General features: G+C 32.8%; 6 protein-coding genes, 1 long non-coding RNA gene and 3 pseudogenes across 7 annotated transcripts; 5 read left to right on the top strand and 5 right to left on the bottom strand.

The window, feature by feature from the left end:
- The first annotated feature begins 13,904 nt into the window (after positions 1-13,904).
- LOC137837706 (uncharacterized) lies at positions 13,905-16,603 on the top strand. The gene is made up of 2 exons (XR_011085505.1): positions 13,905-15,549; positions 15,637-16,603. It is a non-coding gene; the product is annotated as an uncharacterized lncRNA (long non-coding RNA).
- Positions 16,604-21,216: 4,613 nt separating this feature from the next.
- On the bottom strand, positions 21,217-21,961 carry LOC137838842 (probable ribose-5-phosphate isomerase 3, chloroplastic; annotated as a pseudogene).
- Positions 21,962-22,765: 804 nt separating this feature from the next.
- On the bottom strand, positions 22,766-23,407 carry LOC137836517 (probable ribose-5-phosphate isomerase 3, chloroplastic; annotated as a pseudogene).
- Positions 23,408-25,687: 2,280 nt separating this feature from the next.
- On the bottom strand, positions 25,688-26,313 carry LOC137838841 (probable ribose-5-phosphate isomerase 3, chloroplastic; annotated as a pseudogene).
- A 10,533-nt stretch (positions 26,314-36,846) lies between these two features.
- LOC137838840 (protein MAIN-LIKE 2-like) lies at positions 36,847-38,544 on the top strand. The gene is made up of 5 exons (XM_068648060.1): positions 36,847-37,095; positions 37,198-37,344; positions 37,445-37,544; positions 37,653-38,359; positions 38,434-38,544. The coding sequence occupies exons 1-5, from the start codon at positions 36,847-36,849 to the stop codon at positions 38,542-38,544; spliced, it is 1,314 nt and encodes a 437-aa protein (XP_068504161.1).
- Positions 38,545-38,777: 233 nt separating this feature from the next.
- On the bottom strand, positions 38,778-39,397 carry LOC137838839 (uncharacterized). The gene is made up of 3 exons (XM_068648059.1): positions 39,290-39,397; positions 39,012-39,203; positions 38,778-38,924 (listed from the first exon to the last, which is right to left on the bottom strand). Exons 1-3 carry the CDS (start codon positions 39,395-39,397, stop codon positions 38,778-38,780), a joined length of 447 nt encoding a protein of 148 aa, XP_068504160.1.
- Positions 39,398-39,409: 12 nt separating this feature from the next.
- On the bottom strand, positions 39,410-41,973 carry LOC137838838 (protein FAR-RED IMPAIRED RESPONSE 1-like). Its single transcript, XM_068648058.1, has 5 exons — positions 41,930-41,973; positions 41,475-41,571; positions 41,169-41,395; positions 40,343-41,066; positions 39,410-39,922 (listed from the first exon to the last, which is right to left on the bottom strand). The coding sequence occupies exons 1-5, from the start codon at positions 41,971-41,973 to the stop codon at positions 39,410-39,412; spliced, it is 1,605 nt and encodes a 534-aa protein (XP_068504159.1).
- Positions 41,974-48,632: 6,659 nt separating this feature from the next.
- LOC137837705 (carboxylesterase 1-like) lies at positions 48,633-49,990 on the top strand. Its single transcript, XM_068646809.1, has one exon. It carries the CDS (start codon positions 48,842-48,844, stop codon positions 49,910-49,912), a length of 1,071 nt encoding a protein of 356 aa, XP_068502910.1. The 5' UTR covers positions 48,633-48,841; the 3' UTR covers positions 49,913-49,990.
- A 2,517-nt stretch (positions 49,991-52,507) lies between these two features.
- On the top strand, positions 52,508-56,423 carry LOC137837704 (carboxylesterase 1). The gene is made up of 2 exons (XM_068646808.1): positions 52,508-53,189; positions 55,857-56,423. Exons 1-2 carry the CDS (start codon positions 52,676-52,678, stop codon positions 56,315-56,317), a joined length of 975 nt encoding a protein of 324 aa, XP_068502909.1. The 5' UTR covers positions 52,508-52,675; the 3' UTR covers positions 56,318-56,423.
- Positions 56,424-64,267: 7,844 nt separating this feature from the next.
- Positions 64,268-65,437, top strand: LOC137837702 (carboxylesterase 1-like). The gene has a single exon (XM_068646807.1). It carries the CDS (start codon positions 64,363-64,365, stop codon positions 65,338-65,340), a length of 978 nt encoding a protein of 325 aa, XP_068502908.1. The 5' UTR covers positions 64,268-64,362; the 3' UTR covers positions 65,341-65,437.
- Positions 65,438-72,089: the final 6,652 nt, after the last annotated feature.

The following is a 72,089-nucleotide window of genomic DNA, read 5'->3' as shown; positions in this document are numbered from 1 at the left end:
AATTGCTTGTCTTGGGCATCACTAATGCTAACATGGTACTTTGGGCTCATTTCTCCCTTCAAAGGATTGATCAATTTTCACCTAGTTTGAGTTAGGTACACAATTTGGAGACTTTTTGGGATGTTAGAATTTCATTAAATCTTTATTCTCCTCCTTGGTTTTCCATTTTCCTTCATAGTTCAAATTTTTGTGCTATTCATAACAATGGAGAGTTATACCCATTTTGTTGTGATAGGTCGATGTAACCAACTATTATATATATATATATATATAACACATACGTATAAAATATATGTATGTATGTGTGTATGTATGTTTTTCAACTCGATGTTAGTATTTTGTTTATATGCTTAATGCTTGTTGTGGATTGACCAACCATAGTTTGATATTTCATTCATTAGGTTTGGAAAATATTGAAGTTGAAGTTTATTGTACATAATGAAGCTTTTATTATCTAGGATTAGAATTTGAGTCATTAGTTGTCTTAAACCCTTATTCTACTAATAAAATTTTAGTAAGTTAGTGGATTGACTTTAATATTAAATGTGAAATAAGAAGTTTTAGTTATTTATATGCATGAGAGTAAGAATGGGTGAAGTTTAACCCTAATAATAACTTATCATATCAATTCTTATACGTACCAACTTCAAAGGAAGTTTTATTTGTATTTGCGTATTTTTAGTTCTTTTAAACATAAAAAAATTATAAAAATATCCTTTTGTCTAAATTAGTTATCAATTGCAATTATTTTTTGTGTGTATTACATAAGTTATTTAAGATAATGATAATTACTTACTATTTTTAAATTATGTGATTGATGCACTTGTTATTGAATTTGTTGTCCTAATAGTCATATATTATATTTAAAAAAAAACAAGTAATTTATATTTTTTCACAACATTTAATTACAATAAGAATGATAAAAAGAAATACACACACCCACAACTTAAAATTCCACCCCTGACTATTAAAACTAAAACTAGGCTAATTAGGAGACGCAAGGAAGAGAAACAAGTGATGACATGAAAGGAGGAGGATGATTGGTTAATGAGTATTGTTGGAGATCCTATAGAGATGTTACAAAGATGGTGTTCACAAAGTAGAAGAGTTCCGAAAGGATGTTCACAATTAGTTGTGGCAAAAGAGAAAGACAACAACAAAAGAAGAAAAAGAGGAGAAGAATAATTGACACATTTGCGCAAAGAAAGAGAATAACATAAGAGGAGTCATAACTCAGTACTAAAGACGTAAGTGAAAAACAATGTGGAAAAGCAAATTTGGTGTCCTATTTTAAGAATTTTTTGTATCAACTGACCTTTGAACTTTTGTAAAAAATAGATACTACATTAATTCTCCTACAACCGACATATATCTATTTCTTTTATATATGTTCACATTATAATTGATATAACTTAGGTAAAACATCCTCCCCCTTTCACATTAGTTGAAATATGAACTTATATAGAATGATAATATTATATTAATTTTCCTAATATTTACTTTCAATATTAATTTAAATTATAATTAATGTAGAATATTTGTTCCCCCTCAAACCATTGTACCCACTCAACCATTGTAGCATTCTATTATTTTGAATTAAGAAATAATCTTGTAAATTTATTTAAAATACATTTCTATCTCCCTCTCTGATTTTCTTGCTAAAATTTAAATTGTCTTTCATTCCCAACTTGTATCAATCCCCCAATATTGAAATGTTACATCTCCATTTATGGAGGAGGACTTTATTAAAAGTGTTCAAGTGTTTAATTCCAATACCCGTTTTTAACAATATTGATGACACACTTCATTTAAGTAGGTTGTGTTTTTTTTTTTCCCTTTTTTTTTTACCACAAACATATAAAACAACATGATGTGTATAGTGAAAAAAAAAAGCATGGTGCATAAAGAATATTAAGTTTGCAGTGAAATTTGAATAAAAGTTATAAAGGAAAACATTACATATAATTATAATTGGATTAAATTAACAAAGCTAGGTAGTTTATTAACCTAAAAAGAAACAATAAGAGAAAAGAATTGAAACATGAAAGGTACTTTGGGTATGGATGAAGAATATGAATCTTTTGATAGGGATCGCACGCGGTCTTATAATTAAAGATTAACTCGTCTCTTTCATGTTTTCATACAAAGGTGAAAGCAATGAGATGAACGTAAAAGTAAGAAAGTTGAATCTTGTCTTTGTTAACTTTTTCCTTCCACTCTCAACAAATTATTACAAGTTAAAGACACACTTTTTTTTTTTATAAGTGATAAGTTTAAAGACATAAATTTCGACCTTTGAACGTAGGTGAGGTGGTATGTCTTTCTTTCTGCTCCAATAAGTAAAGGAAGTAGGGAATCCTTATCCTTCACGAAAAAAGGGAATGGTTGATTGTATGTAAATTTAATTTCGTCCTACAAAATAAGATTCAAGGCCTGTTTTGTTTGATTTTTTCAAGAAAAATGTTTTAAACTAAATTTTGTTTCAAAATTATAATAACATTTATGTTTGAAAAGAAAATAGAAAATCTTTAAATAAAAATGGTTTAAGCACATTAGTTTTTCAAAAATTAAAAATGATAACTTCTAAAAAAACTACATAGTCATTTATTTTTTTAGTCTGAATAGACAATTCAAAAATTTAATTAGTGAGTTGCATTGGGCTCCAATCTATGATTAATATATTAGGTGATTTATTTAATACTGTCAAAAAATTATTAAATAACAATTAACTTAAAAATAAAAAATAATTAATTATTTATATTAATTAAATTAAATATTATTTTATAAATTAAAAAATTATTATTAATAAAAATTTATAAATTAGTATCTAATATTAACTACTAAGATTTTAACTGTTAATTATTTTCGATTCTAAATTATAACAAAAAATTAATTTAAAATAAAGAATAACTAATAATTAAAATCTTAGTTAATATTAATACTAATTTAATAAAATATTTTATAAATATTTATTAATAATAAAAATTATTTTAAATATCAATAATTTTTTAATTTATAAAATAGTATTTAATTTACTCTATAATTTAATTAATATAATGACTATTTATATTTTATTTTTAAATTAAATATTATTTAATAATTTTTTTAAAACTTATTAAGTTTTTAAGAAAAGTGATCTATGTGTAAGTGATTTTTATAGAATGGGCTTAAAATTAATGTTTGGTTGTATTCATAAAATGTATTTTTAATTAAAAGTAATTATTAAATTCTTTGGTTATTATATCATAAAAGTGTTTTTTTTTCTATTATTGTACCAATGTTTAGAAAAAATTGGAGTTAGAAGAAAACTACTCTAATTTAGCTTACTTTATTTATCAAATTAAGAATTAAAAATAAGCACCAGTGATATTTTAAATAAGAATCTTGAGTGATACAAAGATAAAATTTGTTATTTTATTTAAATAGAAAAAAATAGATCTAAATTAAACATAAAAACTTTCATAAAATTGGATTAAAATCTTTTAAAAAAACATTACCATTTAAGAACAAACTAATAAGGATTTCACTACATATTAATTTACAAAGAGAGCGGAACAATTATAAAGAGAATAGTAAAGGAATAAAAAAAGAAACAGAGGGATATAAAAGAATAAAAACATATACAGAACTAAAAGGAAATCGGCATAAATCAAAAGTACAAAAAATGAAGGTTTTGACAGTGAAAGAGTGTTGAACAGAAAATGAAAAATCGTTGCAAAAGAAGTGAAACAATAGTTGTAAAGAGCTAAAGATCACTGCATAAAAGTGAAAAAGTGCACTACCCTAAAATATTATTGTGTGAAAGAGTAAAAGATATGTTCACAAACATGAAAAATGCTACTAATAAAAAGAAAGTAATTTTGATTAAAAGCTAATTAATTAGTTTCCTCACCAATTTATTTTGATAAGCTCCTCCATAAGTATTTTTCTCAAAAAAAAAAAAATCACCATAAAAAGTAATTGCTATAAATTATTTGTCTCATTTTTTTTATCAACAATAAAAAATATATATATATATATATATATACACAAGAATCATTTTTAAAATGATTCAACCTTTATAACACCTATACAAAAAGATATGAACAACCTAATCGCATAACATCTATCCAACTGCTAAGAAATAAGGTAGTTTCTGACATATCCTAAAAATAATCTGAGAGAAACTATCTTCAACATTCTACTAAAACGAATACATAAGTTATTTATCTCCTGGTTTAAGGTTTAATCTTTTTGGTTTTATAAATTGAAACCATTTTTTCCTAAAATGGATTAGTTCCATAGAAAAGGAGAATAGTTGAATGTTATGTTTATTCTACTATGCATTCAGGTCACTCTCTTATCTCTTTTTGATGCATTTGCTGACAAAATATCTCACCATCCCTTTCCCTTTTCTTCTATGCTTCGGCCTCACTTTTTGATCAACTCTATGCCACTTTCCCCTTTCACCATCTTTTATATTCATGTCAAACTGGTCATATCATGCTTAGTCCCACGAGTTTCATGAATCTTTTCATCATTATGATCAGTTACCTTATCCCACTGCCACTGACTTAAAGCAATGTGTGCCATAACTTGTTTGTAAAAGACCATGCATTGAAAACCACTGTCTCAGAAGCTAGCGTGGTCCAAACAAAAATGTATATGCATAATTGTATATTTATACTTCCAGTGTTTGATATAAGAAGCTCCTTCATACAAAGTAGAATCACAACAACAACAAATATTAATCAAACTTGTAGGCAAAGCTATGTCTCGGTTTACATACCTATAATAAAATAAAGATAACATATCATTGTGCAGTCATGTGATTTTATTATACTCATAATTTATTTTGTATTGGTACGATGAGTCGGCCAGCACTCGGTCCATACCGCCACACGAACAATAAAGAGGTGACCGTGTTGCTCACGTGACCGACCGGTCCATAATGTTCAAGTCAAAGGTTGATCGGATTAGAAAGACTAATCCACGGTGGTTTAACACAACCCTAAACGTGAACTAACTCCCTTAACCTAGCCCAACAGTGAAGGCCCATTAAGATAATATAAATATCACGCATTTCAAGGAAAAATGTACATCATTATCTACAGTACTCTGACAACCGGTTAAAATGCGGGAAAAATCAGCAGAAGAAGTAAAGGGAGTACCTTTTTATGATCTGAAGAACGATGAAGGAAGTTGAGGATTCAGGGGGTTGAAGAGCGTCGTGAGTTTTCGCAGAAGAAGCTTGGAGCGTTTGAGAAAGCAAAGAAGTGATGGAACAGTAGAAGTGAAATGGGTTTAAGGGTTTTTCGAAAGGGTTTTGGAAGCGCAAACGACAATTAAAGGTAACCGTTGATGAAGCCACGTGTCGAGCGATTGGAAAGGTGGTTGGTGGAGCGTCAGGAAAGCAGAAAGTACAACCGTTTGGAATTCTGCGCCAGCGCCACGTAGATCGGTATTGACGTGACTCCTTTAGTCTTTTCGCTGGACAAGTCTTCGCTTAAGACTGGGGGGCTTGTGTACCGCCCTGGTAGTCGGGAGTAATGACGTGGCGTCGAGCTGTTATGTAGGCGTGTTGGATGGGACACCTGGTTAGCAGAAGGGAAGGAGGTCGGGGGGTTTGTGTAGTCGCCAGTTATTAAGTTGGTGTGCTCCGATCTCCACCATGCCCAAACCGGCGGTCACCGAGTCGAAGATGAAGTCGCCAGGTGTGAATCCAGGCGACCAAGTGATTAGAGATCACCAAAGCAAGGACATCGCCGAAGATGAAGGCAGATGGTCATTTCCCAGTTGGCCAGAGGATGAGCTTGGGAGATAGCCCACTTACAAGGTGAAGCAGGTAGGGCAGATCATGAAGGCGGCCGGCGAGACCACAGGGGAGGTGTGTACGAAGGCACCCGAACTCGCCATCCAGAAGAGATCGCACTCCAAGGCATTTATGCACTGAGTATACCCTGCATAAGTAACTTAGCCAAAGAAGAGTTAGAAGTAGCGCCCAAGTCAAGGATGCTCCAGATGAAGGCACGTGTACAGCTGGATGCGAGCCACGTGTCCAGATGTGTAACTGCCAGGAGAGAGAAAGTGCCCAAGTATATAAGAGTTCTCAACGAACTTCTGAGGTACGCACGTTCAGATTATTCTTTACGCTTGCGAGTCTTGAGTACAGAGTGCTGATACCCCACTGACTTGAGCGTTGGAGTGCCTTCTGCGGGTACCACCCCCGCTGAGGAGTAGGGCGACAGAGAGAAGAGAAGCATAACAGGGAGTGCAAACGCATTGAGAAGTATCGAGAGTGTTGGACCGACCGGATACAAGAGCAGGAGCAATCGTTCCGTTCGAGAACATATTTAAATAATCAAATTATAATAAATAAGTAAAGCGCAAATTTATTAAACTGGATTTTATTGTGAAACTATTGTATTGTAAAATATCTATAACTGATTCTCGTTCCCTCCTTTTCAACTCTACTACTGATTTGCAATGTGTCTCTTCTATATTGGGATTCATTTCATAGTCATTGCTTTTTATTCGAAAAATAAAATAAAATCCACACTCGAACGGTGCGAGGCTTTCCCTGTAGATCCTGGGAACTATCGTATCCTCCATCTATAAATAGGGGTTTTAATTTCCTCCAAAATAGTACAACTTCACTCACTATCCATTTTTATACTACTTCTCTGGTCTTGGTTTCTTTGATCTTATGAGCTTGTTAGCTAGTTTTGTGTTCCTCAATGTCACTTGAAAAGTTTATGTTTTATTGATAAGTGTTAAATTTTAATAATATTTTATATTAAAATATAGATATTTATGAGTATTAATTGTTAAAATAAGTATAAAATAACTACTAATTTATGAATTTATACCTTTTCATATATTTTATGATTTTATTTGTATAAGAACGATTTATTATCAAATTTTGTGTTAATTTCAGGATTTTAGGAAGAATGGAGATGATTGGGCAAAATGAGATTAATATAAGCTAGAAAGAGAAATATGGAAGGTCCCGACACGCACCAAGCTCACAAAAGCCCAACTCAGCATTAGAGCATCTCGCTCAAGCGAGAATGAGCTCGCTTGAGTGAGATTGCTCCAACAGCATTGGTCATTTTCAACATTTTAGTCGCTCAAGCGAGCTCATTCTCGCTTGAGTGAGAATCCACTTAAGCCCAAGCAAATTAGGTTAAATGGGAGGCTTGAGGCACAACCCTATCGTGCAAGATTGAGAGGAAAACATCATTAAGTGAATTTTAACCCAATTGGGAGAATAAGAGGTGTGAGAAACATTACGTAAAGGAGAAACATCCTGGATCTTCTTTTCATGCTCTCCCTGCTTGTAACCGTTATCATGTGTGGCTAATTCAACCCTTTGGGATTGAGAGTAATCTGTTCAAACTCTTATATACTGAGGTGATATCGAAACATAATATTTTGTTCTTGATTAAGGATTGGTATTATTGTTTTGTTTGTAATGCTTCGTTTACCATGATCTAGAATCTTAAATTTGACTGGACAGTACTTTTAAGGTTTTGACCTAAACGATAATAATTAATATATTTGAATGTTAGGAATAGATTTGAAATGTTAATTGCTATCAACGTCTGATCTTAAGGATAAGTTGTTTTTAAATAAATATGCGAGAAATCGATATTTAGGAAACAACTTAATAATTTTATATGTGAGGAATCAATATAAATGATTTTTATACGAACATCAATATCAATCAAAGGATACAATATTGCCATGCCAATCAAAATACAAAAGAGTGAGAAAGATGAAACTCAATCCCTATTTTTCCAATTAAAACAACAAACTCTTTGACTTGTTTTCTTATTAATAATTGCCATCATAACAATTTTCAGCAAACTATTATTATTTTTTTTTTATATTTAGTGAATATTTTACTTGATTATTCAACTTTTCTTTGAGGGTTCGATATCCGTCTTTAGGAACACATTATTACTTCTGACAATGCAGTGTACTTGCCGTAAAAAAGTCATCATGTATTCTAGAGGGCTTGTGCAACACACTGTGGATAAGTCCTTAAAGACAGTGATCATCTATGTCTCAAAAAAATTGATCGTGTTCGTGTTCCTTTTCAGACTTTACTACAATCCTAAGGACTTATGGCTGATAGCATGCACATAGGCAACAACTCTACATTGGAGAAGTCAAATGGTGTTGTTGCAACAGGAACCATCTTTGTGAAACCTTTTCCGAAAGTTTTGAAAATTGAAGTTTTCACTGGTTAAAACTTCCAATGCTAGCGGAAAGGCATGCATACTCTGTTTGATATGCATGGAGTTATTTTCGCTCTTATCATATCCAAACCCAACTCTAGTAAACCTGAAAAAACACATTGAAGATTGGACCCATGAAAATAAGGTATGTTGTCACACTTTATTTAACACATTATTTAACGATTTATTCAATGTTTACTATTCCTATAAGGAAACGAAAGATATATGAGATTATCTTATTCTCCAATATATTGTCAAAGATGTCGTTAGACAAATGTTTGTAATTGAAAACTACTACTATTGGGAGATGATTAAATATAAGGACATTAAGATACAAATCAACGAATACCACAAGTTGCTCAAAGATATTAAAGCAGAGAGCATAACCCTACCTGATAAATTCGTTTCAAAACTTATGATTGAAAGACTTTTGTAGTCTCGGGCTAACTACAAACAACAATTGAAGCACATGCATATACAAATGTAACTGTAGATCTTATCACTCATATCCTTATCAAAGATACCAACAAAAAGGAATGTGTTGTTGCAAGAGCCAACACATTGTCTACTAAGTCAAAATATGGTAAAAGACAATCAGCTCGAGAAAGGTATGAGAAAATATCCAATCACAAAAAGAAAAAGAAACTGAAATTTTCTCATCCCATTGGATCTAACCCATCTTTAAGAAGAAAACTTGCTCTATCTATGGAAGGTCAGATCATCATGCACTTCAGTGCAGTCATAAAGTCAAGAATGACATTCCTTTTAAGGAAAATATAGTTGAAAGGGAAGATACAATATTTGTGGTCATTTCACAAGTGGACCATGTGGCTAATGTCAACAAATGAGTGGTAGACTTTGGAGAATGGAGAAGAACAAGTTTATTTCGGTGATTCTAGGACAACACTTGTCCTAGGAAAAAGAAAAGTTCTTTTAAGGTCATATATGCGAAGACTTTGGCTTCAAGCGATATGCTACATGTGCATCTATTATAGTTAATTCAATCTTTGTAGGATTGTTGGGAAATGTTGTGGTTAAAGTATCATTTGAATTTGACAAGATTGTTACAACAAAGAATAATCTATTTGGAGGGAAGGGATGATGTGATCAAGGTCTCTTTATACTTAACATTTAGAAGTTGTTAATGATGTGTGACATGCTACATTTGGGTTTGTAAACTCTTTACATGTTATAAGTTGCGAAAACTATGATATTAACATGCAAGAAAAACAAAGTAGAGAATTTGATATATGTGTAGAATCTAAAATAACAAAGAAAACATACCATTATGTAAACCGTCAAATCGAACTTGTAGGTTTAATTCATATTGATCTTGCTAAAAGGTAAACCATGTTGAGAGGTGGTAATAATTAGTTTGTAATATTTATAGATGATTATTCTAGATAACTAAAGTGTACTCGATGAAACATAAGAATGAAACGTTTGATATTTTATTAACTTATAAGACAGAAGTAGAAAATCAATTAAATAGGAAAATTAAAAGGATTAGATTATATAGAGGCAGTGAATATGTTTTACTTAATGATTATTGTGTTAAAGGTATTTTTGATTTTGTAACTTCATAGTTGAAAGAAAAAATAGGACATTGAAAGTACTCTTGATAATCTTTAGGCAGAAACACTTCTTACAACATGTTTTTTACAACATAGGACATCTCATAAGAAAACTGGTAAAACACCCTATGAGTTGTTTAAAGGTTATCAACCTAATCTTTAATACCTAAGAGTGTAAGGGTGCCTAGCTAAAGTGAAGTTACTTGATTCTAAGAAAAGGAAAATAAGTTTTAAAGCTTTTTATTGTATGTTTTAGGCTATGCGAAACATAGTGTTCCTTATAGGTTTCTAGTTCTTAAAAGTGATGTAATTGAACAGTATACTATTGCAAAGACGAAAAATGTGGAGTTATTTGAACATGTTTTTCCTTGAAATCAGAACAACCTATAGATATTAATAGTGGTGTCATGTGTTAGGATTTGAAGAGAAGTAAAAGATAGAGACAAGAAACCTCCTTTGAAAATGATTTTTACACTTATATAGTTGGAAATGATCCAACAAATTTTTCAAAAGCTACTAGTGCTCCTAATGCAAAACATTGGGTTAAGGTCAATGAAAGTGATTCAATTAAGAAGATAATACTTGAATTTTAGTAGATTTTCCTAAAAGAGTAAAACTTGTTGGTTGTAGGTGGATCTTTAGGAAAAAGTATTATCCCAATGGATCCACATAAAAATATGAGGCAAGATTAGTAGCGAAAGATTTTACTCAACCTAACATATATTAATTTGATAGTTTTGTCACAGTTACTAGGATTTCCTCTGTTTACTAGTTATTTTTCTTTCTTTCAAATCAAAAAGTTTAGCCCGGAACTGAGAAACACACATAAGACAACCTTATGCAATCTCTGTTTTTTTTTTTTCAATAATATAATCCTTCCATTCTTTCATCTTTTTCCTATGGAATCAAATGTTTTTTTTCAAAACATTTGGAATTGTTGCATCGTGTCATGCATAGATTTTTTTTAAAAAAAAATAACTATAGGATTCAGTTTGGTTATATGTTGGCTTGATTTTGAGGAAATAAGATTAGCACGTATATTTACATAAAAGAAGACTTTTGGAGCTTAGGACGATAGTAAAACTGCAAATAATTAATTTGTAAACTTTACCATTGATTACGGATTTGCTTTGTTCTATTTTTTTTATCAATTTATCAGTATTTAAATTATAATATTATATTTAAATATAATAAGTTTTAAATATATTAAGTAGTTTAGTTGCGTTCTTAATTTCAAAAAGGGATTTATACTTTACCAACCTATTAAATAAAAAAGGATTGAAAAATATTTTTTTATCTTTTAAAACATTTTCATTATATTTTTTACTAACTCGATTTTAAATAAGGTGGTTATGGAGTGGATTTTCAAAAATCCAATCCAAATCCAAATATTTGGATCAGATTTAAAATCTAAATCCACATTTTTTTTAAGGATTTCTATAAATCCAAATCAAAATATTTGGATTGGATCTAAAATCCAAATTCATATTTTTTATAAATTTATATAATATTAAAAAATTATTAATGTAAAGTAATTTAATTTTTTATGATAAAGATTAATTATTAATTTTTTTAACGTTAAGCTTATGTTTTCAATTAGTTATTAATTTTAATATTTTATAGTAGCTTAACATTTTTACATTTACGCATTTATTATTTATTTAATATATATTTAAATAAGTAAGTTTGATTTTAGGAGAAATTTTTTATCCTGATTTTATTTTCAGTTATATCTATTCATATAAAATATAAATTAAATAATTTTAATATGTTTAATTTAAAATTTTCGTATTATGCATATTTTAATTTTGATAAAAAAACTTAATATAAAATTACTCCGTTATTTTATTAAGATAAAACATTCTCTATTTTTTATTTTTTTGTTATAAAAATTATTTAATTTTTAAAATATTAAAATAAATTGTATAAAAGGGATTATTTTTCACTGATATCAATTCAGTAGAAAAAAATTATTTTTCAAAATTCTAAAATGAATACCCTCTTGATGAAAAAATTTATTTTTCAAACTAAATTTATATTTTCTAAAAAAACTAACAATATTAATATAAAAATATGTAAACAAATTAATATCATATAAATATTAAAAATATATAATAAAATAATAATTTAATAATACTAAAAATTAAAATTACAGATAATCAATATTCAGTGATACAGAAAAAGTAATTATATACAATTACAAACTATACATAAAATTGGTGAATTTTTTTTATGTTATTGTTAAAGTAATGAGTGTAAAAAATCAACCATTGAATTTATATTTTACTTAGAATATTTTTTAAATGTAAATATATTTTTAGATAAAAGTTTTTAGTATATTATTGTTTGCATATGGTCCCTCTCAAGTGTATATACATGAAGACAACTGAAAATTTATACAGTATTTAAGTGAAGAAAAAAAAATTGTTTGTGAAAAAAAGAGAGTAAAAAATCAGATTTATAATTCAAATCCATATTTTTTATAAAAATAATTTGAAAATTCAAATCCAAATTAGATTTTATATCAAATCCATATTTTTATAAAAAAAATAAGGTAAATTGTATTTTAAATCAAAATCCATGTACTTTTTCAAAATTAACATAATATTAATATATTAATATAATAACATGTAAAAGAGTTGAATATTATAAATATTAAGAAAATATAATAAAATTATAATTTAATAATACTAAAAAACTTAAACATAACATAATATATATATATTCTTAACATTAAAATACACCTACCTATAATACTTGAAATTTGAAAATATTATACTAATTTATTATGTATAAAATATTGGAGCAAATAAAATTATAAAAAAAAATGTATAAGACTTGGTTGTTTCATTGTGTGTGAGAGAGAGCAAATAAAATTACAAAAAAATTAATAAGAGGTTGGAGAGAGAGGTGCGGAGAGAGAGGGAACCAAAAATGAGAAAAAGTATAAAAAAGTGGTTTGGGTAGAGGTACTGGAGTGAGAGTCTCCTTTCAAAAATTTGGATTAGAAATTTGAATTTTCCAATTTCTAAAATTCATATAAACAAAATGGATATCTGATTTGAAAATATAATAAAAATGTGGATCAAATTAAAAACTGGATTTAGATATACAGATTTTTAATGGATTAAAGCAGTGTAAAAGTGGAGCAGTTTGACAAAACCAGATTTTTTGCCCAGCCCTAATTTTAAACAACGAATGTTATTTTAGTGGGTTTGTGGCCCACTTTAAACAAACGAGGATGAAGCTTTGGGCTCAATTGACCAGATTGAAAGATGCGCAATTGTTTTCTACACCCAATGATTTTTTCATATGTATCCAATCAATTTTAGAAATTTTAAAATTGCTATTGAGAATCCGAAATTGAAAAATACATTCTCTGAAAGAAAACTTATAATACATTTTTTATGTTTTGGAAATTTTACTCCACTCTTTTTATTTAAAAAATAAAAAAAGACAGTTTTATTATTAAGACATTGGGCACTACAAGTTCAAAAATATTGCAAAGATTTTAACAAATTGGGCTCTAATTGTTAATGGACTTTACTGGATATTAAAAGCTGTCCTATTTTACTAGTTTTATTTTTCCTTTAGATGAATTTATTGAGAAAATTATACATACATTTAGTCTTAATTAAATATTTTATAAATTTAAATATTTTTTATTAAAAAAGTTATGTTGAGTGTTTAATTTTTTTATTTATTTTTGTCCAAATTTTGCCATTTTAAATTTATCGAGATGGCATAATTTTTGTTTTGTTTTTGTGTTTAACTCTTTGATTAAATGTCTCTTCTCTCCATAAAAGAGTACGAAGATGTTAAAGAGGAAAGAAGTAAGTTGACACATGAAAAGACAAAACTAACAGTTAGATTATCAAATTGATGATAAAAATCTTACACCAGCATACTTAAGCAGAAATAAAAAATATTTTAAACAAAAAATTTTCAAATTCAATAGAATAACTTATTTAAGAATACCATATGATTAAAAATTAATTAAGTAATATACTTATTGTTTTGACCAGGTCGGGATTTAAGCAACCTCGTTAAACACTTAATTCTCCTCCTTCAACTCTCTCTTTCTATCTCTCATGTTTACACTCTTCTTTCTATCTCTCCCGTTCTGCTCCCAAAAATGTCGTTCCCTTTTTTCTCTGTATGCGCCTCCTTTATACTTTTCTCCCCTACCCTTTGGGTTTTTCACGTTCTCGTCTAGTCCTTCCCACATTCTTTCTCACGTTGTGCATTTCGTCCTGCTCTCTCTCTCCACGCTTCCCACGAATGTCGACACCCACCCTTTTAGGAGTGACTTCGTGTTGTTTCTAACATGTTTTGTAATTGGATTTTGACCAGTCAGTTCAATGTGACCTACTAGGTCAGCATTCAAATACTAATCCTCTTGTTGACTATTGGGTCAGTAATTTGATTGACTTGATTAGGCTACCCGAAAGGCATACAACCCCCCAACCTCTAGCCGAGCAGAGCTGGGTGAAGAGGCTTGTATAGTTTGTATGGATTATTGTACATGTATTTGCGTGACTTATACTAACAAGGATAACCTTCCCATGTCATCAGAGAATTAAATGCCTCAACACACGTGTCTCGTGGTGATTGGCTCATTTCCACATGCGCTTCTGCTTTCTCAAGAAGAGAAGACCCTTCCGACAAGACAATTGCCTTTCCCAAGACCGTTCGATGGCAAAGAAGGTTTCATACGTGTCGTTCGTGTGATGGTTTGATTTTGTCGTTTTGAATTCTGCTTGAAGAATTCCCTTCAACTCTTTGCACCCCATCGTTAGTCACTCTGCCTTCACTTCATACGCTCTGAACTATAGTTGATGTCTTACTCCGTCGCAATTCTTTATTTAACCACCATATCTTAGGTGCATCTCCGCCGTTGGTTCCTTTTACTTTCACTTGTGTAGTGGTGGATTTTACTATTTAGGCATATCTGTTGCTTTGTCGTGTCTTTAGTTCACTTATACTTTTGAATCGCTATACATGTTCCCTTTTCTTTTTGTTTAGATCATGGATTATTCTACTCTTTCTCCTTAGGAAAAAAAAAAGATTTGCTCAAGGAAACTTCTATTTAGACTTCCTGTGAAAAAATTAGAAGCCTTCGTGAGTCGTGCGGTTTGAGTAAGGTCAATGAGAACTTAGTTCAGGTTGTTGCCTGTGAGCTCGACGAAGTAGTTTGTAAAGACGAGTCTTTTGACTCTCCGGGTTCGTTTTGTTTTTTCTATGATACCTTATTTACAAAATTGTATCTTCCTTTGCCCTTATTCATCTTTGAGAAGGAAGTTTTGAATGAGTTAAATGTTTGTCCGGCCAAGCTGCTTCCAAACAGTTGGGCCTTTATCCGAGCTTTTGTTATTCTCTGTTCTCACTTCAGAATTTCTCCGACTTTAAACACCTTCTTTTACTTCTTTGTGTTTAAGAGTTACAAGAAACAATTGTGGCATTCCCTTAACAGTTGTGGAGGAAGAGGATTGATTTCCCTTTTCCAATCGTCATATAAGAATTTTAAAGGTCGTTTTGTTAAGGTCCAACCTACACCCAAAAGCCTAACTCTGTTAGACAGGTTCTCGTTATACTGGTCTCGCAAACCTTGCTTTCAAAGTGCTCACCAGCTTAAGCAACTTGACCCAACGGAGCGAGGTGTTTGTGAATTTTTGGAAAACATTCAAATCATTTTCGACACTCGTACATATTGAAGCGGGAATCCCAACTTGAACTGATAAGTTCTTACATTGGTATAATGTCTTCTTTGGACTTTTGTGGAATTTCTATTTTCCTGCCTGCTTGTCTCGTCTTTTAAATGGTTTTGTTCTTTCTTACAGAAAAAATGTGGTCTTATTTCATTAAGGACGAGTTGTCCGAATGGGTGAAGAGAATGCGTGCGTTGAAGGCCACCTTGGTGGCTAACTCGGCCACTCCAAGTGGGGTTCGTATTCAATTTGACCCGAATAACGCACTTTGTCGAGTGCGGGCTTCAAGAGGAAAAGCTCTGAAGGTCCTATTCCTTCTCAGCATTCGAGGTCGGATGGTCTAGGCCCTGAGGTAGAGATTATAGAGACTGGTCAACCAAGCACTGACGACTACACTAAAGGTAAGCGTAGTTTTTGGGATGTGGGTTTCGACATGTCGATTCATAACAAGACTCAATAATTGTTGGAGGAAGACATCCCAAGGCTAAAAGGCTCGAGGGTGTGCTTGCTTTGCAAAGACGCTGAAAGTCTACTCGATCGGGCCACTGCCCTGAGGCGGAGGAAGATGCCTAAGAATAACAAAAGAAGAAGCCGTAGTTGGACGACCTGCAGAAAGAAGTTGACCGATTGTTGGCGGAGACCGTGGAAGTGGATCGGCTTCGTGCCAGTGTCGAACAGCAGACTCGGGATAAGTCCGACCTCGAAGTTCAAGTAGCTGAAGCCAAAAAGGACAAAGAAAATCAATGAGCAAGAAGCTAGCATGGAGCTTCTTAAAGAAGATGTAGCCAACTTGTTCATAGTTGGGTTTGAGGCGGCTTTGGAACAGGTCACCATTGTCCACCCCACTACTGACTGATCCTTATCAACCCTTGTAAAACTGTGGTGGATGGCAAATTGGGCGAAAATGCTTGAACTTTATGTTAAATTTCCTAAGTACATTTGGCTTGTACCTTATTTTGAAAAACACTTTGTCTTTATTGTATGCCTGTTTAAAATATGTTTCGTTTTAACTTAATCCACCGTGTTGCCCTTGTATAATTTGTGGCGTAAAAATTTATGCCAAGGCCTAAAGTATTTAAGAAGCTATGTCGATTTTCAAGTTGGTTGTGAATATGCATACCTGAATCTCCTTTATTCGTAGTGGATTGGGTGCTCTCTTTGACTGGCCATTTGACCTACTTGTAGTAGTGTTGGGCAATCAGTTTGACTTAATCACATCATTCAACTAGTGGTTTTGTGGTTTGTAGGAACGTTGAGCGGATGGCTCAACTTGATCATGAGGGTTCGTCGAGCGGTTGGGCTCTTCTTACTCAGAATGTTGGATAACCATCTCGAACCGATCATGAGGTTTCAGTGAGCGGTTAGGTTCTTTTTACTCGTAGATAATATCGAATAACCATCTCGGACAGATCATGGAGGTTCGGTGAGTGATTTGGCTCTTTTTACTCGTAGAGAACGTTGAATAATAAGCTTGGACTGGTCATGGGGTTTCAGTGAGCGATTGGGCCCTTTTTACTCGTAGAGAACGTCGAATAACTAGTTCAGACCAATCGTGGGGGTTCGATTGGAGGTCCTACCCATATAGTAATACTTAAAGTTTTCCAAGCAATTTTCCAGAAAAGGAGGGCAACCTCATTAAAATCCCCTTTTCGAGGACAAAAAGTATTGTCCACCCATTTATTCCTCAAGAAAAAAAGAAAAAAATTGTCTCACACCCAAACATATTAAGACTGAAAAATAATCACACACAAATCTATTGAACAAGAAAAGAAATAATTTAGTTAAAATAAAACTTAAGGCTTGTCGTGTTCCATGTTCTCGGAATTTGCCCTCCATCCAAAGTCTCTAGCTGATATGCCTCGTTACCAAACACTTCTACTACTCGGTAGGGACCCGTCCATCTTGGTGACAACTTATTCTCCATCTGATAGGGATGAGCCTTCCTGAGGTCTAAGTTACCTGATTTTCATGATCAGATTCTTTGGCCATAAAGTTGAGCACACCGAATGATTTTCCATTACTTCTACTGGTATCATAGCGTTTATTCCGTAAACAAGACTGAAAGGCGTTTCTCGTGTTGCAGATTGACGTGTGGGGGGATAAGACCATATGATTCTCGAGATTTCATTGGGCCATCCTCCCTTAGCCTTTTCGAACCTCCTTTTTAGTTCATGCAACAACTCCTTGTTGGCGGATTCGGCCTGCCTATTGGTTTGGGGATGCTCAAGAAAAGCAAAATTATGTTTGATTCCTAGCTCAACATATAGCTCCTCTAGTTTCTTGCTGGAGAACTAAGTTTCATTGTCATAGATTATCTGTCTAGGGATGCCAAAACGAGACACTACATTTTTTCACACAAAGTTATAGACCTTTAAGGCCAAAATTATTGCTATAGGCTTCGCTTCGATCCATTTTGTGAAGTATTTTGTGGAAACTATCAGATATTTTATCTGCCGAGCTGCCAGGGGAAACGGGCCGAGGATGTCGATGCCCCACGTGATGTGAGTTGATTTTAGAGTTGCCTATTTTATGGTGACACTTAGTTTTTTACTTTTGGGTTTTAGCAATTATGGTGTGAGATCCAAAGAAGATCCCCACTAGAGATGAACTTAACCAAGTGGTTAAATAAGTGTGAAGGTTCACTTCTAGAGGACAAAAGGAAAAACACAATATATGGTGATTATGATGATGTTTGTGGAATTGAAAGAACATAAAAATGAAACAAGAATGAAGAGGATGACCAAATGGGAAAGAGACGAAAAAAAGAACAGAAAAGGATGATAGTTGGCATAATGAAAATGAATTGAAAGATGAAGGATATGAATGCTTATGGAGGGTGGATCACGCCACTTGGAAGGGTGGGAGCTTCCAAGATGAGTGGTGAAGGCCACCACTTGAAGAGCACTACACTCAGAATATAAGACCAATTGAAGAGAGCACTCAAGACTCACTTAACACTTTGGTAGAGTTTCCTTTCTATTTCAAATTTCAATGTGTCATTACATGAGGCAAGACACCCTATTTATAGGAATATGTGCTTTTGTGGGTAAGATGGAAGGAGGGGTAGAAAAGACCGTGAGAGGGGCGGCCTAGGGTTTGACCTATGTCAATGCCACACCTTAGTCCTAGCTTCTAGAAGCTAGGGCTGCATTCCTTCCCTAAAGGACTAGGCACAAGCTAAAATGATAAATGCATTCCCCCTATTATGCTAAAAGGACCCTACTCTACTGAAATTTAAAAATAAGGAAACTAGTTTATGCTTAGCTCCCATGACTTGGGCTCTACTCCTTGTGATCCTCTAAGGAATAATGGGCTCTGAAGCATTGGCTAGTGGTGGGTCCTGACCTAGCCCTGGATCTTGTGTCATGCTCCGGGTCATCGTTCTAGATGGTTGGGCTTGGTTAGTAGGTGCGCTATCTCTGAAGTCCTCATCTAGCTCTCTGGGTGGGAGAGAATTCATCCATGAATTTGCAACACCTGTAGAGAAAGGAGTTAGATCACTAACATTGAAAGAATGACTCCATAAATTTGTGTTAGGTAAATCTAACTCATAAGCATTATCATTGATCCTTTTAATGATATGGAAAGGACCATCACCATGTGGTAGGAGTTTGGATTTCCTTTGAGTAGGGAAGTGATCCTTCCTCAAGTGAAACCAAACCCAGTCCCCGGGTTCAAACATCAATGCCTTGCGCTCGTTATTGATGTGTTGTGCATACTTGCTTACCTTCCTTTCAATTTGGCGCTTGATTTGATGGTGTAAGTTTTTAATAAAAGAAGCTTTTTCAAAACCATCCTTGCACAACACCTCATCAAGTACAAGAATAGGATGTAGGTCAAGGAGTGTAAGGGGATTGAACCCATACACAACCTCAAAAGGGGTGGGAGAGAGTTAACTACTCGGTTATAAGCAAACTCAATATGAGGGAGTAAATTTTCCCACACCCTTGGATTCCTGAAAATAAGGCATCTCAATATTAGGGCCAAAGTTCTATTAACCACATCTATCTGACCATCAATTTGGGGATGACAAGTAGTAGAAAACAAGAGTGTATTACCAAGTTTTACCCATAATGTCTTCCAAAAGTGACTAAAGAACTTAGAGTCTCTATCAGATACTATACTTCTAGGAAGCCCATGCAATCTAACAACTTCCTTAAAAAAGAGATTTGAAATATAACAAGCATCATCTACTTTGTGGCATGGAATAAAATGAGCTATTTTGAAAAAGTGATCCACTACCATAAAGATAAAATCCATACCCTTAGATGTCTTGGGAAGACCTAAAGTCAAAATCCATAGAGATGTACCCAAGGTATGTCCGGGATGGGAAGAGGGGTATATAAACCATGGGGTTGCACCTTAACCTTCCTACATGCTATGCACTTATCACAAAAGCTAAGTACGAATTTGCGCATGTGGGGCCAAAAGAAATGCTCATGCAATGTATCTAAGGAAGAAAATCCAGGACATTTTGTTTTCGAAAAAGGAAGTTTTGAGTCGGTATGGGACTTATTACACCTAATTCTTGAGTGTTTTGATCTGAAACTTGTACCATACATTCCTTATTGTGTAGGAAAAGTTAAGCAAAAGTGTAATATGAAGGCCATTGGACCATAAAGTATAGCAACATAGGAAGAGCTTTACAACTGCAAATTGCAATTTATAACAATTTCACATTTCAGAGAAAAGTTACCAAAGAAAATATTAGCAATAATGTGACACATTTCATAAAGTGTTCAAAGTACAACTTCGATGTCATAAGTGTTCATGGAGACAACAATAATGCTTAAGAATCATCAAGGAAACCTCCAAAATTTCAAATAGGAAAAATTAATATTTTTTAAGGCAACTAATTAAAGTGACAGCATTCTCAAATGATATTTTGCACACCACTTCAAATATCTTCAAATATCTAGTTTTGAACGTTAATATTATAATATATGAAAATATCCTATAATTATCTTCTGATCATATCTTAACACATTTCAATTATTTTTTAGGGTTGGTTTCCTATTTCTATATCTCATAATTTGTTTCATTTTAGTTAGGATTATGGATTGTAAAAATAATGATTATTGTTCGTTTGTAGTCATATAATCACATTAACACGTCATAATTCTTAAAATAATAATATGAAAGGTCTATATTTTCGATTTCCTCCCAAATAGCAAAATGTCTTAATTTCAATTCAATAGTAGAAAAGAAGCATGCTTTGTATTTTAGAAAAGCAAAAAAATTATTAACCGTTTGTGTGCATTGCAGTAGGAGGAATTTTCCGAATTGAATGGTGGTTCACTTAAGAGAGAGAAAGATCAAAACAAATGGGGCGCACATTGTTATGTATTAATTGCCTTATGGAACCTTATTTTGATATTCTCACCCCCAACACTTTACTATATGCATAACGCTTCTAATATCTGCATCCCGTTTTCAAAAGCTTGGGTTGATTTTGCTACCAAGCATTTAGCTATTCGCCACCGCGACTTTTAATATCTGCACCATTCTTACCTAAATAAGTGAGGTCATTAACTCCCAAGCTTTTCCCTATATGTCACCGCTCTTTTATTTTATACAACCACCACTTTTTGATTTATTTTAAGAAAAACATAAATTAATAAATATTCAAGAATTTGAATTTCTAAAATATTTAGGGTTTAAGGCGCCATTCTTCTCCCAAAAATAGTTAATAGAGGCAATCTTGTACTTGCATCAGAACTGAACCACCTCCACCGTCATGGCGAGGTTGTTGCCACCGAGGCCGTCCAAGAGCTTCGTGTCGTCGACAACGCCAATGAACTTATCAAAGGCGGTCTCCTACATCTTCTCACGTAGGAGGGCGCCGGTACGGCCTTTAACAAGATTGAGGTCAGGATCAACCTCGTCTGCACTGTTCATCGCGAAATCAAATAGGAGTGTTTTGTCGAGGATAGAGAGGGAAATGCCGAGGGAGTGCGCCTGCTCCTCCATACACTTGAAGGTGGACACGCCGACGATGTTGGTGAGTTTGCCGGAGGATCATGCCGATCTTAACGTCCTGGGTTGCCTTCTCGGCTGGGAGAGTCTTGAGGTCGTCCTTGGAAAGGAAAATGGCACGGACAACAGTGAAGCAGTGAGGACGGGTGGACAGCTTAAGAGAGGTAGGGGTGTGCAAGATAAGGCTCGTGGAGGTCGTGTGGTGCATGAAGGAAGATAAGAGGGTGTGGAGAGGGATAAGGAGGCAATTGAAGAAGTAGAAAAGTTGGTCTGTTTGCGAGAGGTTGAGGTACAACGAATGCCACACCACACTCTACCCCCAAGTTTGCTTCTTTGGCCATTTTTTTCACTTTATTATCTTTTTTGGGTTTTAATTGGCTTGCCTTTGATTGCTTTCAACAACAAAAAAAGTTGTATCGAATGTATATTCCCTTTCCAAACTCCTACATTTGTTCACTACCATTTTATGCATTTCTCCCATTATCCTTAAAACAAAAACACATTTAATTTTTGTAAAAACAAACACCTTCATTAATTTACTTCAAGCTAACATTGCATTTCCCAAAGATACTCTTTAAATTGTTAACACTTCCTACTTTGGTTTTTAATTTTACTCTGTATTTGTGGTTTCTTACACTAAATACCAAGTGAAGTTCCAAAAAGAGTCTGAATGATGTGGAAATGTTAATATCGATGAGTGATTGTAAAAGAAAAATTAAATCAAAATGAATGTGCTTGATAAAATGTACTAATAAGACCTATTAAAAAAAGATGTTAGAATCTACCAAAAATGTTTTAATTTCAATTCAATAGTAAGAAAGAAACTTGCTTTGTATTTTAGTATAGGAAAAAATTTGTTATCCGTTTGTGTGCATTGCAGTAGGAGGAATTTGCCGAATTGAAGGGTGGTTCACTTAAGAGAGAGAAAGACCAAAACAAATGGGGCGCACGTTATTGTGTGTAATGAATGACCATATGGAACCTTATTTTTATATTCCCACCCCAACACTTTACTATATGCATAACGCTTCAAATATCTACATTGCGTTTTCAAAAGCTTAGGTTGATTCTGCTGCCAAGCATTTAGTTATTCGCTACCGCCACTTTTAATATATGCACCATTCTTACCTAAATAAGTGAGCTCATTAACTCCCAAGCTTTTCCCTATCTGTCACCCCTCTTTTATTTTATACAACCATCACCTTTTAATTTATTTTAAGTAAAACATAAATTAATAAATATTTAAAAAATTGAATTTCTAAAATATTTAGGGTTTAGGATGTCATTATTCTTCCTTAAATAGTTGTTGGAGGCGATCTTGTACTTCCATCACAAACAGAACCACCTCCATCAACATGGCGATGTTGCTGCCACCGAGACCGTCCACGAGCTTCATGTCGTTGACGACGCCAATGAACATATCAGAGGCGGTCTCCTACATCTTCTCGTGTAGGAGGGCATCGCTACGGCCTTTGACATGATTGAGGTCAAGATCGACCTCGTCTGCACTGTCGATGGTGAAATCGTGTCGGGGATTTTTGTTGAGGCCAGAGAGGGCAATACCGAGGGAGTGGGCCTACTCCTCCGTGCACTTGGAGGTGGACACGCCGACTATGTTGGTAAGTTTGTCGGAGGACCATGCCGCTCTTAACAGCCTGGGCTACCTTGTTGGATGCGAGTCTCTTTTGGTCGTCCTTGGAGAGGGTAATAGCGCAGAAAACACGAAACAGTGAGGACGGGTGTATAGTTTTTTAGAGGTAGGGGTGCGTAGGATAAGGATCGTGGAGACCGCGTGGTGCACGTAGGAGAGAGAAGGGAGTGAGGAGATGGATAAGGAGGCCATTGAAGAAGCAGAAAAGTGAATCTTGTTTGGGAGAGGCTGAGCTACAACAAATGCCACACCACACTCTACCCCCAGGTTTGTTTCTTTGGCCCTTTTTATCACTTTATTATTTTTTTTCGATTTTCCTTTACTTGCCTTTGATTGCTTTCAACAAAAAAAAAAGTTGTATTGGATGTATATTCCCTTTCCAAACTCCCACATTCGTTCACTAATATTTTCTGCATTTCTCTGTTTATCCTTAAAACAAAAATACATTTCATTTTAGTAAAAACAAACACCTCCATTGACTTACTTCAAGCTGGCATTGCATTCGTCACAAATACTCTTTAAATTGTTAACACTCTCTACTTTGGTTTTCAAATTTACTCTATATTTGTGCTTTCTCACTCTAAATACCAAGTGAAGCTCCAAAAATAGTCTAAATGTTGTGCGAATGTTAATATGGATGATTGATTGTAAAAGAAAAATTAAATCAGAATGAATGTGCTAGAGAAAATGTAGTAATGGCACCAATCAAAAAATAAAAGATGTTAGAATCTACCAAAAAATGTCTTAATTTCAATTCAACATTAAGAAAGAAGCATGCTTTGTATTTTAGAATAGCAAAAAAATTGTTATCCGTTTGTGTGCATTGCAGTTGGAGAAATTTGCCGAATTGAAGGGTGGTTCACTTAAGAGAGAAAGAGCAAAACAAATGGGGCGCACGTTGTTATGTGTTAATTGCCTTATGGAACCTTATTTTGATTCCCACCCCAACACTTTACTATATGCATAACGCTTCCAATATCTGCACTGTATTTTCAAAACTTGGGTTGATTCTGCTGCTAAGAATTTAGCTATTCGTCACCGCCACTTTTAATAACCGTATCATTCTTACCTAAATAAGTGAGCTCATTAACTCCCAAGTTTTTCCCTATCTGTCACCCCTCTTTTATTTTATACAACCACTACCTTTTAATTTATTTTAAGAAAAACATAAATTAATAAATATTTAAAAATTTGAATTTCTAAAATATTTAGGGTTTAGGGCGTCATACTTCTTTCTTAAATAGTTGCTGGAGGCGATCTTGTACTTCCATCACAAACAGAACCACCTCCACCGGTATTTCGAGGATGCTGCCACCGAGGCCGTCCACGAGCTTCATGTCGTCGACGACGCCAATGAACATATCAAAGGCGGTCTCCTACATCTTCTCGCGTAGGAGGGCGCTGCTACGACCTTTGACAAGATTGAGGTCAGGATCAACCTTGTCTGCACTGCCAATGGTGAAATCGTGTCGGGGATTTTTGGTGAGGCCAAAGAGGGCAATGCTGAGGGAGCATACCTACTCCTCCGTGCGCTTGTAGGTGGACATGCCGACGATGTTTGTGAGTTTTTCGTAGGATCATGCCGCTCTTAACGGCCTGGGCTGCCTTTTCGGTTGCTAGTCTCTTGAGGTTGTCCTTAGAGAAGGTAATAGTGAGGACGAGCGCGCAAAATAAGGCTCGTGGAGGTGGACATATTTCATAAAGTGTTCCAAGTACAAGTTCGATGTCATAAGTGTTCATGGAGACAACAATAAAGCATGAGAATAATCAAGGAAACCTCCAGAATTTCAAATAGGAAAAATTAATACTTTTTAAGGCAACTAATTATAGTGACAACATTCTCAAATGATATTTTGCACACCACTTCAAATATCTAGTTTTGAGCATTCATATTATAATGTATGAAAATATCCTAATATTATCTTTTGATCATATCTTAGCATATTTCAATTACCCTTTAGGATTGGTTTCCTTTTTCCATATCTCATAATTTGTTTCCTTTTAGTTAGGATTATGGTTTGTAAAAATAAGGATTACTCTACATTTGTAGTCATATAATCACCATTAACACGTCGTATTTCTTACAATAATAATATGAAAAGTCTTTACTCTCAATTTCCTCTCTAATGGCAAAATGTCTTTATTTCAATTCAACAGTAGGAAAGAAGCATGCTTTGTATTTTATAATAGCAAAAAATTTGTTATTCGTTTGTGTGCATTGCAGTAGGAGGAATTTTCCGAATTGAAGGGTGGTTCACTTAAGAGAGAGAAAGAGCAAAACAAATGGGCCGCATGTTGTTATGTATTAATTGCTTTTTGGGACCTTATTTTGATATTCTCACATCAGCACTTTACTATATGCATAACACTTCTAATATTTGCACCGCGTTTTCAAAAGTTTGGGTTGATTCTGCTGCCAAGCATTTAGCTATTCGCCACCACCATTTTTAATATTTGCATCATTCTTACCTATATAAATGAGCTCATTAACTCTCAAGCTTTTCCCTATATGTCACCCCTCTTTTATTTTATACAACCACCACCTTTTAATTTATTTTAAGAAAAATATAAATTAATAACTATTTCAAAATATGAATTTCTTAAATATTTAGGGTTTAGGGTGCCATTCTTCTTCCTTAAATAGTTGTTGGAGGCAATCTTATACTTCCTCCAAAACTGAACCACCTACACCGGCATGGCAAGGTCACTACCACCGAGTTTGTCCACGAGCTTCGTGTCGTCAACAACGCCAATGAACTTATTAGAGTCGGTCTCCTGCATCTTTTCGCGTAAGAGGGCTCTGCTACGTCCTTTGACAAGATTGAGGTTTGGATCGACCTCGTATTCACTGTTGATGGCGAGATTGAGGTGGGGAAATTTGTCGAGGACAGAGAGAGCAATGTCGAGGGAGCGTGCCTGCTCCTTCGTGCGCTTGGAGGTGGACACACCGACAATGTAGGTGAGTTCGTTAGAGGATCATGCCGCTCTTAACGGCCTGGACTACCTCGTCGACTGCTTGTCTCTTGAGGTCGTCCTTGGTGAGGGTAATGGCGCGATGGCGGAAAAGCAGTATTGACGGATGTGCAGTTTAAGAGAGGTAGGGGTGTGCAGGATAGGGTTGTGGAGGTGATGTGGAGCACGGAGGAGAGAGAAAGGGGTGAGGAGAGGGATAAGGAGGCCATTGAAGAAGCAGAAAAGTGGGCCTTATTTGGGAGAGGCTGAGCTACAACATGCCACACCAAACTTTACCCCCAGGTTTGTTTCTTTGGCCATTTTTTTCACCTTGATATCTTTTTTGGTTTTTCCTTGGCTTGCCTTTGATTGCTTCCAACAACACAAAAAGTTGTATCGGATGTATATTCCCTTTTCAACCTCTCACATTCGTTCACTACCATTTTTTGCATTTCTCCCATTATCCTTAAAACAAAAATACATTTCATTTTAATAAAAACAAACACCTCTGTTAACTTACTTCAAGCTGACATTGCATGCCTTACAAATACTCTTTAAATTGTTAACACTTTATACTTTGGTTTTCAACTTTACTGTGTATTTGTGGTTTCTTACACTAAATACCAAGTGAAGCTCCAGAAGATCCTAAATGATGTGGGAATTCTAATATGGATGAATGATTGTAAAAGAAAAATTAAATCAAAATGAATGTGCTAGAGAAAATGTAGTAATGGCACCTATTAAAAAAAACATGTTAGAATCTAGCCTTTGATAATTTGGGATGTGAGAAAGAAAGGTGTAAGAACTAATTAGTAAAGTTGATCAAATAGAAATAGCTCCAACCAGGAGGACCCTTGTTCAAACAATTGAGTAAACCGTTGGTTTTTGTTGTAATGTAATGTTATTTTACTAAAAGCATATAAAAAGAATAAAAGCAAATTTTAGTACAAATTTAAACTATAAAACTTACAACAATGCATTGCCTGCGAAGACTGAGTTGGAAATGTTAAACAAAAGTGTAATATGAAGGCCATTAGACCACAAAGTATAGCAGATTAGGAAGAGCTTTACAGCTACAAGCTGCACTTTATAAGAATTTCACATTTCAGAGAGAATTTACCAAAGAAAATATGAAGAATAATGTGACACATTTCATAAAGTGTTCTAAGTACAAGTTCGATGTCATAAGTGTTCATGAAGACAACAATAAAGCTTGAGAATAATAAGGGAAACCTCAAGAATTTCAAATATGAAAAATTAATATTTTTTAAGACATCTAATTACAGTGATAACATTCTCAAATGATATTTTGCACACCACTTCAAATATCTAGTTTTGAACGTTAATACTATAATGTATGAAAATATTCTAATATTATCTTTTGATTATATCTTAGCACCCTTCAATTATCCTTTAGGCTTTCCTATTTCCATATCTCATAATTTGTTTCCTTTTAGTTAGGATTATGGTTTGTAAAAATAAGGATTACTGACATTTGTAGTCATAAAATCACATTAATATGTCATAGTTCTTAAAATAATAATATAAAAAGTCTTTATTCTCAATTTTCTCCCTAATGGTAAAATGTCTTAATTTCAATTCAACAATAGGAAAGAAACATGCTTTGTATTTTAGAATAGCAAAAAAATTGTTATCCATTTGTGTGTATTGCAGGAGGAGGAATTTGTCGAATTTAATGATGGTTCACTTAAGAGAGAGAAAGAGCAAAATAAATGGGACACACGGTGTTATGTATTAATTTCTTTTTGGGATCTTATTTTGATATTCCCACCCCAACACTTTACTATGTGCATAACGCTTCTAATATTTGCACAACGTTTTCAAAGGCTTGGATTGATTGTGTTTTCAAGCATTTAGCTATTCGCCACCGCCACTTTTATTATCCGCACCATCATTATCTAAATAAGTGAGCTCATTAACTCTCAACCCTTTCACTATCTGTCACCCCTTTTTATTTTATACACCCACCACTTTTTAATTTATTTTAAGAAAAACATAAAATAATAAATTTGTAAAAGTTTTAATTTCTAAAATATTTAGGACTTGGGCACCATTCTTCTTACTTAAATAGATGCTGAGGGCGATTTTGTACTTCCAGCAGAACTGAACCACCTCCACAAGCATGATGATCTCTTTTGTCTTCATTTTTCACTTCATTTTTATGTTCTTACTACCACCTTTGTATTTGAACACTTGCACTCACAATTTTAGAACACTTGCACTCAAAATTTTAGGGTTAAACTTAATCTAATGTGTTCTTAATGTATACTCTTTGCCCTCTTCTCATTGTTAGCCTCCTTCTTAAGATTTTTTATTTCTTCATTTATTTACTTTTTCTTCTTTTTCTTTTAGGTTCATTTTCTATTTGTAGTTTTTCAAAACTATTTTTTTTTTCTCTTTTTGTTTTATTATTTTATGAAATAAATTAATTTCTTTTACATTCTTATTCATTTGTGAACCCATTACATTATCTGGTCTCCTCTCATTACAATCTTCATTTTCAATATTTTCTTTTTTCTTCATTTGTTTTCATTTTCTTCTTTTTGTTCCCTTTTCTACTTCTGGTTTTTCAAAACCACTATTTTTTTTTTCGTATTCAGCCTTTTGGTTTTACTATTTTAGGAAATAAATTAATTTTATTTTCAGTCTTTTTTTATTTTCTTAATATGTATTTTGGTTCTTATTTCATTGTTATGTATTAGAATCTATTTTATTTTTCTTTCTGATTTTTTAATTTCTAATTTTTTAAATTAATTATTTTTTTAAGTTCTAATTCATTCTATTTTATTAAATTTTGTGTTCTGAGTGGTTGCCTTTCTCTCAGTTGTGTTTTTTAGTTTATTATTTAGTTTCTAAACTATTCCACATATACAACATATATACATATATTAATTCAACAATTATTATTAAACATGATCTAACATATAAAGTATATCAAACATAAAATAATATATATATATACATATATTTAATTTTAAATTTAAATATAACATAATCCAACATATAAAGTATATCAAACATAACATAATTCATTTAATAATATTGATATAAACATAAAATACATGTATAAACTAAAAATCATTATTAATAATAAAAATAAAGTACATAGAATATTACGAAGTGGACTTTAAGCCTAACTCAACCCCATAAAACCGGCTCGATAATGTGGGATCTCCAACATAGAAGATCAAAAGTACTATTGTTCCATCTCTATTTCTTTTTCATATTGGCGTTTCAGCTTTAAAGCGTTTGCGTGCCTCTAGTAGTTTATATTTCGAACAGAATGCCCAGAATCCTGCACCAAAAGTAATCAAATATTATAAACACGAGTAAACACTACAAGAATAATAAGATTTAGCTGCAATAGAAAGCATGAGTCACACTATTTGCGTAGGTTAAGTCTACACAAAATGAAGAAGAAAAAAAATAAAATAAATAGTGTCCGTCAAACACACGAAAAATCCACATTACAAGAAAAAAAGTAATTAGTTTCCACATATTTGTGGAGGCCAAATGTGGACGCATTTTTGGTCGATCAAACCCACACAAAACGGATGCAAACTTAAAAAAAAAAATTATAATAATAAAATTTTAAATTTTTGAAGGTTTAATCCATGCTATGCTTTTGAAGCTAAGTCCCCACTATGTCTTTGAAGCTAAGTCCACACTACTTAAACGTTTTGAAGGTTCAGCCCACGCTATGATTTTAAAATTAAAAATAATAAAATTATAATTAATTTATTTCAAAACTTCTAGTTGTTGAAAGGTGTTGAACTCGAATATGAGCCAGAGAGCCCACAAAACTGCTGAGCGAACATTTCTTCCTCCACTCCTTCTTCTTCTTCTTCCTCCACTCCACAAAACTCCATGACGACGACAGTGCTTCGACCGTGAATGTGCGACCGTGAACATTCATCCTCCACTCCTTTTTCTTCTTTGACCATGACCGTGCTTAGACCATGAACGTGCGACCGTGAACGATAAGTTTCACATTTCTTCCTTCATTCCTTCTTCTTCTTTGACGACCGTTAATGAGTAACCCTAGGTTCTTGATGTAGGTTTCCCATATACTTGCTTTTTCTTACAATTATGATGTTGATTTGTGTCACCCTAGGATGATTTTTCTTCTTACATGTTGATTTAAGAGGATGCTAAGTTCTCGAATGATTTTGATGCTAAGTTCGTTGTAGGTCATTGATAGAGGACTGTGAATATCTTAGCTTTGTGAGGTTGGATTTTAGCAGGATGGTCCTTTAAGTAGATTTTAGTAGGATGGTCCTTAGTTTTCTAGTAGTGGAAGCATAGTTGAATCTCTGATATCATTATATTATTGACCACCCGAATACAAATAGTCCTTTACCTGACATGTTACGAATAATTTGTGTAAAAAGGGTATAAGTGAATACACATTGGATTATTGGATTACTGAGGGAGTTAGGAGTAACAATGATCCCTTGCGTTATTCGAATTATCTGTGGTAGGCAGCAAGAATCAAATTCCCCTCAACACCTTTCGAAAATGATTTTTGCTATTTTAATATACCTTCTAAAGTTTGATAGTACATTGAAGATTTAAAATTGTCAAGATGTTCGTATATGCAGATTGTCAAGGAGTGACGATTGCTTAGTGAAAAAAATAAGAGAGAAAAGTGACCGACCGACCAAAGATTAAGATAATAGTTATATCAGCCTTTTTTTTAAGACAACAGTTACTTATGCATTAGATAGATAGTTAAGCTAGAATGAGAGTTGAAAAAAGACATGGTGTGAAATAATTTAGTTTGTAGTTATTATACAAGTGGTGGAAGTGTGAGCATTGTTTGTATTTGTAGAGTTTATGTGTATGGTGTGTTCATGTCCTCACTTAGGATATGTGCTTCACTGATTCAGACTTATGCATGCATTTGTCTTTTTTTTAATTTGCGATGGCGAATGTATGCACTTAGGAATATTTATATAATGATGATGCACTTTTTTCTTGGAGTAAATTTCTGCAACACTTTCTCTTTTCTTCATTGCCAGTTATTTTAAAATTTAGCTATGATCAACCAAATGTTTCTGCTGAGAATTTAATTGATAATTTGAGAAAATCTAAAGTGTATTTAGTTTACATTAATCATTAAACTAGCCTAATTGTCAATCAATTTTTTGTCATTTTTTATTAACTCTTATACTGTCATTCCATAGTTTCCTCTTTGAGGCTTTAAACTCCAACATTCTCTTCCATAGAGTATATAACAAGTCATAGAGCAATGTGATAACACTCACTTCTATAGAGTACAAGTGGTCATTGAGCAATATGATCAGAATCACTTCCATAGAGTACAACTGGTCTAAAACTTTCCTTTAAGCTTAGTAGGTACTTTGTGATCACAAATATTTTGAGTTGAAAATCACTTTACAAGTCAAAACTGATTTCACACCATTGTAATATGGTATGATAGTTTTGTTTGATAATTCTTATATATCACTACTCATAGAGCGGTGTTATATTGGCTAATAATTTCATCACTACTATATACTATGCAGAAAAATGGATCGAAGATGGATGTATGAACGACTTGATCCTTCAAGGAGACTTAGTAAACAATTCATTACACATATTTAATAGAAGGTTGTCTTGTTCTATCATACGTCCTCATCCCTTGATGAGCTACACTCTTTCCATTTTAATTTGATCATGTTCCAAAGCCTAAAGGATTTTCAAAACCTACGAAACAGACTTTGACAGATACATTGAAAAGGTTAATTTATAAGATGACACTGAGACATTGCATATATATATATATATAGTAAGCCTCAAAAGAATATTAGTGAGTACTCATTATTTTGCAATGAAAAAACTGTCTCTTTATAAAAGAATCTCAATAAGATGAAATAATAACTTAGAAGAAAAGGTATATTCACCTTTCCAAATCAACTATTTTTTTTCCTATTATAATGAGCTTTACTAGAAGAGGTGAGAAGACATTAGTAGTTTGATGTCCTTCAAAGTGGAGGTGCTAGCGAGGAGTAACTGTTGAAAATGTATTTGCCAATATGGCACTTCAACAAGGAAAGGAGTCTTTGCTTCATAGTTCAAAGCTTATTTCATCTTCTGAAATTTTTAAACTGAAGGTATTATAAAAATAGTTTAGTGACGCATGCATATTTTCAGGGAAAAATATATCCTTGGGAGGGTCATTCATAGTTGCTCAAAATTGCCAAGAGATCCATTTACATTCAGATGAAGCATAACACATCTTCATCTCTCAAGAAATGGAGCATGATTTGTCATGTTTCTTTCTTAAAATAGTGGTTTTTAATGGTGTTTCCCTATATATGCTGCATTGTTTGATTTTCTTTACCATTCATTTGTGTTCTAATAGTGTATTTGTGTATTATTTGTGTTGACAGACTACAACAAAGAAGAAAATTTCTTCTGCTTTCTCGTTTCCTGCTGAACTTGATATGCGGCATAGAATGTCTGAGCTGTCTCAGTTCGACTTGGTGTATGGATTGTCAGCTGTACTGATTCACAAGGGAACTGGTGCTAATAGTGGTCATTACATTGCTCATATTAAGGATGTAAACACTGGGCAATTGTGGGAATTTGATGATGAATATGTTACTAATTTGGGTTGTCATCCATTTGGCGAAGGGTCTTCAAATTCTACCTCTAAATCCATCAAGACTGATGCAATTCATTCTAATTGTTCTCAAGTGATAGTAGCGGACAATAATGGAAATGGTTTGCATGCCTCTCATTCAAAATCTTCACTTGTGGAGACATTTTTGTCTAGTGATGCGTACATGTTGATGTACCATCTTAAACATACAAAAAATGTTGGTGAAATTGGGAGTGTAATTTGTGGTGCTAAGCATGATGAAAGAGAGGGTGTGGAAATTGCTTTGCAAAATGGTGCTTCTCTTGCATCTCATCTTTGTAATGAGATTCAAAATTTCAATGCCTCATATGATGAAGCTTGTCAGGAGTACAATAACAAGAAAGAGTTGGAATTTGGTCGTATTATTGGAAGGAGACAAGAGGTTCGATCTGTTTTAGCTGAAGCTCCTGTTCAACCACTGGAAAAACCATTTTATTGGATTTCTAGCGAATGGCTTCGCCAGTGGGCTGACAACATTATTCCAGTGTTAGTGCTTTTCCTTTCAAACAATTATTAGAGTCAGGTTAATTGATGTATTAGTATTTTATAGCATGCTTACTTTGCAAGGTATATGCAGTCCTCTTGGCAACTCGTTTGTCCAATGCTCACATGGGAAAGTCCCAGTTTCAAAGGTTACCTCAATGAAATGAGTGTCTGCTAAAGCATGGGATACCTTGTTCTCCAAGGTAACTTTTTGTTGGTCTCCTGTTACATATTTTTTGTGGATTATTACTTATCTACATGTGGTATAGTGTTGTTAAGGTTTGTTTTGTGTTCAAGATATGATAGGATGATACTGGGATAAAAACAACTTACGATATGAATATGATAGAATCCAAGCATGATAAGCTTAAGCCAGTCAAATGTTTGGTGCACCTCAGATAATTAGATAACTAAATTATGTTACCTTTTCCTGTATTCAACATGGACCAAATAATGGTAAGATATGATAAGAATTATGTTCAAAGTACAAAATTACTCTTCCATTAAAATTACATATAGTTTCTCATATTTTATTGCTTTCTAACTTAGTTCCTCCCTCTGAGGATAAGAAATGCTTTGCACGATTAACAATGATTATGTCTTGGGAAAGGTCAAAATTGACAAGCAACTCTTTCAACCTATTTTTATGTTTTCAGTTGGGCAATACTGGTAGGAAAGATGAAAAGAAAATTTACAAGATGTAGTGGAGATAAATCTAGTTCTATAAGTGAACTTTAGAAGTTGGGGGAGTGGTTGTGTTGCCCATGACCACATTTTTTACTAGTGATGTCTGTAAGGAAACTAGTGTTAATTGGGGGCTGATGGAACATAAACTTTCTTAGAAATGCTTATGTGAGGAGAAAATTTTTGTTTACTTAGCTAAGTTAATTACAGTTTCTGGCAAGAGTAGTTTGGTACTGCTTTTTGCTGGTTTTATGTTGTATAAATGTTGGTTTTCTGCTGCAGTTTTGGTGCTGGTTTTATGATGTGCAAATGCTGGTTTTCTGTTGCAGTTTTAGTACTGTTTTTAGCTGGTTTTATGCTGTATAAATGCTGGTTTATGTTGCAGTTTTGGTGCTGGTTTGGTGTTGTTTTGATGTTGTTTTTGCTGCAGTTAAAGTGCTTTTGATGTTCTTTTTGGAGCCTAGGCACTGTTATTTTTAGGTTTAGTAGCAGTGTGTTAAGCATAGTTTGTTTGAGTGTGTGTCCTTGTTCTTTAGGAATGTTTGTAGTCATTTTTTATGTAGATGATCCTTTAGTTGTAGGCTCTTTCTTGTTATGTTAAAACAAGAAAGGTTTCAAACTGTTTAAGATTTAACTTCTCTAGGTTGACATGATTAGAAAGTAGAAGTTTCTTGGAACCTTATATAGCTCAACTTCTGTTTTTTAAAGCGTGTTTTCTGTTTTCCTTGGTATTTTGAAGAGTGTGAAGGTAAGCTTGTCTTGGTATCTACCAGTTCAACCTTAGTTAATTAAAGTAACTTTTGTTCAATTTCAATCAAAATATCATCAATAAAAAACCACAGATATCACGCTTCTACCTTTGTATTTTTGTACAAAATTCCAAGTTTATTATCGTGGGCCTTATATTAGAAAATCATTTTTTATGTTTTTTTCCTTGTTCCTATTAAAAAAATATTTTTTTTGCTCAATTTAAAAACAATATTCAATTTTCAAGACAAGTAAAAAGTATAAAGAAAAAGTTATAAATAAAATTTTTTTAGTAAGAAAAACATTTCTTCTATTGCTTCCTAAAATAATTTTATCTTGAATAATTATATTGAAAAAAAATGAAATAGGTAAAAAATAGGATAAATGCAATAAGAAAAAGAGAAGTAGAGTAATTTAAAATTGATTTATTTTAATAAAAAAATAGTTTTCTTTTTAAAATTGATTTATTTCAATAAAAATATATTTCAAACTGAAATTCTTTGTGTGCTTGTAGGCTAAGACTACACTAATTCAAATAAAAAATATAAAAAATATTTGAATATTTTGAAGGCTAAGCCCACGCTAATTTGTGGCCAACATGAAGGTTTAGCCTACGCTTATTGTGTGCCCTCGTAGCTAAACTCACTTTACTTGGACATTTTGAAGGCTTGGCCCACGCTAATATAATTTTGCGTGAGCTTAGCGTGGGTCAAACTCACAATTTTTTATAACTACTTGGACATTTTGAAGGTTTGGCCCATGCTAATATAATTTTATGTGAGCTTAGCGTGGGTCAAACTCAAAAAAATTTATAACTACTTGAACATTTTGAAGGTGACAATTGCTTCCTGCACCCTCACGTTTTTCTTCCTGCACCCCACACTCTTATGCAAAGACTAAATTGTCCTTAATAGTTTTTAAAATTCCAAAAATACCCTTCACCTAAAAAAACCCTAAAAGGCGCAGGCAACGATTCTCTCAGTGCACAACCGTGGGTTTCATTTTCTAGCAGCAGCCGCACCTACAAATCGTTATCCTTACAATCTCAGACATTTTCTGTTGTTGATATAGAGTGCTTTTAATCAAGGTAAGTTAGTTTCTTTACTTTCGGATCTGCACATCCGGTTTTTTATGGATTTTTGTTTCCGTAAGTGTTTTCTTGCATTGCAGATCATAGAATCCGATAGAATCCCGAGTTTATGCTTGCGGTAAAATCCCGAATTTATAGTTCCGGGAAGGTTCCAAATTTTTGGATTTGGGAAAGTTCCGAAATTTTGGATCCGGGATAGTTCTGAATTTTTGAATCCCCTGCTCATCAAATCCATATAAATTAGTTGAAATAATATGAATATTTGATGTTAGCTGGAAAAACAAATTATTAGAACTCCCTGTTTATAAATCTTTTTCAAAATTCACAATTATCATAATGTTTTCCAATGCTAAGTGCAGTACCAAAAACAGTCAAAGATCAAATCAGTTTCTATTTGAGCTGAAAAGGGAATGTAACAATATTTTATGCAAAGCTACTTTCCCACCCTTCTACTGTGCAAGTTCTTACTTGTTCTCTTATTTTATGCAATATGATATGATTAAACCAAAAATTAAGTATATAGCATGCAAAGTGTGTACTTGGAATCCATCATGGGAGATCTTTACGGGACCCACCCAAACACCAAGTTCATCTAAAGCTTGTATTTTATTTATTTTAATCCCCAGAACATACTCCATTGTCAGAATCTGCATTTGAAAAATAGTTAAATTACATAGATGAATAAGAAATACATCATAAGTAAAATGGGAAAGATGTATAACTGCAATGTTTTATCTATGAGAACTGAATGCTGAACCTACGGTGTGGTAAAATCCCAGTATATTGTAGGGACTTTCACATAATCCAATTGCTTAAAGTTACTCGCAAATAGTTCAGCATTAACAACTTCCTTGGTGTAATCAATCGCCTGAAAATATTTAACTCGTGTTACATTAACAAGGATCAGACAAAGTCACATATATAATAAAAGGAAGATCCAGACCTGTGTTTTTATGATCTTAGATAACAATGTTTGTTTAGTAGAAATGATACAATAGAATTTTATATTTGTTGTTTTGTGTTTGTATTGGTTCAACATCTTATTCATTAGTTTGTAATTTGGTTTAACTGGAATGGTGTAATTGAATAGAAATGGTGAAGACTAGGGGAGGAGGTTCACAAGGTGATCGTCTACGTCCCACAACCTCTATTAGAAGAAGAAGAAGACATGTTAATGGAGATGAAGAACATGTTGAACTTGAAGAAGCTGAACCCCAAATGGAGGTGAAGGACGAAGACGCACCTGAAGTAGAAGGTGAAGGTTATCCTGGAGGTCCACGAGATAGGACATTATTGACAGGTTATGAAGACCATGTCGCCATGCAATTATGGAATGGTGTGGTAAGTAAATATGTTGTATTATGATACTTGTTCATTGTTAATTTGATATGATTTTCGTTCATTAAATTGTATATTTTATATGACTTTGGTTGGTTAAATTAGGATCGAGGAGAGTTAAAATTGGTGTCTCATGGCCGAAAAGTGAATAAGATGGGTGTTCCTCATCCTCGGATACTACCTGCAGTGGAGTTGTCAGGTTTAGTTGGACTTGTTGGGACAAGCTATGACACGATAGACATTTGTAGAAAGGTGGCACCCAGAGACAAATTCTTTTCATCTTCCTGTAGGTGAGTTGACCATCACATTGGATGATGTGTAGAATTTGTTGCACCTCCCAATTATCGGGCAGTTTTACACGTACACGAGCTTGGATGCAGCTGCGGCGACCGATTTGCTTGTTGATTCACTTCGTGTAGAACGGGGAGTAGCAGCTACTGAGACTCGCCATTGTCAGGGTGGACATGTGCGTTTAAGCTGATTGAGGGAGATGTATGAGAACGCATGTAGCAGAAGACAATGACCTGTGGCTGTACGGGCATATTTGTTACACCTAGTAGGTTGCACCATCTTTGCAGATAAGAGTGCTACATCGGTTAGTGTATCCTACTTGGGATTATTTGTAGATTTAAGGCACATCGGAGGATACTCGTGGGCAGCAGCTGCTTTGACCCACATGTATGAGCAGTTGGGAGATGGTTCCTATGCAAATACTAGACAGTTAGCTGGGTATGTCACGTTATTGGCATCGTGGATATATGAGCACATTTCGAGTATTGGGCATCGACAAGTTCGGGATGACTATGTTGAGGATGAGCCGCGATGTATGAAATATGTGGTCGGGAGTAGGTTGTCCACACTTGCATCTGTTCGGATGCAATTAGATAGTCTTTGTATAAGTGTTGTTCAATGGATGCCCTATGAAGAGCATAGAGCGGTGCGTCCTTTTGAGTGGATTTCTTTATTTTCAGGGTACATTCGATTGAGGGCTTGTAGGCAGATGTATTTGCCTGAACGCGTACTTAAACAGTATGGATATCTACAATGTATCCCTCGTCACCCAGCCAATGGTGATCCCTCCACATCTGAGATCGACCATCGATGGTTAATTTTAATGCTAACCTGTGTTCCTGCATATTTGGAGTGGTTTCAGTCTATATCACACCCATATATCATTCAGATGGTTGAGGATAATCGACCTCTGGTGATTACCCCTGATGGACGACGTCAGGACGGGAATGATACTATCTTTGAGCATCCCGCTGTGGTAAGAACTTATTACTTTCTTATTTAAATAATACATTCTCAATTGCAATCAATGTGATTTGTTTATAATTGTAGGGTCTTTGTAGAAGAATAGCATCCACCTTGCAATTGATTATAGATGATGGTCATTTAACCAAGGATTCACCTGCATGGGAAGGGACACAGACAGCCTTGATGCTAGCCTGATCAGCCACCGAGGACATGTTTGTGTATGTCCGCAGACGACGACACAGACGATGATGATGATCATTTTAGTTGTTGTTATGTTTTGTAATTTCGTGAAGAAAGACTTAGTTTACAATTATTTCTGAATTTCTAAATTTGATGAATGAACACTTTGGTTATGAAATTAAACAATTCTTCTTCCGCATTTATAATAGTCAGAATGTTAACATATTCATTTATCAATGCAATTACAACTATAAATGTCGCCTAATGGACATAATTTGTGTAAACATTTGCATCCGACTAGTATAATATGAACACCAAGTTTTGACAATTGGATAACAATGAGTAGACCATAAAATATCTGTTGGTGGAATCGGACAACCTTGTTGCAACTGAACCTGTTAAAAATTGTAAATAATGTCATTAATTATTAATTATGTTTTTCTATGATTCCTAAAATTCATTAACAATGAAGTTGAACAAACCTGAACAAAATGATTTCCATGAACATGTCCAATACAGATGATGCAGTGATGATTAAAATCTGTTGGAGGTTGGGATCTTAATGGAAAAATAGTCAATGATTGTTTAAGAGATAAACACACAACAATCACATTATATCGATTCGCAATAACGTATCCCATATCCGGTATTGTCATCCACTTATCTGTACTTATCTGCAAACATAATAAAATGTAACAAGTTAATCCAACTCATACACCATTTTACAATTAATAACATCATTCAAAATGAATAGAATTACCATGTGGTCAACTAGAAGTGAATTTTTCAGAAATTCATATCGTTCATCACTGCCAAACAAATCAATATATTCTTGATGCCATTGATAAAGTTCTTTATGCAAGTTCATGCGTACAATAGCCTAAGACTCCTGTCCCATACCCAATAATGCACCAACCGCACGATAACCACAATGACCGTCAACCTTAACATCAACAATATCAACAATGTAAGGATGAATTCCAACCGGAAATTGTTGTAGCATTGGTATTGATTTGGTCAGAGGAGTCTCCGAAATAAATCCCTTGCTACATTTCAAACTAGATGAACTATCATGTTGTGAAAGAATGACATCAACATGTTCAAAGTAAGAAGGAATTCGCTTCGTTGATTTACCAAATTTACTCTGACGCCCTTTTTGTGCACCTTTTGTTTTGACTTTCTCCGTTGGTGGACATAAAGATGTCTTATCTGGATAGGCAATCTCACGTAATTTGGCTTTGATGTTAATCTTACCAGCCATGTCAACCTCATTGAACTGATTCATGATGACAGCCCACTTTTGTTGGATGGACAACTCTGCTAAAGTATCATCATTTGAAATATCTAAAAAGCTTAATCGTGTCCAAATGAAATGCACTGAATGCAATGGTATCTACCAACACCAAAGGAAGTCAATTCACAAGCACAAGGAAGGCCATGAGTAGATCTAATGGTGCACCCACAACGAGATTTATCTAAACCAACATATTCAACTCGATCACTCTCTTCTGCAATATATTGCAAGACATATTTTGAAACGAAGCCAACCAATTTCTTATATCTTGTTACATTGAAGACATGACTCACTACATGCAAACTCTTTTCAAATGAAGATTTAATTGCATTATGTTGCAAGATGATCATCTTATTAATGGAATCCTAACAAAAGCATAAGTCCCCCATTGACGTCTCAAGGATCCTCTTTAAACTCCAATGTGCAGCCTCAACCCTGTTACTTGTCGTGTTGCCTAAGTGCATGACTTTATCCGTCCAAGCCTTAACAAGTAAATATAGGCCATGGTGAATAAACAACATTAAAGGCCTCCACACGATGTTCATAGGATTCTACATTTTCACAATCAACAATTGCTCCCCAAGATTCCATCACTTGATCCCATGCCACTTTTGGATAAACAATCATTTTACATTTTGCTTTAACATTTTTATCAATGTGAAAACGACATAACAAATTAGCAGCTTCAGGAAACACAACATTTATTGCATTCATTAAAGCAATATCTCTATCACTAACCACAACCTTTGGGTATGAATCAACTCTCAAAAACAAACCTTTTAGCTTCTCGAGGGCCCATACAAAGTTATGATGACGTTCTGATGCGAGTAACATAAATGCAGCACTGAAGGTCAATCCCGTTGAGGTTACACCAACAACTTCAAACAAGGGCATCCTATACCTATTAGTTTTATACGTACTGTCCATCATCAATACAATGTTAAAGGCATTCAATAACTTCACTGAATCAGGGTGTGTCCAAAATAAATCTTGCACAACATTCGTCCCTTCTTCAAACCTAGACCAATAGATATACATATCTCGCTCAAGTAACATCATCAATTGTTGCATTTCAGTTCTATCACCTCGTACTGATCTTTTGTACATATATCGTGCATTATAAACTTGTTTTATTGTGCTGACATTTTTCTCATTATGCTCTTTCATTGTTAGCAAAATATTTCTAAGCTTCACCGAACTCTTTGTCATGTCCATAAGCATTGACTTCTTAGTGCATGTGAACCTACTAGCATATGGATGACCAACCAATGTATTTACCAACTCATGATTATGAGACCCACAAATTAATTTCAATATTCATCCTTGACCACTCTTTATTGGATACCCTCGTAATCTGAAAGGACAACCACATTTCCTAGTTCCACTCTCAGTAACCTTTAAATCCTTCTTATATCGTCTGTATTTACCACCTCTCTCACAACCTAATAATACAAATGTCTTCCTTCCTCGTTGGCCAGTTGAAGTATCCGATCTCAATATCACAATAACAAAACCAAAGTGAAATGCAACTTTTCTAACCCACTTTAGGAGCTCATCCCGAGTACGAAATATCTACAAAAGTTATCATAACAAATTATTTCATTTACTAATTAACAAACAACTTAAACATACTTTACAAACTTAACCTTACCTCATCTGTAGTAAACACACTTATACATTCATCATCATCCCACACATCAACCCCATCATATAATTCTTGTTCAATTTCTTGACTACTGTCCATGCTTCTACAAACAAAACAAAAAAACTAAATCATTGCATTTCAGATCCATGAATCCATAGGTCAAAAAAATCATTCCAGATCCATCAATCCATAATTCAAAAAAACCATTCCGGATTCAGGAATCCATAACACAAAAAAACCATTCCGGATTTAGGAATCCATAACACAAAAAAACAATTCCAGATTCAAAAATTCATAATGCAATTTAAGCTTCCAGATCCACCAATCCATAATACAATTCAGGCTTCTGGATTCAACAATCCGGAAAACAACAATTTATGATAATTTTACTTCCAGAACACCCCCTCATCCAGAAAACACAATGTAATTAATTCCGGATTCTTAAACCTAGAATATATTACCGGATCCCGATATCCGGTAACCTCGAAATCCCCATAACCGCCATGCCTTTAAAAAAAACTGTAGTCTTACCTCTAACACCCAAACAATACTTCGACAACATTCTGTAGTGCTCCACCTTGCTCCGAAGAATTGCAAAGACTCCCAACAATAGTTGATATTTCAGTGATGAAGATGAACTGCTACAATGCAAGTCCAGGAGAGTGCCCTTTTCAAATTATAGGTCAAGGGTACTTTAGGAATATTTAGAATTATGGGGGTGTAGGAAGAAAAATGTGGGGGTGCAGGAAGAAGAAGCCTTTGAAGGTTTGGCCCACGCTAATATAATTTTGTGTGGGCTTAGCGTGGGTCAAACTCACAATTTTTTATAACTACTTGAACATTTTGAAGGTCTGGCTCACGCTAATATAATTTTATGTGGGTTTAGCGTGGGTCAAACTCACAATTTTTTGTAAATTTCTAAACCCCTTGTAGGCTAAGCCCATGTTTCACCTACGCAAAAAAACACCCGTCATGCCCACACCTGCCAATATATATTTACGTCGAGTATATTAGCTTCAAAATTCTTATTAACGCTATGCCGACGATAATCACCTTTTTGTGTAGGTTTTTCATACTTAGTCTCTGTTTTTCGCCCATGATAATAAACTTTTTTTTTTAGTGAAATGTAATCTTTTGGATACATAGTATTTCTTAATGGCTGGTTTTTACTGAAAAATAAAAAATTATGAGTTACAAGTCTTATTTACTGATTTTTTTTTTCTAATTAGATATTTTCAAGAAATCTTACTCAATAAAAAAAGTAAATATTAATGGATTTAACACTTCTAGCTTGGCACTTCTAATAGAAATATTAATAAAAGTAATTAATTATATTCGAAGATATTAATTTAGTTTAATTTAAAAAATATATTAACAATGAACCGTATTAACTTTTAGCATTAAAAGTTCCTTTTAAAATGTGTCTTATATTATTATTATTGTTCCAAATTTTCATTATTAATAAATTACTATACCAACCATTTAAAAAAAAAATACTACTACGACTAATTTCTTTTAAAATGTATCTTTACAAAAATATGTCATAATAAAGATAAGAGTGTAATAACATAGAAGTTCAATGGTTTTATTGCATGCAAATGTAGGAATGTTGAGTCTTATTCTTTCAAAACAAAATTGCTTCCTTTTGATTCCTTATTTAAGAAAATGTATTAATGAAAATGTCACATAATATTTTGTGAAAGATAACACATCCGACACATTTTTATCAATGAAAGAAAAAAGAAAGGAGAAATTTTATTTTCTAAGGACTAAAAGTCTAACAATTTTATATTTTGAGAATATAAAAGTATATCAAACCTTATCAAGTACATAAGAAAAATCATTAAAAATCAAATGATAACAAAAGTAAAATCAAACAGATTAAGGGAATGATATTGTGCAATACTAAATTAAGATCAAGGTAAAACTATCCAACATTTTAAAATGTCACATCTGGAAAGTTTGACACAAAACCACATGTATTTTTTATATCAAACTTTCTACGCTTGTTTATGATCTACTGATATTCTATTTTTTTTATCAATAATAAATAAATTAAATTAAAAGGAATACTTGAGAGTATCTCAACCGTTTAAAAAAACAGTTCTCCATATGACTTGGAACAAATAACCATTAGATGTACTAACTTCTGATAGTTATCAGTATTGTTGTAACTGTAGTTGAACTTCCTCTACCCAATTCGCTTGATTTTTCTAAAATATTATAATTCAGTTATAGTATATGCTCTCTTGAAAGTCTCAACAGGTCTTGTCCAGAAGTTAGGCTACATGAAGAAACAGGAGAAACAAGAGTTATAAACATGATTATATTTGAAGAGTTTAATTTTTAACATTCACTTAATTCATGTTGTTAAGTAATTAGAAATTTAAAGTAATTACCCAAAAACAAAGGTCGGAAAAATATACCAAAAAGTGTAAAGAAGGAAAAGGAAATGGAAACCCTAAACACTTCATATGACAGGAAAAAAACAAAATTTGTTTCTATTTTTTTTAAAACAACTCTTACACAATGATCAAATTCATTCAACTTTTACACTGTCATTTTTACTAGACTTTGAGATCCAGGATATTTGTGATTTTTTCCTCAAAGTATTATTTCCACTTTTATTATACAGTACTTTTTTGTTTTTATTTTTCTATTTAGTACCGTTTTTGACTTTTTTTTTCCTTAAATAACACTATTTCCACTTTTAAATATTTATAAAATTTTAGTAAATTTAAATATTTATAAAATTGAAATAGAAGAAAATTTAAAAAGATATCAAAATAAAGTAATAATAAAAATTAAATAATTTTTTTTGGATATTTTATAAAAAAATAAATTAACTGAATGGTTTAAAAAATTATAAATAAAAATTAAGTTATTCATTAATGATATATATGTAATAATAAAAAACAATTAAGTGAGTAAGTTTATTAATAAATTTAATAAAAAAATGTATAAATTATAATATTAAAATAAAAATTAAGAAAAAAATTATATTTAATTGAAAAATTATGTAAATAATGTATATAAATATATGTCATAAATAATAATAAAAAATATGATTATATAATATTTTTTATAATTTCTTACAGTTTAGGGTTTATGGTTTAGGATTTAAGGTTTAAGGGTTATAGTTTATTATTTATTGTTTAGGGTTTAGGATTTAAGGATTGTGGTTTATGGTTTAGGATTTATGGGTTAGTGTTTGTGAATTAGGATTTAGGGTTTAGGTTTTACGATTTATGATTTAGGGTTTAAGATTTAGGGTTTAAGGTTTACATTAATTTTACCCATAATATATACTTACATCAAAATACCTATAAAATATTTTATTTTATTCTCTTTGTTTTGATATTTCTTCATAAATTTTTATATATTTAATTTTTAATTTTAAAAATTCAAATTTTCTTCTATTTCAATTTTATAAATATTAAATTCACTACAATTTTATAAATATTTAAAAGTGGAAATAGTACTATCTGAGAAAAAAAGTCAAAAACAGTGTTAGATAAGGAAATAAAAACAAAAGGGTGCGAAATGGGGAAATAAAAGTGAAAATAGTGCTATATTTGAGGAAAATTTTCCATATTTGCTTGAAAATAACTTAGGTTTCAAATCAAGCAACTCAATAATTAAGTAACCACTAAAGATTATGAAACCGCATTGTGGGATTGTTAAGTTCTAAGACACCACTCAACTGTATTTCAAAAATTATTAGTAGAGAGGGTATTATTTCCCAAAGATTCGACAACAGGTAGGAGTCTTTGAGGCAGGCTTTGTTAAAGTTCGTGAAGTCTACACACATCCTCCATTTTTCGCTTGCTTTTTTCACCATCACTACATTCGCCAATCATTCAGGGTACTGGATTTCCTTAATTTAAAAGCTTCCCGGTCTCCTCTTTAATTGCTTGCTGTTTTTCTTCGTTATGCCTTCGTCATCTTTGCATCACCGGCTTGGTGCTAATTTCTAGGATAAGACGATGACACAAGAAATCGGGGTTGATGCTAGGATTGCCAATCGTCGATCATGCAAAGGCGTCCATGTTCCTCTGAAGAACTACTTTCAACTTGCTTTCTAGTTCTTCATGCAGTGTTGCCCCCATTTTGAAAATTCTTCTATTTATCTGAACCTCTTTAATGTCTCTAGTCAATTTGGGGCATCTTTAATAGTCGACATCCACTCCTACTTGCTTTGCACATGTTGTTATCATGTAAGTCCCTCATCGACTCCAGAGGTTGTTTCCATAACACTTCTGCACAACTTTCTGGTCTACCTTCATAGTGATGACATTTAATGCGACGTGGAAACCACTACTCCTAGTTTATTTAATGACGGTCATCCCAGAAGCATTTTGTACGATGATGGGGCATTGACAACTATATACTTGATTGTTATGGTGCTCGTTGCCTCTTCGTCCGAGAAGGTCATGCGTAGTTCTACATATCCTCGTACCTCCACTTGGTCGTTGTTAAAATCGACCATACATCCATCAAAGGGTTGAAGATGGTAGGAAGGAATTTTGAGGCCATGATACATGTCCCAAAACATGACATCAGCAGAGCTTCCTTGGCCGATCAACACTCGATGTACATTACGTCCCATAGTAACCATAAAGAGTACCATGGGGTCGTCTTTGTGAGGATATACATCTTCCATATCTGCAGGGGTGAAACAAAGAGAAGGAATAACAAGGGCAATCGGGTCTGCAAAGATAATACTTACCTGGATTACCGCTTCCGGGTCGATGAAGGTGTGCCTCCGCCCGCGAATCTGTCGGCAAAGGTGTTGAGGTCTCTAAGTACAGGAATTTCGTGATTGTGCTCATGCCGCTAGTTTCCACTTCTTCGGTTGACATCCGAGCTTCGCAGGCATTTTCCCGAAAAACCCTCCTTAACTAGTTTAGCAAACTAGTATTTTAGGGTCAAGCATATTTCTGTGTCGTGGCCACGAGCCTCATGAAACTCGCACCAAGCTTATCTTCTTGCGCCTAATGTTTGGTCGGTCTTTTGTGGAACTGGAGCCTCTTCACCACATCTTCCTTATTTAACAATGATTTCAACGTTATGTTGAACTTGGGTTCACCTTGTTCTTAACTAGCGAGATGTCTCTTACTGAACTGCTCTTAGCCACGTACGGAACATACTTTCACTCAGGTCGCCTTCTAGCTGATGGTTCAGCATTCTTCGAGTTATGGGCATGTGAGTTATCCTTGTATTTTTCTTGCTTCTACAGTTCGTTCACTCTCTTCCTCCTTATTGCTTTCTCTGCTTCGATATGAACAACGACTCTCTCTCTCGTACTTGGCTTGGTTGCGAATTAATTAGTCGCTAAAGAGACTTGTTCGAAGACCTTTGACGAATGGATCTACCATCATCTCCTCATTTGGGTTCCATAAACATACCGAGACTACACAAAAGCCATCAAGATAATCTTTACAAGGTTCCCCCTCTCTTTGTCGTACATCGAATAGATCGATGAGACGAGGGGGCTCAATTTTGTTGGCCGAAAATCGCTCTTTGAACATATTGGAGAACTCCTAGAATGATGTAATGCTATTGTCAGGGACTCCAATAAGCACTGAAGGGTTGTTCCCATGAGCGTTCCTACAAACATCTTACAACGTATAACGTCAGATCCCCCTAAGATTTTCATTTGAGCTCGGAAGCCGTTTAGATGCCCTTCAGGATCCTCCGCCCCCAAGAAAGGCGTTATTCTCGAAGTAATGAAATGGGGCGGGACCAGATCTCTTCGTACTTGTTGGTGCACGGTCCTTTGCAGTTTTTCATTCGTCCTTCGTAATTCCTCATTCATAAAGACTGTGTCCTCCATAATTTTTTAGATCGGTCCACTTTCTTTTGCAGTTTGTCTTGACTGGCTCAGGACGGTTCTCTATCAACTCAAGCTTCTTCTTACAGACAGTCTCGTTCCTCTCGAAATTCTCGTGCCTGTTTCTTGACTTCTTCATTGTCATGTTGTAATGCTAGCATCGTTTCCATAATCTATTGGAGGGTGGGCGTTTCATTCTCCCATCGGGTCTGCTGGTGGTTGTCATCTATCCTATTCGATTTATCGTTCACAAAGTGTATCTAGCGATTGGCGAGATCAGTTTTACCGGTCTTATGGTGGGCACCAAAATATTCTGACCAGGTCGGGATTTAAGCAATCTCGTCAAATACTTAATTCTCATCCTTCAACTCTCTCTTTCTATCTCTCCTTCTTCTCTCTTGTTTACACTCTTCTTTCTATCTTTCGCTCTCTGCTCCCAAAAAATGTCGTCCCTTTTTTCTTCTGTATGCACCCCCTTTATACTCTTCTCCCCTACCCTTTGGGTTTTTCAAGTTCTCGTCCAGGTTTCTCCACGTTCTTTCTCACACTACATCCTGCTCTCTCTCTCCACGCTTCCCACGAATGTTCCCCTTCTAAGGAGTGACTTCATTCTGTTTCTGACACGTTTCGTAATCGAATTTTGACAGCTCAGCGTGACCTGCCAGGTCAGCATTTGAATACTAATCCTCTAGTTGATTATTGGATCGATAATTACACCGAATTAATTAAGCTACCCGAATGGCACACTTATGATTATTAATATTATTATTATTACTATTATTATTATTATTATTATTATTATTATTATTATTATTATTATTATTATTATTATTATTATTATCTTTTGGATACCTCTCTCGATCTTATCTTACAAAAAAAAACTTCTCTTCCTACTTTTTTTTCTCATTATAGAAGTTGCACTAAAGGTTTTGAATGAGGATTTTCTTACTTCCTACAAAGTACATGCCTACCTCTTTTAGTAACTCATCTTTTCTGTTAACATGTCATAATTATTAGATACCACCACATCTAACAATATCAACTTCACCTTTATCAAATCAGGTATTTTCGTCTTCATATTCATTTTCGATATTATGAGTTAAATATTTTAGAATCATGCATTAATTTCACTTTCTGAAATATTATTAGCTTTAGTTAATATATGTACCAACACGGCTATAGCGTTCTTTGCTCCACCCACAAACTATTATATCTATATATGATTTATTGAAAAAGAAACATACCAAAAAAATCTTATCCACCAACAACATGAGGCCAAGAAAACACCTCAAAGGATAAACCAAAAGGCTTCAAAGTTATCAACACGAAAGAACAAATTTTAGTTACCGTGTGTATCCCTTTTTTCTTTAACTCTTAGATTCCTAAATAATTGTGATTATTTTAAAGGTGAGATTCCTACAAATAATCTAAAATCCAAAATTGATGATAAAGATATCACACCATCATATCATTCATCAATTATTTCTTCTCCTTCTTCCCCATTCATGCTTCTTATTCCCTATAGTTTCAAAACTCAATCATGCCCCTCTTCTCTTTCTCACATTACAAATTCTTTTGGAGATCTTCAATTGCCTTTGCATTTTTCTTAACCCTTCTCTTCATTGCAAACTCACTCACTCTCCAAACCCAATCCACTTCAACCCCATGCAACAAAGACCCCTACAAGCAACTCAATCTAATCCTTAACCAAAACGGCACCGTCACACGCCCCAACAAACCCCCTGAAAGCCCGCCCGCAGCAGATCCCACTCTCCTCGTACTCTCCAAAGACCTCCCCATCAACCAATCGAAGGGCACATGGGCGCGGGTGTACCTCCCCCGCGCAGCACGGGATCACCGCTCCAAACTCCCCCTACTGGTTTTCTTCCATGGTGGAGGGTTCATTTTCCTCAGTGCAGCCTCAACGATTTTCCACGAGTTTTGCTTCAACATGGCAAACGACGTCGCTGCGGTCGTAGCGTCCGTGGAGTACCGTCTCACACCGGAACATAGACTCCCCGCGGCGTACGACGATGCCGTGGAGGCGCTGCACTGGATCAAAGCCAACCAGGATGACTGGCTGAGAAACCTCGTCGATTACTCCAACGTTTTTCTCATGGGAAGTAGTGCCGGGGGAAACATCGCCTACAACGCCGGTCTACGTGGAGCTGCGGCTGATGATGATGAGATTCGCAAGATCAAAGGGCTTATTCTGGTTCAACCGTTTTTCAGTGGGGTCCGCAGGACAGGTTCGGAGCGGAGGCTCGTGAACGAACCTCATTTGGCGCTGTGCGTTAATGACGCCATATGGGAGTTGTCGTTACCTGTTGGGGTTGACCGTGATCACGAGTATTGTAATCCGACGGTGGGGAAGGGTGGGGCTAGATTGGAAATGATCGAAAGGCTTGGATGGTGGGTACTGGTTACCGGGAGTGGCGGTGACCCACTGGTGGATCGTCAGGTGGAGCTGGTTAAGTTGATGGAAAAGAAGGGTGTGAGAGTTGTGGGGCATTTCACTCCAGGGGATTATCATGGGATTCAAGATACTGATCCATTGAAGGCAAAAGAGCTATATGGAGTAATCAAAACTTTTATTTCAGCTTTAAATTAATTATCGTTGCTCAAGAGTAAGACTAAGAATTTCTTGTGATTGCCTCATTTATATAATAAGTAAAGACAAATTTTGTCATTTCATTTTTTATATACATGTCATTTAACCTAATCAAGATCATTAATGAATATAAAGAATTTGAGTGTATAGTGTGTTTTCTAATGGGTCTAGGAGGAATTTATGGTATTGTTGAAACACAAATCTTTGTCATAGAACCTCATCCATTATCAATCGAGTCTTCTCTCTTCTACAACAAAAAAGGCAATTGAATAGCTTGTGTCTAGATAAAATAAACTAGAAATTAAATGAATGGTTTAAACATGAGTTCCTTGATCAACTTAATTCAATCTAATCATAACTCCATACATCTCAAAGTCTCTCAAACTATGCATGAACTCTAAAAAGAAAAACACTATAAAAAAATCATTAAATAACAATTAAATTTATAAAAAAATAATAACTATATTAACAAAAATAGATATTATTTTAGAGATTAAAAATTTATTAATAATTAAAATGATTTATATTATTAATAAAAAATTATAAAATGGTTTCCAATTTGTTATCTAAATTAACTACCAAGGTTTTAGTTATTAATAAGATTATAAATTAGTCTATACAAGACTAATAGAGATTAATTTAGAATGTAAAGTAGCAAGTAACTAAAATCATGGTAGTTAATGATTAGATATCAATTTAGAAACTATTTTATAAATTTTTATTAATAATAAAAACTACTTTAGATACCAATAATTTTTTTTATTTATAAAATAGTCTCTAATTTAGTTAAATAGTAACTAATTATTTTAATCTCTAAAATTATTTTTTTATTTAATTATTTTTGTTATAATGAAAGCTCACCTAGAGTAAAAGTCCCAAAATAGAACATTTATACATCATCTCTTTATAATCTTACACCCTTAGATCACCAAAAGAAGAAATAAAGTTTGAGTATGAAACTTTGATAAAAGAATAAGGAATAGAGGGAGAAGGGAGAATGATGAGAAGAAGAGGTGGTACTATTTTTTTTTTAAGAAAGGGGGAATTAAAGGTTTCTATTAGCATTCAATATATTAATTCTTAGCTCAATCTTTCCATCTTTGGCCCGTTTCTTCCTGTATCCTTACATTTTTCTTTTTGCATCCCCACAATGTTATGCATAGACCAAACTGTCCCTATTATTTTTTAAAAGCCCAAAAATACACTTGAATTGTATTTATTTTTTTGCATTCTGGATTATGGAATCGGGAAATATTTAGGATTGACACTTCTGGTAAAATTTCGGATCCATCAATCCATAATTTAAAATATGCATTTCACATTCAAAAATCCATCATTCAAAAAAAGCATTCAAGATCCATCAATCCATAATAGAAATATGCATTTTGGATTCATAAATCCATAATTAAAAAAAATTCCAGATCCACCAATCCGTAACAGAATTAGGCTTCCGGATTCAGCAATCCGAAAATCAATAATTTATACAAAATTTGCTTCCAGAACATCCCTCATCCGAAAAAAAAAATGATTCAATTGATGAATCCGTAACACACTCCCAGATCCTGATTTTCCAGTAACCACGGTGCCCTTTTTCAAATAAAAGGTCAAAACCAGTTTTGGGATTTAGAAAATTGTGGGGGTGCTGGAAGAAGAAGCCTCCATCTTTTTATTTGTAAAACTAAATTATTTTAGTCCATTTAGGCCTTGCTATACCTCTATAGTGATTTTCTATCCGCACCCCCTTAATATAATCACAACATCAAATACATTGCTTAAACATATATATTGAATAAATTAGGATTTAGACATAAAATAAATTTAATTATCACCTTTTAGAAATTATTTCAGAGACTTGGCTACAAAAAGTTCTTACATGCCTCACGTGGTAGGTGAAATGGGTATTATAAGAATGGATATTCGAACACTTAAGTGGTAGCGTCATAAGTAGCATGGTGAAAGAGAAATACAAACTCTTTGGTTAATGTTCCAAAATTCGACTCAAGAGTTGGTAAAATGTTGTTGCCAGTATTTCTACTAAATTTGATTAGTGATTCTGAGTATGATACTATTATAATATATTTTAAGAGTTTGAAATTTCCGCATTTTAATTAAAAAACAGTTTTAACTTTCATAAAAATAGTTAATTTTAAAATATTTAATTAGCTTTTAACTATTTTATAAATTTGAGTATTTTTATTAAGTATTAAAAATATTTTTTATTTCTATACAAGTCTTCTACCTTTTAATTTGTTTTGGAATGTTTTGATTGTTAGCTGTGTTTTCAATTTCGTCTCGTCACTCAATTCCTTAATTTCATATCCAAAAGCAAGTTCATTGAGAAACCTCCTCGATTACTCCAAAATTTTCATAAATTTAGCAGAGTTAAATTAGGACATAGAATGGTGGTTGTCTTCAGTTCAGGATATAAATACCAAAATCAGTTTTAGCAAACAAATTATATAAATGTTGGAATTCCTCCTTTTCTGTGTGCAAATCTTTGAGTTATAAATTTTGTAAAATTGAGTTAGGTTTAAAGTCTACTTTATAATATAGTATCAGAGTCATTTCAAACCTAACCTATCACGAATGTTTTTGTTGAGCTTATCGTACCACCGAACAAATTAAACAATTCTGTGTAGTCGGTGCACATGCATTAATTAATTCCATTATCAACTTTTTAGTTCTTACACAAACTATCTGGCAGCATTATATACTGGTACGAATCATCAATGCAATAGCATAAAAAACAACAAAAGTTTCACCATGTCCAATGAAACGGTTGACCCCTACCACTATCTCCAAATCCTCCGCAACCCCGACGGCACCTTCACTCGCCTCAACGACGCCGTTCCACGCACCCCACCTTCTTCAGACCCATCTCTTCCCATTCCAGTTCTCACCAAAGACATCGTCATCAACCCACAAACCCTTACCTGGCTACGCTTATTCCTACCACGGACAGCACTATCCTCTTCCGACCCCAACAAGCTTCCTCTCATTCTTTTCTTTCACGGAAGCGGATTCGTGCTGCTCAGTGCGGCTTCCTCCATGTTCCATGATTTCTGCGTCCAAATGGCCAATTCCGCTCAGGCCGTCGTCGCCTCCATCGACTACCGCCTCGCGCCGGAGCACCGGCTTCCGGCGGCCTACGACGACGGCGTGGAAGCGCTGCGGTGGATCGGAAAGTGTGAAGATAATTGGTTGACGCAATATGCGGATTATTCAAAGTGTTATCTTATGGGGAATAGCGCTGGGGCCACTATCGCCTACCACGCAGGTCACTCACTCATTCTATATCTTAGCTATTAAATACTCATACGTTTTAATTTTTTTAGAAATTTAATTATTTTTATTGAGATTTTTGTTTGATAAAATAATCACATATTTTAGATTTTTTAATTTGATTCAGTTCCTTATTTTTTTTTCATTTAAGAGAAGTGATTGTTATTTTATTATTAATATGCGTATGAATTTGTATTTATGATAATAATTTGTATGTAAGCTTAATTTTTATGAATATAAATTTTTATAGATAATTTTTATCTGGATATCCATGAATAATAATATGTATGTAATATTAAATTATCAATAAATTTAGGTCTGCGTGTAATAATTTATATAAAATACTAAATTTACTTATGTATGTAATGATTTCTGAATTAAAAAAAAATTAGTGAAATTAAAAATATCTTTAAATTTTTAATAAACTTTCAAAAACTTGTTTTAATCAATTATATTTATTTATGAGTTGAATATTCACTATTTATCATATCATCAATCTTACGACTACTATCAAATTTTGGAGAGTAGAAATAATATTTCACAAAATAATAAATTTAAGAAATAAAACAAATAATAGAAATTGAAAGATAAAATTATATTTAAGTCTTTTTAAATACTAATCTTTTCACTTTACGGTACTATATTGTTAATATTTGAGTGCCGTAATATACTTGATAGGAAAGTGAAAGGTTATTTTTCATGAAAACGAAAAAAAAAAATATATATATATATATATAATTTTTTTTACTTATAATATTAATATTAATATATAAAATATTGTAAAATTTTCCGTGTTCCGTGCGTTGCACGGTCAACGAACTAGTTTATTTATACAGCAAATTTTTGGTATTTTAATAAATAAAAAATTGTGTCCACGTAATTATTCCACAATGCTCTAGTCACGATCTGTGATATTTTTTTAACATTTTTTATTGATTAAAATTCGGTAGCTTTTTTATTTAATGATTCTCTTTTAAATTAAATTTAGAATTCAGTATAATTTTATATTTTGAAAATATTTCTATCAAGATCTTGCTTAACTGTGACTTCATTGTACAAAGAATTTAAAGTAGACTTTTATAAAAATTCAAATTTAGATGGCCTTGGAAATCACAATAGATGGGAGTTAATGACATTTTCAATGCATTATTTCTTTTTTCATTCCTTAAATAGACTCGTTTACGTTTCGGGTTTTAGAGTTTGACATTTATATTTGAGTATTTCATTAATAAAAAATATTTTTAAGTTTGTGTTTGAACTCACTGTGAAAGGGAGTTAGAATTTAAGGGAGTGGATGCATGAAGATTTGAGAAAAAATAGTGTGTTTTGATTGTAGTATGTTAAAATAAATTTATAAAAAAAGTCATGTGAAGGTTGTAAGAGTATTTTTTTTTAAAATATAAAATGTAAGAATTTATTATTTTTTTTAAAATAAAATAATCAAGTATTATATATTTTTGTGTAAATTTATATGAATTAAAATTATTAATAATATAATCTAATATAGTTTAATAATTATTTTTTGAAAAAAAATATGAATTACTTGACCAAAAAATAATTTACATGTAAAATTTTGAATATATATAAAAGCTATTAATTGTTATATCAAAATAAATATTTTAAATATACATAAATTTTAAAATTATAATTAGAAAATCATTTTATTTAAAATTATAATTAGAAAATCATTTTATTTAAATGTAAATAGTATTATTATAATAATTTATTTTATTTAAATGTAAATAGTATTATTATAATAATTTATTTATTATAAATAAGTATATATTTTTGTATTAAAATTTTATTTTGATTAAAATATTTATGTTAATTAAATTTATTTAATAAGGATAAATTTAAAAATAACTCTATGTTGACATGACTTTTTCTTTGTTTTTTTTCATTTTGAGTAAAGAAGATATTTGTTATTTACAGTTACATTCTTTCATTTTCTTTCTCATAAAAAATTTGAATTAAATAATTAATATTATTTTATATCTTTGTTTGTGAACAGTATATCTGTATAAGTAAACAAACCTAAAATTGTGTTATCATTTCTTTCGTAATCATTATAGTATATATGATTAAATGATAACTTGTAATTTTTTTTACATTATTAATACATTTTAACTAAATTCAAATAATGGGTTGAATCTAATTGAAGGAGCTATTTTCTTAAAATATAAAAATCAAAGTTTACATTTTGTTTATTAAAAGAAGCATTTACATTTAGTCTTTAGCATGCATGAAACAGAATTCATTTGAAAAGAAAGTAATTATAGGGGAAATGTAAACCCTAAATATTTTAAGATACATAAAAATATGAATGAAAAATAATTAAAAGATAATAATTTTAATTTCTTACAAATATTCAAGCAAGCAAGTACCATAGAAGCTTTTATAATCTAATAATTTTTGTTTCGTTGAAGTTAGTTTTTCAGATTACTCTAAGTAATAAAGACAAAAATTTATTAGTTTTAAAAAATAAATTTTAAGCATAATTCAACTTTATACAATCACTTCATGAAGTATTATATACTGTAAGATGTTCGTATATGTATATGTCCGTATATGTATACTAGATGGGATATGCAACAATTATATTTTTTTGTGTACATTAACTTTGAAAATTTGTTTGATAAAAGTGAATTTTGTTTCCTTGCAGGTGTACGTGCAGTTGAAGAGGTGAATGATCTTGGTGCAGTGAAGATCGAAGGGTTGATATTGCGTCAACCATTCTTTGGTGGAAGGCAGAGGACAGAGTCAGAGTTAAGGCTTGAGAATAACCCACTCATTCCATTGTGTGTTACGGATTTGATGTGGGAACTGGCACTGCCATTTGGTGCTGATCGTGACCACGAATATTGCAATCCAAGGGCTGGAAATGGGGTTCAGAAATTTGACAGGATGAGGGAGCTTGGTTGGAGGGTACTGATGAGTACCAACAATGGTGACCCATTGGTGGATCGTGAGAAGGAGTTGGCACAATTGATGGAAGAAAAAGGGGTGCAAGTGGTCAAGGATTTTCAAGAAGAAGGCTTCCATGGAATTGAACTTTTTGAGCCACTCAAAGCAAACCAATTCATTTCTTTGGTTAAAGATTTCATTTACCCAATCTCTATTTAGGGCTAATTTAGTGTGTTGTTCTGTACCAAATAAAATCACTTTTAAAATATTATTAAATAAAAATTAATTTTAAAAATAAAAATAATTAGTTGTTATATGGACTAAATTTTATGTTGTTTTATAAACTAAAAAAATTATTGGTATATAAATTAGTTTCTATTATTGATAAATTGTTTCTAAATTTGTATCTAATTAGCTATCTAGGTTTTATCTACCAATTATTTAGATTCTAAAGTTAGTATCTAAAACCTTAGTAACAAATTAGATACCAATTTAAAAAATATTTATTACTAATATAAACTAATTTAGATACCAATATTTTTTTTAGTTTATGAAATAATGTATAATTTAGTCAATAAAACACTAATTATTTTTTGTCTCTATAATTCATTTCTATTTAATGATTTTCTTGTAGTGAATTGTCACCACCATCTTATATTTATAGTCATTTTAAATATGTTGTTTTTCAAACTTATATCATAAAAGAATTTAATATTACAAATGATCATAAAATAAAATTAATTTATAATTGTTCTTGCTGAGTCGAAGGTCAGAAACTTGGAGGTGATCTCCGAGATGATCTCCTTGTAACTGCAACTCCTGGATGTTAGAAAATCACAAAGAGATGAGGGGAACTTCACTTGTTGACAAAACTTCGACAATAATCAAGTTACTGAGAGGATATTATTTATCAGTGTGTTATGTATTGCCGGAATAATACTTATCTTTTCCTTTGGGGGATATTTTCTATTTATAAAGTTTTTTGGATGATCTCTTCCCTATTATTTTCTCTCACAAGAATAATATCACAAAAAAATTAAATAATAACAAAAGAATCAATTTTATGAGCTCACAAGGAATAAAAACCATCTGAATAAAATATATTCATCAACTAATATTTCGTTAGTTTTTCCATGTAACAAATATATTGTACTGGTAGAGTCCGCACGATTGAGACCATGTCTCGGACTCGATCATTACATCAACCAACACCACGAATCCAATTACGCTTAAGCAGAGTTAGTGAGACTAATCAACAATCAAGAGGTAGGTAATACACTTCTAAACATGACTCGACTCTCTAATCTGACCCAATAAGAAAGACCCATCAAAATAATATAAATAGCACTGATTCCAAGAACCAGGTACATCATTATACAGTAATAAGCATATTGAGTGTCGAATACTAAATCTAACTTGAGTGTCGAAGTGTCTTCTGCAGGTACCATCCAAGTCGGGATTACGTGTAAATCAAGGAGTGGAGCGAGCAGAGGAGAGGAAGAACTTGTGTGGAGAGGAGCATAAGTGCAAACCAACTGACCGACCAAGGAAAAAGTAGAAAAGGAGTCTCAATAGTTCTCCAGACCCCAACCCCATTCGAGAACATATACCAAGAAATCTTGATATCTTAGCAAAACTATAGGGAATAAACAATGAGTAAAAAACTCGCTACCTATCAAAATAATACCAAGTTAAAACACAACATTCATTCACTCAATTACCCTAAATCGAATTTATATTCGATCAAAATCATCTCAATCATATAATTGAGATAACTCAAAAAATACAATAATATGAGTAAAATAATTTTTATTTTACAAGTTGATTTTGTAAAATAAATTTATACTCTAGGTATCAAAATCTATCGTAAATTTTTTTACTAGATATTAGTTTCCAATCATTAAATCATTCAAAAATGTTATAAAAGAATTTTCCTTTTTATAGTAACTATTATGAATGAAATCTTCATAAAATAGATAAAAAAAATTAATTTTTTTATTATTGTTAATATTGTTATTACTATAATAATAGATGTTGAATATATTTTTTATAAAATTATTAGAATATAGAAGAAGATTGTTCCCTCTTTTTCATTGTATGAAAAATGATATTCGTTACTGCAAATAGTCTCATCTATAAGAGGCGTTTTCATTCTAAGATGGTAGAATGACAAGAGACAATAATGCATCTAATATACTATTTTAAAGGTGCTCTTCTTTCGATAAAAAAAATTATTAAAAACTATATAAATTAGAAACAGACACTAAACGTTGGATTCATTTAAAAAAAATCACTTTTTTATAAAATAAATCAAGAGTATAACTTACATGAAACAGTTTAAAATTAGCAGGCTGCTTCTTCCTGCACCTCCATACCTTCTTGTGCCACCCCATATATTTTTTATATTCAAAAAATACCCTTTATTAATATTCTGGATTGTATAATCCGAAAGTCTTTTTCTAGATTCAGAATTAGCTTCTGGATTATGTAATCCGGAAGCCTTTTGTGATTAGCTTCTAGATTACATAATCCGGAAGTCTTTTCTATACATAAAATTAGCTTTCGGATTATGTAATCCGGAAGCCTTTTTTTCAGAGGAGTGATTAGCTTCCGGATTACATAATCCGGAAGTCTTTTCTAAATATGAGATTGACTTCTGGATTCTGGATTTTATAAATCTCAAGAACACTTCCAGATTCAAAAACAGCTTCCGGATTATGTATGGAGGTGGCACAAAAAAGGAGAAAACGGTATTTTTACATTTAGTATGGGGTGGCAGAAGAAGGTATGGAGGTGTAGGAAGAAAGAGTCAAATTAGCATAAGCAAGGCCCAAATCAAATATGAACAAGGCCCAAAACAAATGTGATTAGTTACTGACAAATAGCAACAATAAGGTTTGGGCCCAATAATGAAAGTATCGTAAAAGGCAAGACCAATATGACTAACAAAGCCTAATACCTAGCAATATAAATAAGAAACCTCATAAACAACTAGATTCTGCTGGAAAAAGATTTCTTTGATACCATACACACTAAGAATATATACTTATATACTTAACATCACATTATAATAATATAATAATATTTAAAACTAAAAAATAAATTAAATATGATTAAAATATTATTTTATTAGTTTGTGAAGTAGATGTATTTTACTGTTTATGATATTAACATATCATCTGTATGACACATTTAAGATTCATCCTGAATTTGTCATCGAAAAATCTTGCAGGTATATCATCCCATCTAACAAATCAAAAGATCGTTAGTTTAAAAAGTAAAAAAAAAAATCAAACACTAAAAAAACAACAAGAAAACTACAATAATAATAGATTAATAGATTGTAATTATCTTTACAAGTCATGTAAGAATATATATATATATATATATATATATATATTATTTTGGTAATTGATTAAATAACTTTGATTGCATTTGCTTTAGTATTTTACTATAAATTTATTTAAGAAAAATTTTAGTAGATGATTGTGAATATAAACAGAATTGTCAAAAATATTTTTGAGAATTAAATATCCACTAGAAGTATTTTTTATCTAAACAAGTTCTCGAGTTGTCTTCTATTTTATTAATTCTTAAATTGAAGAATAGATTTTTTTTTAAAAAAAATATAACAAACAAATATTTTGAAAATAAAACTAATTGTTTATTATAATTAAACATGAAAATAATTTTAGATGTGACCAAATTGGAGTTTTCTTTTAAATGGCTCTAACTCTTAAAGTTATGTTCTCTTTGGTGGTGAATGATGAATACGAATTGTTGAAATTTAAAAGATAAGATTCCCCGTTTATGATTCAAGAAAATGGGCACATCACACTTTTTCTTGTGTTCATGCATTTAAGTTTGACACGTTAAGTTAATATAGACAAAAGTATTCTTTCAATTTCATAGGAGACAATGTATATCACAATTCAATTTAGCATTAGACAACTATTTTAGGTTACACATAATTAGAGATATACTTAAATTATAATATATAAGTAAATTTAAATATTAATTTATTAATTTTGCAAGATTAAAGTATACTAAATTATTTTATAGATGATATTAAAATGCTCACTTGTTGTGTTATATATGAAACCAAAAATAGTGGTATCCGAGAGAATGTATTTAGGAAAATCTAAGCCTCAAAATTTTATAAAGATGATTCTTATTTTACAAGTTTGGTTTAAACAAGAATGAATTAAACATATTTAAATAAAAGTAAAATTATTAGTTTTGGTATGTATAATGGTTGAGGTAAAAAATAATTTATAAATATTTTTCCTATTTTTAAAAGTATTTTTTATAGATAAAAATCTGGTTATGTTTTAAATTAAACTATATCTTAAATGTAATGATATATTAAACCAGTTTTATAACACTACAATAAAATCTTTATATATAAACTAATTTTTAAAGACCAAAATAATTAGTTGCAATAGTAAGTAAATTAAAAACCATTTTAAAAACTAAAAAAAATTAGTTTCTAAATTAGTTTATATTATTATTAGATAGTTTTTAAATTGGTATCTAATTAGCAATCAAGGTTTTTCTACCAAATTTAAAAACTAAATAATTGGTAGTTAAAACCCTGTTTACTAATTAAATACCAATTTAAAAATTATTTAACAATAATAAAAATTAATTTAATTTTTTTTTACTTTTTATATATTTATAATTTAGTTACTCTTGTGACTAATTATTTTAATATTAAAAATTAATTTTTATTTCATGGTTTAAAAAATAAACTTAGATTCAATTAGAATGTTTATTTTAGGATATACCTGATAAAACTTATGTCACTCAAAAATCGAGTCAAAAACATTCTAAATCAAATTTCTTAAAACGTGAATGTGAAATTTAAATTCAATCTAATATTAGAGTTGGATTGAATTTTCAAAAATCCAAACTGTAATAAAGTACAGCAATGGAGTTAGAATTGATTTTAAATCCAGTTTTAAACGTTAATAAGCTTTAAAATTGTTTTTGCTAATTCAATAATAATTTCAAAACCAATTTTTTTTTTTTTTTTTAAGTTTTCAGGTTAGACCTCACTATGCACTTGACATCTCAGCTAGGCTGACACCTCAAGTAACATCAATCATTTGCCATCACATGAAAAAAAATATTATTAATAAAAAGAAAAAAGAAAGAAAATACAAAAATATTGGGGACTAGATCAAAACTCATATGTTAACAAAAACGATACATAGATAGATTATACCTATTCATAAAGAATTCTAAGAACAAACTAACTAGGAGTCTATTATACCAATGAAATGATTCTCTATGAATAAATCATAAATTAGCCAACTTATCAGCACATGCATTCTCTTCACGAAAAATATGAGTAACCCTAAACCTGATTGTCCCACAAAAATTAAGATAAGTATTCCATCTATTTCGAAGCATCCACGGAACATTAGTCCTAGCAGTAAACGCAGCACAAACCAAGGCAGAATCACATTCAAGTCATACATTAGTAAGTCCCATTTTTTAAGTTTCCTCCATAACATGTATAACTCCATAAAACTTAGCAACCAAAGCAGTCTGAACTTCAAGAAACGCTGAAAAAGCACCAATAAATTCTCTCATACTCCCACGGAAAATACTTCCACAAGTAGCAAGACCAGGATACCCCCTAGCAACCCCATCAGTATTAATTTTAACCTAGCCTGGTGAAGGAAATTCTCATCTAATAGGAAGAGGACGAAGAACTTTACCATTACGAGTCTTAATACCGAAAAACTTAATCACGTTGAAGTCCAACATATCATTCTTCATTGAAGCTTTAGACGAATTTCCCACTAGACAAGTTAAATCTTTAATTATCAAAATAGCCTTAGAAACCTCAATCTTATCCTGAAATCTAGCATAATTCCTCATACGTCATACCATCCATATAGAAAAGATTATCTCCGCAAACTTAATCAATTTAACCAAAGGACTACCATCATTCTTAATAAAAGAAAGTAGATAATTCTTATTAGAGAAATGAGAAGTAAGAAAAATTTGTCGAACCCAACTCCAAATATGCAATGCGTTAGAACATTCAAAAAATAAATGTTGAATAGATTCCTCATGCTTTTCACAAAGCGTACACATAGAACATATATGCAAACCCTTATTCTGAATATGTTGATCTGTAGGAAGTCGCCCATGAAAATTTTTCCAGAGTACTAGAGTTTTGGAAGGCGGAATAGATAAAGACCAAATGAATTTACCCCAACCACCTGGAACTCCTGGTTCCAAGAAAAAAGTCGTAGCCGATTTAAGAGTGAAACGACCAGACTCATTTAGAATCCAATTAGGAATATCTTGTTCCTCTCTAACCATGATATGATTAAAAAAATGAGACATTTGCGGTAAAGATAAGGGAATATTCCAATCACAACCTGTCCAAAATTGAGAGACTGTATCCAGAATGCTAACACCATCAGATAACCCTGCAATATTTGCTAAAGAAGTAGTAGAACACCATTTATCATTCCAGAAATTAATAAAAGAACATGTACCAACAATCCAAGAAGTATAGTAAAGTATGGTAGAATAAAATTGCTTAATTCCAAGCCAGAGAGAGGAAGATTTATAAACCGTTCTAAACTCATATTTTGATTTAAGAACCTTGGCTTTCAAGAGTAAAGACCAAGGTTTGTTGCTATAAGCAAAGTTCCAAGCAAGCTTAAGAAGATATGCATTATTTTCATGATGAAGATTAATAATATTCAAGCCAACATCTTCAAGAGGTGAACAAATTTTCCCCCAATTAATGGTAGCAATACCTTTTTTCAGAATATAACCTGTCCAAATAAAATTCCGACACCACTGCTTAACTTGCTTAATAAGTGAAACAGGCCACTTATACATATTAAAACTATAAGCTAGAAATCCAATAATCACCGTATTGACTAGCTGAATTCGACCCATCATGCTAAGAGATTTACCTTTCCAAGATGCTAGCTTCAATTTAACTTTATCAGCCAAAGGTTGAAGAAACCGACACTTTGGAGCACCAACAAAGATAGACACTCCTAAATAATTGAAAGGCAAACCGCCATGACTACAGGAAAGAATATTTTGAATTTTGGTGACAAATCTTGGAGAATTATCCATGGTGAAGAAACTACTTTTAGAGTTATTAATATATTGACCAGAAAAATCACCATATGTTTTAAGAAAAGTACTCAAATTTCTAAGAGACTTAATATCCCCCTACAAAAAATAAATATGTTATCAGCATACAAAATATGAGAGGAAGTGAGATAACCTTGCGGACTGGCCATATTTAAAATATTCTTATCATTCACAAGCTTAGAGATACCTCTACTAAGAACTTCCTCTGCAAGACAGAAAAGTAAAGGAGACAATGAATCACCTTGTCTTACCCCTCGACTGCAGGGAAAAAACCCACCAAACTACCACTTATTCTGATAGAAAGCATAGCTGAACAGAGAATTGTACTAATCCAACCGACAAACGAGGGGTGAAAACCAAAGCGTTTTAAAACTAATAATAAGAACTTCCAACTCAAAGTGTCAAAAGCTTTATGAATATCAACTTTGTAAGCCACATTACCTCCTCTAACCGTTTTAGAAAGCATGTTAATAGCTTCAGAAGCAATACCAATGCAATCTTGAATCTGTTTACCCTGCACAAATCCATATTGATTAGGAGAAATGATTCTAGCAGCCACAAGTACAAGCCTATCCGCCAGTATCTTGGAAATAATCTTAAACTTGAAATTAGCAACAGCAATTGGCCTGTAATCTTTAATGGAATTAGCACCCTGAACCTTAGGAATAAGAGATACCACATTACTGTTTATTCCAGGGAGAACCCAATTTTGTTTAAAAAACTGTTGAACAGCATTGCAAATATCTGTCCCAATAATTTTTCAACAAAAATGATAGAAAATACCACCAAAACCATCAGCACTAAAAACACTATTACCATTAAAATTAAAAATAATATTTTTTATTTCAAAAAAATCTGAACATTTAATAACATCATATTCTCCTTGTTCAAAACCAATTTAAACAATAAATCGATTATAAAACTTTTTTTCAAAACCACACCAGGAAATGTCCATGAACTTATTTTCTTACGGTCCCACATTTTCAAACCACTCTTGCCTAAATGTTCAGGAATTTGGAATTGAGTTGCCAACTTTGACGGACTCAAACAAACACAAAGTAGTTATAAAAGAACCCATTCACTTCAAACACTTTCATCTTCTTCATCAGACCCAACTTGCACTTACAATGTCTCATCAACACCAACTACCCATTGATCCCTACAAGCACCTCGATCTCGTTCTGAACCCTAACGGCACCCTCACTCGTTTACGTTACATTCCAAGCTCACTACCTTCTTCAGACCCCACTCTCCCAGTTCTCACCAAAGACATAATCATCAACCAACAAAACAACACCTCGCTACGTTTATTCTTGCCCCAAACAGCACTCTCCTCAAACCCAAACCACCAGAAGCTACCTCTCATCTTTTTCTTCCATGGAAGCGGTTTCATAGTCACCAGCGCCGCCTCCACCATGTTCCACGACTTCTGCTCCGCCATGTCCGCCGCCGTCCCCGCCGTCGTCGCCTCCGTCGATTATCGCCTCGCTCCGGAGCACCGTCTCCCGGCGGCTTACGACGACGCAGTGGAGGCGTTGGAGTTTCTCCGAAACAACCCCGATGAGTGGCTGACAAAACACGCCGACATGGGTAATTGTTACATCATGGGGAACAGTGCCGGAGCAACAATCGCCTACTTCGCGGGCCTACGCGTGACCGACACTGTGCGTGATCTGGAGCCGTTGAAGATCCGAGGGCTGATATTGCGCCAGGTGTTTTTCGGTGGGGTCCAGAGGTCTGAGTCCGAGGTGAGGTTAGAGAACAACGAGTCTTTTCCGCTGTGCGTTTCGGATTTGGCTTGGGAGTTAGCGCTGCCCGTTGGCGCTGACCGTGATCACGAGTATGCGAATCCGAGGGCTGAGAAGTGGGTTGGGAAATTGGGCAGAGTGAGGGATCTAGGGTGGAGGGTGTTGGTGAGTGGGAACGGTGGCGATATATTAATTGATCGCGAGAAAGAGTTGGTGGAGATGTTGAAAGAGAAGGGTGTGGAAGTGGTGACTGATTTTGATGAAGAAGGGGGTCATGGGGTGGAGTATGGTGATGAGTCAAAGGCTAAGCAATTCATTCAAGTTGTGAAACATTTTGTTTCCTCAACTCATGTTTAGTTTTTAAGAATGTCTTTTAAGTATTTCTAGACATTCATGGATGTTGTGTTGGGTTGTGTTGTCATAAATACTATGCTTACCTTTTGGGATGTTTTCATTTGATTGAATTAGCTTAGAGAAAGTTATTTCCTTGTAACTAGTAAGAACCTTATGCTAGTTGGTGTGTTAATGCTAGTTTTACTTATCTTTTGAGGCATGGGAGAAAATAGAGTAGTAGTGTGAAAAATGAGTCATGATGAAATAACACAATATTACTAAAATATGGGAGAAACACAATTTTCAAAACATCTTTTTGTTTGTCATTATGAATTTGTCTTAATGGCTATTTATAAAAAATCAATTCCTAAAAAGAATATCGTTTTGTTATAATTTTGTATTTCTTTTCATATATTAAACTAATTGGAGGAATAAACTGTTTATTAAATATATATTTTTTGAAGCTATTAGTTTAACCATGTTTAATTTAAATGTTATGTGGTCTAATCCTCACGGTCCGGAATTATAACTGAGCAAATATCTGAAACCAAAACATTTGAGCAGCTCTTTATTCCTTTGCCCTTTTCTATTTATCCCAATTTTTGTACGCTTTGTTGAGGGTGATAGTGGAAAGGAAATGAAATATGAAGAAAAAAGTTGAAAAATAAAATTGTTTAAATGTAGGAAAAGTGATTGAAAGTGAATAGAAAATTGATAGCGATGTGATTGATATAAAATTTAATTATATAATTTATTAATTTATCAAAATATACTCTTGTATTGAATTTGTTAAAGATTAATATAATTTTATTTAAAATAATTTACTATTTAATATAAGACATAAGATATTTATAACTTATTATTAATATAATTTTAATAAATAAATAATTAAGAATTTGAACTGCATATATATATATATTTGTATATTATTTTTGAGAATGATATGTATTATATTATTTGAATAATGAATAGTGGATAATGCATGTTAATAAAAGAAAATAGAAATAGGAGTAGGAGGAAGAGAGAGAATTGATTGGAGAAGAAAGTTGAAATCAAACATATAAATTATTGTCTCTTTTGGATATCATGCTTTCAAGATCGGTGTTTTGTGACAGTTTATTTTAAAAATGCATTTTAATGGGTTGAGAAAAAAAAAGTATTTAAATTGTTATTGACATTCATTACGGAACATGTAATTTATTATTATTATTTTTCTATTTTTATGTAAAATCTTCTCTGGCACAACATATAGGGATAAATGGGTAAATTTTTCAATCTTTATCATCAAATTCCTCTTATTTCTTCGCTTGTAAGAAGAGAAGCATCTTCCTCCCACCTTCACCTTTCTTTTCATGGAATTCTTCGTCTATCACCTGTTCCAATGCACTCACTTTCTCAGCTCAAATCCGTTTAAATAGTAAATTAATCCATCCAAACACAACGTTTAAATGCTAAAGTAAATTTCCAAAATATTTTTTATGATATTTTATTAGTGTCCTTAAGACTCTTATTTTGTACATTGAATTAGACAAATTTTATTTTGTTAAAGGTGAATGTTTTGTAAGTGCTGAAATTAGTTAATTTTATAGAATAAGTTTTTTTTTTAGGATTTGGAACATTTTGGATCTAAAATTGAATTTTGAGTTTTTTTTCCTATTGTGAAAATCTAAAATTTGAGAGTCTTATGAACTGTGAAAATCATAAGTTATTTTTAAAATATTTAATCTAAAAATATAATTATGAATTATAGATTTTACAATCTATAACAAAAATTTTATATTGAATAATATGAAATGTAATTCTAAATTTAAAAATATCTGAAATTTTATTTAAGACTTTTGGATTCTACAATTTTAGATTTTCATCCATAACATATTTCCATATATGAAAATATTACATATTCCAGCATATATTATGCTGTTTACATAAACAAATTGATTTTTTTTTCACATCTAATAGTTGTATAAGAAGAATTTTTGGAGTGCAAGAAGAATTAACACGCGTATTACTCTTTTGGTTGATTCTTTCTGCATCCCAACAAATGTTTTTCTGCATTTCTGGAAATAAGAAAAAAGTGTTTTCAAAAAGTTATTCTGGAATGATTTTTTTGTTTTCTCGATCCTTTGCTTAAAGGAACCCTTATTCTGAAAATATTTTTACTTACAAAATTCCTATTTCGAAATATAGAGGTGCAGGAAGAAAATGTAGGGGTGTAGGAAGAAACTCTCTACTTTTTTAAGAGTATGGGTACTTATTATTTATAGACAATTGCATTCTGCACTCCCCATATTTTGAGGCTACACTCTCTTAAAATTAGAAATCTTAAACTTATTCTTCAGTTTATATTTTCTAGTTTTAGTTTTGTATTATAGTAATACGAACAATTGGAAACTGAAACATCAATTTTTTTATATTTTAAAATATGTAATCTAAAATATCAATCCTTTATATTTTGAAATCTATCATCTAAAAATATATTGGATTATATATTTTTTATCAGCAATAAAAAATAAATAAATAAAAATCATTTGAGGGTAAATACACAATCGCACAGAAATAAGCAACCTCTCCTCTCAGAAGTTTGCTTCTAACTTTTTACTAGAACAAATACAGTTTGAGCAACCTAAATAAATCAATTATTTTTAATCAAATACATACAAACCAAGATATTCATACACCGATCAAAAAAAGGAAAAAGCATAAGGAACTTTATAGGTTACCTAAGACCAGACCTTTATTTGAGGTATGGAGAAAATTTCATAATGATTAATCACTCCACCTTTAAATATGTGTTTATTCTTATATTTCCATATCTCACTTACGACTACAATCCAGACACTTCTCAAAATTAAATTAACAGAAGTAGGTGCTTCATGTATATTGTATATTAAACTATAGGAAATGTGAGACATAAGTGTGATGAACAATCGAGCTCAACCATAACCACTTGATGTGAGTTAATTTTATGATTGATCACTTTTATGGTGACACTTTACTTAGATTTGGATTTTAGACAATTAGAGGTGATAACCTAAGAAAAATTCCCACTGGACATTAACTTAACCAAGTGGTTAAGTATATGTGAAGGTTCATTTCACAAAGGCAAAAGGAAAACACAATTATATGATGAAGATGATGACAAATATGTTGCGAAATTAAACAAGGAACATAAGAGCAAAAGAAAAGACTGAATATAATTCAAGGAAGCAAAACTAAGAACATGTTTATGATAGAATGGAATGGAAATGGACAAATGGAAAAGATGATGAAAGAAGAACTTATGGATGGTGGAGCAATGGTGTATCACGCTACTTGATGGGGTGGAACCACCAAGATAAGTGAGAAGAAGCCGCCACTTGAGAGCTTCATATCTCACAAGATAAGACCAATTTAGGAGGAGAATATTCACTCATAACTCACATAAAAATTGTGCAGAATTTCTTTACTATAATTTCAACTTGTCAAAAACACTAGGTAGGCCTCCTATTTATAGGTGAAGGAGCCTTAGAGAACAAGCTAAAGTGGGAAAAGGAAAAAAATGGACAGCCTTAAGATTTGACTAAGTCAGTCCTGCATCCTAGGCTTGTCCTTCTAGAAATTAGGTCAAAATGTCTCCAAATAGGCTAGAAACAAGCTAAAATGATACCCACACCCCTATTATGCTAATGGTACCTTATTCTAGCATATATTTGCTATTTGGACCCCTAAAGTGAGCCCAAATTATTTTCAAACATATTCTAAACATTTGAGAAGACTAGCAGAAAGAACTTTAGGTGCTCTGGTTTATAGCTTCTTCTTCTGCTGACCTTAGTAGCTAACTTATTTTCCAGCACCCTCCAAGCAATATCATGGGTTGAGGGCAAAGCCTTTATCATTCAGAAAGAAATATACAATTGTTTAGCTTCCCCTTCTTCCACTCCCCTCAAGAAACTGTAGGCAGAACTAACAAAATATTCAATAGACTCGCCATCATTCCAAACTCATCTATCCTCATTTTTCAGAACGAGGCTCAAACCGTGCACCTCCTCAAGAAGCTGACTAACCTGGTTCTTCTCCCCCTCAAAAAGACCTCTTCTCCAAATTAAATTCCACACCCAAATGTTATTAACCCAATCCCCACATCAGAAAAGTTTAGCATCCTTAACCACAGACAAAGAGAAAAGCCTTGGGAATCTACACTTCTAATCACCGAAACCCACCCAATTATCTTTCCATAAGAAAACTTCCTTTCCATTACCCACTACCCACTTAAAGCAGTCTTCAAAAGTCCTTCCCCAATCCTCCAACATCCAAATTTCTTTTAGATCTCTTCACTAGAGAGAATCAATGTGGTTTAACATATGCTCTTTCAAACGTCTCCAACTTTCATACTTCGACTCTAGAATCTCCTTCCACAGTCCACCATTGTCCAAACTCAAGCATCATATCCATTTTCCCAATAAAGCCACATTGAAAAGCTTAATATTAAGAATTCCAAGGTCGTGCGCTTCCCAAGATTCACAAACCTTTTCCCAAGAAGCCCAAACAACTTTTTCCTCCCTTCAGACCCCAACCCCATGAAAGATTCCTCTGTAAAGTCACAATCTTCTTTGACACCATGGAAGGCATCTTGAATAAAGATAAATAAAAGAGTGGAATAGAAGAAAAAACAGACTTGATCAAACATATCCTCCTAGCCATCGAAATGAATCTATCTTTCCAAAGAATGCACCCGAATTCGTATGGAGACATCCTAGTTTGTCACCTGAAAAACATATCTCTTCTCCTAGTGACTCTTGAAAGTATCGTTGATCCTCACAAATTTTGCCGATTTTGCCTCCCCTATTATCGGAATTCTAATGTGCAATCTAGTATACTCTAAGACCTCTCTTAGAACAGTTGCCTCATCAATTTCAACAAGCGTACCAACTAGAGCCCTATACGCTCAAAACACAGGGTGCTCTAAAGTGCCAACGGAAGACCTCTACAATGAACCCACACAAGTTTGTCAACTAAATGAATCTTTCCAGGGAATGATTGATTCGAAGACTCCATCAAACCATTCTTTATTCTCTTCTATAGATTTCACAATTATGCCCTCATCTTCACATGATAAAAACACGTACTTTTTCCCAAGGTATCTTCACATGAACCCTCCTAAAAGGAAGCTTTCCTTAATGGACTGTACATTAGCTGTCTCGGAAATTCTACCAACAAAACAATTCTCCAACCACTTTGAAGACTTCACCTTGATCGTGAAACGTGTCATCTTTTGAAGCTCCCTAGGAAACAATCTCACTCTCACTGTTAACAATCTGTGCAAAAGAACGTTGCTGAATCTTTTTGCTCTAAACTTTTCGAGCTACTTTAGTCTTCGATTTAGAATTCATGTCGTTCTTTGAAACTTATTCTTATAGTATTTAGGTATGTTAACCTTATCTTCCAAGTTCCTATCCATATTGAATCCACTTTTCTTTCCAAGACATGTGTGTCCCTTACCTCTTGAAACCTAACAAACCCGAAACGTTGTTTTCTTGTGTTTAATTTCTTAGAAATGAAAATGTCTAAGACCCTTCCCCATCTTTGAAAGACTTTCTATAAAGCCTTTTCATTGTACTCATCCAGAAAATTTGTGAAAACGATGTATTCGTCATCTTCACCAATCCAACGTACAAAATCACACAGAAACGAACAACACATTTCCCCTACATAATATGCTAAGTTACGAGTAAGGTTAGGATGCATTGCTTTGTATTGACACATATATAATCTTTATATTTCAGAATGTAGAATTTATAATATAAAATCAAAATAATATTTCAAAATTGAGGCAATATGAATCACGTTTTCTCTCAAGGATGCATCTTGGAATATTATTGGATCCTAAAATGATATGATGCATTCTTTGCACACTTGTTTTAAGTGTTTGGTGAGTGCGAATTATCTTGATGATCTTCTATTAATTCCTCTTTGTTTTTTTAATGAGCTTTTCAACAGAGAAACTAGAGCCATGCAGGTCTAATGTTTCTGTGGTAGTTGTTGTTATTATGTTTATTATTATTAAATTTATTATTATTATTATGTTTATGTTATTTATGGATGTCAAGCTGAATGTATTTTATATTCTTAGATGTGATTGCATGTACATTAGAATGAGTTATTATGACGTCAAAACAAGTTTCCAAAAATTTAAGAAATCATTGACTTTATTTGATGGCTACTAATCTACTGCATATGAACATGTTGTTGGGAAAAACGGGTAATTTTCCCACTAAAAAAAAACCCTAACAGAGCTACCCGACAAATAATATTGAATAAATAAAGTGGAATAATAAAAGAGATAAAGAGGAAAAAACACACCCGAAAATTGTTAACGGAGTTCGGCCTGTTTAGCCTAATCTCCGAGCACAGCAACAACAACTCACTTTTATTATTATGAGAGAAGATATTACAAATCGGGATATATAACAGTGAAGGAGGAGAGTTTAATTTATAACCCTCAAACCTCCTTCCCAAAGAACGAACCCACCGATGTGGGACTTGGGATTAAGCCAAAATCAACAAATCTCCACCTTGACTTAATTTCAAGTCCCACCTAAAACAAATCTTCTCAAAACATAACAAAAACAAACTTTGCAGTGCTTCAAATTTGCGCCTCCGGGCACCAACTTCAAATGTGCAAGATATTAACCAAGTCTAAACAGTGTTCAAACTTGGCCCTTGTAGCGAACATCTTCTTTATTAGGAAATTCTTCTTTCTTTGCAAATACCCATTTGCACCCAATTGCCTTCTT

This window comes from Phaseolus vulgaris, chromosome 4, assembly GCF_000499845.2.
Source record: "Phaseolus vulgaris cultivar G19833 chromosome 4, P. vulgaris v2.0, whole genome shotgun sequence".
NCBI classification, from domain to species: domain Eukaryota; kingdom Viridiplantae; phylum Streptophyta; class Magnoliopsida; order Fabales; family Fabaceae; genus Phaseolus; species Phaseolus vulgaris.
The sequence above is the reverse complement of the archived record's forward strand: the minus strand, read 5'-3'. Positions and strand labels throughout refer to the sequence as shown.

What these genes read in the sequence shown, in the direction of transcription:
- LOC137837705 (XM_068646809.1), top strand. Translation starts at nt 48,842, where the DNA reads ATGCCCCTCTTCTCTTTCTCACATTACAAATTCTTTTGGAGATCTTCA.
- LOC137838839 (XM_068648059.1), bottom strand. Translation starts at nt 39,397, where the DNA reads ATGAACTTGCATAAAGAACTTTATCAATGGCATCAAGAATATATTGAT. An exon ending in CACTTCTAGTTGACCACATG is followed by an intron (nt 39,204 to 39,289) that starts GTAATTCTATTC and finishes TTATGTTTGCAG; the next exon opens with ATAAGTACAGATAAGTGGAT. An exon ending in ATGGAAATCATTTTGTTCAG is followed by an intron (nt 38,925 to 39,011) that starts GTTTGTTCAACT and finishes AATTTTTAACAG; the next exon opens with GTTCAGTTGCAACAAGGTTG.
- LOC137837702 (XM_068646807.1), top strand. Translation starts at nt 64,363, where the DNA reads ATGTCTCATCAACACCAACTACCCATTGATCCCTACAAGCACCTCGAT.
- LOC137838838 (XM_068648058.1), bottom strand. Translation starts at nt 41,973, where the DNA reads ATGGCGGTTATGGGGATTTCGAGGTTACCGGATATCGGGATCCG. An exon ending in GTGTGTTTACTACAGATGAG is followed by an intron (nt 41,396 to 41,474) that starts GTAAGGTTAAGT and finishes TAACTTTTGTAG; the next exon opens with ATATTTCGTACTCGGGATGA. An exon ending in TGTCCTTTCAGATTACGAGG is followed by an intron (nt 41,067 to 41,168) that starts GTATCCAATAAA and finishes ATATGCTAGTAG; the next exon opens with GTTCACATGCACTAAGAAGT.
- LOC137837704 (XM_068646808.1), top strand. Translation starts at nt 52,676, where the DNA reads ATGTCCAATGAAACGGTTGACCCCTACCACTATCTCCAAATCCTCCGC. An exon ending in CACTATCGCCTACCACGCAG is followed by an intron (nt 53,190 to 55,856) that starts GTCACTCACTCA and finishes GTTTCCTTGCAG; the next exon opens with GTGTACGTGCAGTTGAAGAG.
- LOC137838840 (XM_068648060.1), top strand. Translation starts at nt 36,847, where the DNA reads ATGGTGAAGACTAGGGGAGGAGGTTCACAAGGTGATCGTCTACGTCCC. An exon ending in TGCAATTATGGAATGGTGTG is followed by an intron (nt 37,096 to 37,197) that starts GTAAGTAAATAT and finishes TGGTTAAATTAG; the next exon opens with GATCGAGGAGAGTTAAAATT. An exon ending in TCTTTGAGCATCCCGCTGTG is followed by an intron (nt 38,360 to 38,433) that starts GTAAGAACTTAT and finishes TTATAATTGTAG; the next exon opens with GGTCTTTGTAGAAGAATAGC.